The sequence below is a fragment of the Phaseolus vulgaris genome, chromosome 4 (assembly GCF_051622355.1).
Source record: "Phaseolus vulgaris cultivar YP4 chromosome 4, ASM5162235v1, whole genome shotgun sequence".
Lineage (NCBI taxonomy): Eukaryota > Viridiplantae > Streptophyta > Magnoliopsida > Fabales > Fabaceae > Phaseolus > Phaseolus vulgaris.
In genome coordinates this window covers 28,447,023-28,519,111 of record NC_143501.1, presented here as the reverse complement: position 1 = coordinate 28,519,111, position 72,089 = coordinate 28,447,023, and the positions used below count along the sequence as shown (strand labels likewise).

The following is a 72,089-nucleotide window of genomic DNA, read 5'->3' as shown; positions in this document are numbered from 1 at the left end:
GAATACTCCCCTTTACCAATCTGAACTTGAGGCCTTTAGTAACCTGAAATGAAAGATGTCAAAGCAAGAGCACACAATCTCAAAGCTAATCACCACAAAACCAAAGAAACAATAAAAGACAAACAAGAAAAGGTATAAACAAGAAAATGCTATAACAAAAGGAATACAAGATGTATGACAAACTCAAAGAGTAATGAAGAAAAGACAAGCAAGAAAATAAGGTACTCAATGAAAAAGAAGGCACACAAAAGAGACCTAAAGAAAAGCACTAGAGTAGATGAAGAAAACAAAAACAGAACTACTGGAAAATATTTTTGTGCAAACTGTGCTTGATATTCACCGATTTATCTGGAATGATATAAAGCGAACTGGATAATGAAATTGTAACCACATAAAATTCAAGATCTTAGCTCAACAATGGCACTGAAATTACTCAAAAACAGTAAGCCAATTAATTGAGATAAATTTTCTAAAATCACTGCCAGATTACCGTATTTTTTTCAGCAGAATTACACATTGTTTGCATTTGATTTATCATTTTTTTTGTACTTTGAATTTTGAAGTACTTATTTTTTCTACTTTTTTATAACACTTTGACAAACACAAATCTAGAATTTCAGAAATTTCCAATAAGTAAATCAATTGCAATAAACAGTCAGCACATTTGCAGGAAAACAGAGGAATCCTATCAGGAATGAAAAACAGAATTAAGAACTATCAAAGACATAATGGAAATGATGTGTAAGAACTTGTATAGATCTAAAATACAAGTATGAACTCAAAACTAAAAGGAAAATGCATCAAAGGAACAAGAAAAAAACTCAGAAAACTGCATTACACAAAAGCAAGAAACAAAAAATTACAACAAAAGAAACACAAGGAATTGATAACATTCTTGGAAAAACATGACTACGACAAAACTTGTAAGGATTCAAAAATTAAAATGACACAAACACAATGTAATAGCAAAAGGAAAACAGCAAGAAAAGTAAAAAATATCCTAAAAATAGAAATGAAACAACAAGAATTGAAAGTTCTTGAATTAAAGAGCCTACAAACAACTCAAAACACAAACAAGAAGAAACCTAAACTCATGATACCACATGATATGATTCCAATAGCAAGATATAGATGATTCTTTGACATTTTATGGAATCAAATTGAGTTGGAGATTGAATAGGCACTTTTATAGAAATGGATCAATGTTCTATGATTCAAGAACTCACCAAAACTTGCGCCAAACACCAAAGCTCACATGGAAGACCCATTTCTTGCCAATTGAACCGATTAAAAGAGGTAAGAAAGCAAATGAACTGTTTAAATTGCTTAGAAATTGAAATGCACCGAATCAAATCAATAGGAATGAAGAAGAACCAATTGAATCCAGCAAAAGAGAATATGAATCAAACAAAACATGAAACTTAAGCAAGAACACCAAATAGAAAGCAAGAAAGGAACCTAAGACATGTTTAGGAATTCAAATAGGCACGAAAATGGAATGAGAAGAAGGAGAAGAAAGAAGACTTATATGGTTGTAGTTCTTGGTTGATGAACACGCCACTTGAAGTGTGAATTGCCGCCACTTGAGGGAACCAAGGCTCTCAAGATGAGACTAGTTAGAGGAGAAGACAAGTTCTCACTACACTCAATCACCAATTTGGGAGAGTTTTGATACTACAAATTCCAATTCTGAATTATGAAGGACCCAAGCCCTCCTTTTATAGGAGCAAGGGCGGTCACGGTGCTTACAAAGCTTGTACCACAAGCTACCCAAAAGTCTCCTAAGCTAACGCCTATAGTGACTCATGAAGAGTCACCTTCTAGAAAATTCTAAACTAAAGCCTAAAGATGCTTTACAAAAGAGGTTTCTTTAGGTTTCCCTCTTAGCACCTACCTAAACACTATTCTATATTATTTACAAATTTATACAAAAGAAACTATAAAGAGAGATATTTAATTGAAGCCCATTCTTGAAAGCTTGTAGACTTATTTGGCTTTAGACTTGATCCTCTCTTTATTTTATGTCTTCTTTTAATTTTGAGAAGACTAGAAGGAAGAACTTTAAATGTGTGGGTGAATGACCTCTTCCTCCATTGGTAAAAGCCTCTCTTATCTGTTCTTCATCAACCCATCTCCTTGGCCAGCAACATTCCTGCGACCAAGGCCTCATATTTAGCTTGGTTGTTACTAGCTTTGAAGGCAAATCGTAGGGCCTGCTCGATCAACAATCCATTTGGTCCTTCCAAAATGCATCAGTCCCACTGCCCTGTTGGTTGGAGAACCCGTCCACGAAGAGGACCATCTAAAATCTCCTTCTTGATGTGTGGCTGCCGAGGAGAGTTCTACCACGAAGTCACCATAAACCTGGCCCTTGATAGGTCCTCTTGGTTCATACTGTATATTGAATTCTGACAACTCAACCGCCCAACGCACCATTTGTCTTGCCACGTCGGGCTTCTTTAAGACCTTGCGAATAGGGGGTCCGTCATCACAATCACAGTGAAACTATGGAAGTAGTGACAGAGCCTTCGTGCCGCAAACACTACAACTAGAGTTGCTTTTTCTATGGCCTAGTATCTCACCTCGTGAAGTCGACGCATATCCTTCACTCACCATTGGTCTTCTTGACCAATACTACGTTGGCTAGCCACTCGGGATATTGAATCTCCCTTATGTGACCAACACTCAACAACTTCTGGGTCTCCTGCTCGATGACCAGTTGCCTCTCTTCGTTAAACTTTCTTCGTCTCTCACGTACAGGTCGGACCTGCGGGTCCATGGTGAGACGATGGCACAGGAAATCGGGGTCGATGCCAGGCATATCTAAGGCAGACCATGCGAAGGCATCCAGATGCCACGTTATCACCTCAACAATCCGGTTCTATAACTCCTGCCGAGTTTGAATTTCTTCCCCCTAATCTTCGTTTCCAGTACCTCTCCTGCAGGCTCGGGTCGCCCTTCCCAAGCGATCTCAGCTCGGGCGACCCCTTCTCCCCTTTGAGGCTGGCTGGTGACAGTGCATACCCCTCTCTTTGTCTTCAGACTATTCTCATAGCACTTCTTTGCTGCCTTTTGGTCAGAATTGAAAGTAATAACAGTCCCCTCTAGGGAGGGCAACTTCATCTTCATATGCTTCGTCGAGGCTACGACCCCTATCGTGTTTAGGGAATGTCTGCCCAAAAGGATGATATAAGCTGAAGGAGCGTTAACAACGAGGTACCTTATGTTAACGGTGCAAGATGCATCGTCGTCTGTGAAGGCTGTTCTCAACTCCACATGTCCTTTCACCTCCACCTGGTCCCCCACAAAACCGTATAGATAGTCGTTGTAAGGCCTCAACTTATCAGGCGACAGTTGCAACTTATTGAAGCTCAACCAGAAAATCACATTTGTCGAACTCTCTTGGTCGATAAGGACTCGGTGCACTCTTCTCCCTACTGTCACCATTGAGATCACCACTGGGTCGTTGTCGTGCAGGATCACATCTCGTAGATCGTCCTTCGTAAAGAAGAGGTCGGACTTAGGTGACTGATCAGACTCCCTGGCTTCTACTGCCTTCACGTCCCTAGCATACTTCTTTCGCTGGGAGGCGGTGCATCCTCCTTCTGAAAAGCCCCCAGAGATGGTATTGACCTCTCCATGGACTAGTATCTCATGCCCCTGATTTGGCGCTGGGGTCGCTGATGTCGGGGCCCCCTGTTTCTCTTGTAGGTATTCCTTCAGAAAGCCATTTCTCACCAGTTCATCCAACTGGTGTCCTAGCGTTAAGCAGTTGCGCAAGTTGTGGCCAAAGGCTTGGTGGAATTCGCACCAAGTGTCCTTGTTGGGCCCCAGGCTTCTGCCGGTCTTTGGGGGTGATTTCAGCCTATCTGCCACGTTGGAGATAGCGATAAACTCCTTAAGGTCTATTAAGAAGTTGTGCCCGGTGGGAGCGCCTTCCCTTATTCGTGCCTTGGTCTGAGGCATCCTGGGCTCATATGGCGGCTGCTTTGCCAAGGGTTTCTTCTCTGTCGTGGCCTAATGCACCCTCATGGGTTGAGGACGACCAGTTCCCCGAGGTCTAACCGGGCCAACACTTCCACACTTTTGTCACCTCCTCTTCTGCTCCGATGTGGGCCACAATTTGGTGGTGGATCTCTTAAAAAGTCTTCGGGGCGACACCTTATAAGAGAATCACTGAAAGGCCCCGCTAATACTCCTCGCCTAAACGCGTGCACCATCATGGCCTCATCTTTAGTGTGCAGCTTCACCACTAGTGCTCCGAACCGGTTCAGGAAATCTTTCAAGGGCTCTCCCTGGTATTGGTTTACGTCAAAGAGATCGAAGGAGACTGGAGGGGGATCCTAATTAACGATGAACTGCTCCTTGAAAAATGTTTAAAACTGATCAAACGAAGTGATTTGTCCATCTGGGAGGCTGATGAACCAGTCCAACGTTGTGCCTGAGAACGTTTCCATGAACAGTTTGCAGTGCATAGTGTTAGTTCCTCCCAAGATCATCATATGGGTGTGGAATATTGAACCAAGTGGTGTTCAAACTTTGAAGAATCCAAACCCTTTGAAGGATGTTGAAGCCTTGGCTGTGCTTGCTGTTGCTGTGCTGGTTTAGTATAGTTCTGGGGTAATTTGAGTTTTGTAATCCACCCCTTGATCGAATCTAAAGCATAAAACATCTCAATCTTTGTGAAGATAAAATGTTTTCAAACTAAGTTAAAACAACCGATTGTTTTATCGAAACAACCGATTGTTTATACTTAGGTGTTTTGAGAAAAAGATTGAAAACTGTTTTTCAAATGGTTGAACTGTTAAGAACCAAAACAACCGATTGATTCGAGGAAACAACCGATTGTTTGTTTTAGAACCATAACAGAAAAACTGTTTTATCTTTGACTGAGCTTTAAATGATTTAACTGCTTACGCACCAGTCATTAAATGCTTTGACCAATCTTTTAATGCAATTTAATAGTTTGTTAAGATTTGATAACAAACTACATCTTTGAATAAATTCAGAAAAACAGATTTGAGAAAAAATCTTTGACAAGGTTTTGCTAAGAGTTTTTGAGTTTTTCAAAGAGCTGAGATTGTTGAAAGTTTGTGATTGATCAAAGTTTGTGGAATAGGATTCTGCTTGTATTGATTTCAAATTATCTTTTGTAACAAGTGTAATCCTTGTACTCTGAAAAACAAGTTTCGTTTCTGTGTTTGCTGAGATTGGCTATGTGTTCTTGAGGGGATCAAGATCAACAATCTTGGTGTTGGTGTGTTTGCCAAGGAGAGTGTGTTTCTTGAGGTGTTCAAGGTCATTCTCTTGGTTGTTGTGTAAGTGATCAAGTTGTGATTGCTTAGTGGATTTCCTCAGGGTTCTGAGAAGACTGGATGTAGCTCTGGGTTTGGAGTGAACCAGTATAAACATCTGTGTACAATCTCTCTATCTCTAACTCTTTAAATTCAATTTTAATTGTTGTTTGCTGGTATAAACAACCGATTGTTTCTGTGAAACAACCGATTGTTTTTCTGGTTGTGCTGTTTTTGTTTGCTGTTTTTGGTAAACTGAATTTCTTATCAATAGTTTTCTGAGATAAATTCATTCTTGTTTTAAAAGTTTACGAAAATCCTCTTTAAACAATTCACCCCCCTCTAATTTAAAGCCATCCATTCTAACAATTGGTATCAGAGTTTGGTTCTTGAAAGTTATTCAAGTTGATCCTAAAAATCTTTTTTAATAGCTGATAGACTACCTTTTGGGGAAGGTGCTTCAATTAACAGACCACCTCTGTTTTGTGGTTTGAACTACCAGTTTTGGAAAGTAAGAATGAAAATATTTATGGAATCTCTTGACAAAGGAATTTGGGATGCAATTGAAAATGGTCCTTTTGTCCCAAAGTTTGAAAAGGATGGATCTGTCATTGAGAAACCATGGTCTCAATGGACTGATGCAGAAAGCAAAAAGGCCAAATTCGATTGCATAGCCAAAAATATTATAACCTCTGCTTTAAATTCTGATGAGTTTTTCAGGGTCTCGCAATGCAAATCATCAAAAGAAATGTGGGACACCTTGGAAGTCACTCATGAAGGAACAAATGAGGTGAAAAGAGCTAGAAAGCATGCTCTTATCCAAGAGTATGAGATGTTTAGAATGCTTAAAGGAGAAACAATTGCCGAGGTGCAGAAAAGATTCACGCACATCATCAATCACCTTATGAGCCTTGACAAGACCTTTGACAAAGAAGAGCTGAACATCAAGATCTTGAGATGTCTTGATAGAGCATGGCAACCAAAGGTAACTGCTATTTCCGAATCTAAAGATCTAACATCATTAAGTGTTGCTTCTTTGTTTGGAAAGCTTAGGGAACATGAGCTAGAGATGAATAGACTCAATGTTCAAGAGAGTAAAGATAAGCACACAAGGAGCATAACCTTAAAAGCATCCAAGCACAAAGGAAAGCAAGATTCCAGTGATGATAGTGATGAGGAAAACCTTAGCTTGCTGTCAAGAAAGTTCAGCAAATTCCTAAAGAGAAACCGCAACAAAGACAACAACAAAGATAGGTATGGAAACAAAAAATCCAATGATTTTAATTCAAATAACTATACTTGTTTTGGTTATGGTGAGCAAGGTCATATAAAGGCAAATTTTCCAAACAAAAGCAAGGAGAAAAAGCCCAGTTATAAGGAAAAGAAAGGCAAGACAAAAAGGGCCTACATAGCTTGGGATGAAAATGAGATATCATCATCAAGTTCTTCATCAAGTGAAGATGAGAAAGCAAACATCTGCTTGGTTGCTGAAAATGATGATGAATCTTGCAGCTCAAGTGAGGTAAGTTCATGTGCTTCCTTAAATGAACAAAATTACAGTGAATTGCTTGAAGCTTTTCAAGAAACACATGATGAAGCTAATAGATTGGTTCTTTCAAACAACCGATTGAAAAATCTTAACAGTTGGCTTGAAAAGAGAGTTAAATCACTTGAAGAAGATCTAGAAAAAGCAAAAAGTGATTTTGAAAAATTGGAAAACCATTTAAAAAACTCTTCTTGCAAGTGTGATACTTTTACTTGTGAAAATGGTGAAAACCTTGAAAAGAAAGTGCACTATCTTGTAAGTACTGTGGACAAGCTTTCAAAGGGGAAATCTAACTTTGAGAATGTCTTGGCATCTCAAAGCTGTGTTTTTGGAAAGGCTGGTTTAGGCTTTAATCCACAAAACAAGCAAGATAAGTTTTCAAAAAGTTTTTCAAGAAAATCAGAAAAACAACCGATTGTTAAGACGAAACAACCGGTTGTTACATGCTTTTACTGCATGAAGAAAGGCCACTCTGTTAGGTTCTGCAAAATAAGGAAATATTTTGTTCCAAGAGGTTTTATGAAATGGATTCCTAAGGGATGTGAAGTTTCTAACTGCAAAGAAAAGTCAAACGGACCCAAATTTGTAAGGGGACCAAATCTTGTTGCTTGAAATCTTTTAAGCAGGAAAACTAAAGAAAAAGGAAGGATTGAGTCATCTGATCAAGTTCTTGAAGAAAAAGACAGTCATTGAAGCTGAATCAATGCTATGCAAAAGACCTCAACAGTGAAAAAAGGCTTCTTGATCATAAAGCACATGGCTCATTGAAGAATTAACATAAGGATAAGACTTTCCTTTATTTGTTCTTAATTTCTGTTTCAAAGTTCTTTCTCATGGTTAAACAATCTTTTTATTATGCTCAATGTCATCTGCTTTGAACTCCTTCTGCTCATGGTTAAAATTCAAAAACAGTTTTAACTGCTGCAGAAAAACAACCGATTGTTTCTTCGAAACAACCGATTGTTTTGGGTTTGACAGCACTATGAAGAAATTGTTTTAATTTCTATTTTGAATTTCTATCCGTTGCAGATCAATTCAAAAGAGAGAATCTTGGTCAAAGAATCTGTGTTGAAAGCTGATTACGTTCAGAAAGGAGTTACAACTGTCATAAAGGAAAATATTCCAAAAAATGTTGGGAATTCAAAATCCTTAATGACTAGTCAAAGATCACATGTGAAGACCATGTGATTTTCAGCTTTTACTGACATTTTCTGTGCAGAGCAGAGTCAAGTCTTCTCTATCTGAAAAATTAGGTACCCACTAAATAAAATTGAATGCTAATTGATTCTTTTTTCTGCTATAAAATCTGGTGCAGCTGATCTCTTCCACAAGAACAACCAATTGCAACATCTCTTGCAAAAATCTGTGAAGAGAGCTCTTCTCTGTTTTCTTCTCTGCCATTATGGAATCAACTCCTCCCACCTCAAAGAGAGTCAAAACCAGGGCTGTAAGGTCTGGAGGAAGGCTAGAAGGCTGGTTTTCTGGAGACAATGATCTTATTGAGAAGTATAGGTATGAAACAAGTATCAAGAAGATAAACAACCCCAAGGTTGTATGCTTTGATTGGCTGAAAAGTCAAAAGCTTGATAATGTGAGAAGGCTGCTCAAGGATCAATCTCTCAGAAAATTCGTGGAGATGAAGGGAAACATATATCTAGATTTGGTGAGGGTGTTCTACACAAACCTAAAGTTTGAGGGAAACAATCTAGTTTCTCATGTGAAAGGTGTAGAAATGGAGATAACTCATGAAGTATGGATTGCTGTTGCTGGTCTCAAGTTCTCTGGTCTTAGAATCAACAAGGGAAACCTTGGAGTAGTGGAGGATTTTAACAAAATCCAATATTACAAAAGTTGCTTGAAGAATCAACATGCTCAAGTAAGAACATGCTCGGTTGGAGGTCTAAAGCTTAATAAGAGATTGCTTGCTCTCATTGTGACTTGGATTCTAACTTCAAATGGGAGTAATCATTCTGTTCTCACTGAAGAAGATCTAGTATATATCTTCTGCATCATGAAGAAAATCAAGATCAATTGGATTCACATCATCAAAGAGCACATGCAAAAAGCCATGAGGTTAAGTGATTATCATTATCCATATGTTGTTTTGATATCTAAATTTCTACTCTATTTTGAAGTAAATCTTGAAGATGAAACATCTGAGTTGGTCAAGTCAACTCAAGAGTTGAACAATGGATTTTGGTGGAAAATGGATAAGCAAGGATGGTGATCTTGGTGCCTCATCTAGTGGTGCTGCTGATCTTGAACAAGATGAACCTGCTAACATGGATGCTCAACATGAAGATCCACCTGAAGATTATCAAGATGCTGGACCTAGTGCTGGTGCTGGAAATCAAGAAGAAAGGATGCAAACCATGTCTCCTTTTGAAAGACTCTTAGTGAATAGGCTTGATAGCTTTGCTGAAAATCAAAGGAGCCTTCATGATCTCTGTGTTAGTAATTTCCAGAGGATTGACACCAGGTTTAACGACATGGATGCGCGATTCATGACTCTAGATGAACCGATTGAAGCTGTCCAGAACCAAATCTTTGATCTTCAGTTTGCTGATGAAGAAGAATGAAGAAAAAAGAACCGATTGGTATATCGAAACAATCGATTGTTTTTTGTGGTTATGTCTGGTTTTTAATTTTTTTTTTCTTTCTACTGTTGCTGCTTTAATTCTGATGTAATCAAAACAATATCTTGTTTTTTCTCTTCTTTTTGTCTATTTTGTGAAGACAAATAGGGGGAGATATATGATGTGTTTAAGTTTATGTTTTTTAGTTGTTAAAACAGTTTTTGGGATGTAATATTTTCTGATATTTAGCTCTGAAGTTTATTAATGTTTATCTGTGCTAACCAAATATCAGAAGTTCTATGCTTTGTTCAAAACTGTATCTTGCAGGAACTACTTCAGATTCAATCAGGTACAACACAAGCATCAGGGATTTGTTTTAATCAAATAGAGGGAGATTGTTAAACCAGGTGGTGTTCAAGCTTTGAAGAATCCAAACCCTTTGAAGGATGTTGAAGCCTTGGCTGTGCTTGTTGTTGCTGTGCTGGTTTAGTATAGTTCTGGGTAATTTGAGTTTTGTAATCCACCCCTTGATCGAATCTAAAGCATAAAGCATCTCAATCTTTGTGAAGATAAAATGTTTTCAAACTAAGTTAAAACAGCCGATTGTTTTTTCGAAACAATCGATTGTTTATACTTAGGTGTTTTGAGAAAAAGATTGAAAACTGTTTTTCAAATGGTTGAACTGTTAAGAACCAAAACAACCGATTGATTCGAGGAAACAACCGATTGTTTGTTTTGGGACCATAACAGAAAAACTATTTTATCTTTGACTGAAAGTTTGTGATTGATCAAAGTTTGTGGAATAGGATTCTGCTTGTATTGATTTCATATTATCTTCTGTAACAAGTGTAATCCTTGTACTCTGAAAAACAAGTTTCGTTTCTGTGTTTGCTGAGATTGGTTGTGTGTTCTTGAGGGGATCAAGATCAGCAATCTTGGTGTTGGTGTGTTGGCCAAAGAGAGTGTGTTTCTTAAGGTGTTCAAGGTCATTCTCTTGGTTGTTGTGTAAGTGATCAAGTTGTGATTGCTTAGTGGATTTCCTTAGGGTTCTGAGAAGACTGGATGTAGCTCTGGGTTTGGAGTGAACCAGTATAAACATCTGTGTACAATCTCTCTATCTCTAACTCTTTAAATTCAATTTTAATTATTGTTTGCTGGTATAAACAACCAATTGTTTCTGTGAAACAACCGATTATTTTTCTGGTTATGCTGTTTTTGTTTGCTGTTTTTGGTAAACTGAATTTCTTATCAATAGTTTCCTGAGATAAATTCATTTTTGTTTTAAAAGTTTACGAAAATCCTCTTTAAACAATTCACCCCCCCTCTAGTTTAAAGCCATCCATTCCAACATGGAAGAGCGTAATGCGAGCCTTCGGGTCTTCGACACCTGTGAAGGTGATTTTTGAAACCATGAAGCTAGCTGGTATCACCGTGTCCATGATCGCCTGGGAAAAGGGCATGGTGTGAGCCCTAACTGGGATGGGCGGACCTTGGTCATCAGTCGTACGCTCCCCCATGAGTTGTAAGTCCCTGCGCAATTCCTCATTGGTCTTGTACAACTCTTCATTGTTTGCTCGTGAGGCGGCCAAATCGACCTGGAATCGGTCTTGGTTGGCTGCCTGCTCGACTTGAACTTCAGCCACAATCCTTTCCTAATCAGCTTTGGATGCCGCCACTACTTGCTGGAAGGCGCGAATGGTCTCCATGAGTTGTTGCTTGGAGACATTGTCTCCTTCTTCTAGTGCAAATGCACCTTGTCTTGTGTTTCTCATGTTGCTGGATGGCTCTCAACACGATTGTGAGTGGGACCTAGTTTTATCGGGCCCCACGGTGGGCGCCAAATGTTCTTGCCGGTTGACTCAGTCGGCGTTGACTTTAGAGGCAAGTGGTGACTCTTCCTATTTCTGGTGGTTTCTAGGCTCCCTTCAGGTGATAGAGAGTGGCTCCGTTGATTGCACTCCGACGATTAAGTCAGTACTGGGCTAAGAAATAATGAGTAAGTAAAACAGTTTCAGTCTTAGAAACGGCGTACCTTTACCAGGGACCTCAACTCCTTTTTTATAGGTTGTTTTTAGGTTAACTTCCATGTCCCAATAGAACCTCTCTGCTAGTGAGATTAGCGTTACTAGGAAGACATCATGTCGCGTTGTTATGCAATCTTAACACAACAGCTGCGCAAAACCTTCCTCTTCGGGAGTGCAAAGTCTAACGGTATGGTCGTTAGGGTACCAACTCATGTACCAGCTCTGTGGGGTCCATTCGCTTTGTAGGTGCCCTAATTCTTCACGTGCCCTGCATGCAGCTTTCCATGGAAACCCTAACGCTCGTGGGCTTAGGCGCCTTCAAGGAATACTTACTTGTGTTGCACCCGAATGTGTTATACACACCACGTGCATGGGATCTCCTGTGAATTAGGTCTTTCTTATGTCTAGGTTTCAACACATACTATTCCTGGGGCCCCGCTTTCTTGGCCCATCATCGCAACCAGACCACCGATGACCGTTGTCGATGTTTGATGTCGATCTCTAATGTCGATGTCTGAGGTCTGGCCAGTACAATACTAATATACAAGTTTGATATACTATTATAATGTGTTACAATGAGGAACTTTTAGGATAATAATTTATTTATTTATAGAGAATTTGAAATGATTTTTGACAAAACAGTTTTTAGTGAGAAATTGTAAAAGAAATTTAAATTTTAAAATTTTATTAGAGTGGTTGAATTGCTTAAAATTAGATAATTTTAAATTTGACCTAAAAAATATTTGAAATTTTTGGTAGGTAAGTTTTTCGTTCACCTCCATACCTCCCCCTACACATCCATATTAATTAGGGAGGACAATGTGGGGCGGGTCATGCGGGCCGGTCTGCTACCAAACAGTGTGGGGCAGGCTCACTAATCTAGCTCGCTAACTTACTTAGGCATGTCCCACATAACTTGCAACTTGCACGGGTTTTAATTTTTTTGAAAAAAAAAAAATTCTCACTCACCTGTTGTTGCAGTAACCTTTATTTTATTTTAAGAGGTATCCAACAACATCTCATAATATTCATCTCGAATTCCTTCATTCAAACCCTAAAATCGAAAAATAGGTTTGTTTTGCCTCTGCCTCCATCCAGCTTCCCCGCAACTGTAACGATGCCCTTTACCGTCGCCCTCCACTATCGTCCTCCACCGTTATCCTTTTTCAGGTTTGTTCTGCCTCTTGTGAGACTATTCCGTTTTGGTATGTGTTTATTTTTTATTTACTTAGAAGGAACATCGTCATCTTTGAATTTTTTTGTTTCTAGCAGTTTCATAATAATAACAGTTACAATATTATATGTATGTTTTTATTTTATTTATCATCTAAATCCATGGAGAACTTTGTGAATTGACAGATGCTAGAGGGAGTATTACATAAGACAACAAAAATTGTGATATTAATTATGGAGAACCGTATGAACTATGACATGTTCTGTGTTATCATTCTTCATTTTTTGGTATATTATCCAAAAAGGATAAATATCTTTTTTTACAAATCCTATTTTACAAACTAACCATGTATATAAGTTAAGATGGATGGACAAATCTTTTTATAAATCACTCACATTCTGGACTAGGATCTTAATTTTCAAATCGAAATGGATGATGAATGTACTAACATGCCCCTTTGTGAATATGAAATTGAGGAAGATGATATTGAAAAATAATTTGAAAATGTTAAACCTGTAAAAAAGAAAAGGGATAAAGCTAGCACATCCGATTATTGGAGGTATTTTACTAAGATTGGGGAGGGTAAGTAGGGAAAAGATAGGGCAACAAAATATATGTAATTGGCGGAAGAAAATATGGTACTTCTCATTTAAACCGTGTTGTTATGAAATGTGATAAAAGAAAAACTTAAGATGTGGGTCAAATGATTTTAGATATGTAGGGAAAGTTGAAGGCAAAAAAGATAAATCAAGTAGTAAAGCGGGAATTGTTGTCTAATCTAATTATTAGGCACAATTTGCTTTACAACTTTGTTGAGTATCCCAAAGTTAGAACTTGGATAAACTATTTGTGATGGCATTCCTTTGAGCTCTTCTTTGCGTTTTGGTGATGAACTTGCGGAAGCTTGTGGAGGAGATGAAGCAAGGCCTTCCTAGGAAGTATGGGTGCCTTGAAGGTGCATGAGAGTGGGGAATTGGGAAGGTTCGGCCAACCCCTTTGAAGGTGATGAAATGAAGATTAAAACCTAGATGCTAGGCAAAGAGTAGTGTATGGCGCAAATTTGGCAGCATAACAATACTCTATTCAATCTTAAAAATACATGATGTTGGCTCTTCCTTTTATAGGCTAAGGAGGACCATAAATGTTAACCCTAATGATAAACAAATGCAATCCAAATGAAACCCAAATGACATCACTAGGAACTCATGGCACATGGCCGGCCCTAGAGAAGGAAACCTTCTAGAAACGTAGCAAATCTAGGTCAAATCCTCACGGAATCAAGTTTGTGCTATTTACACCACAACTAATACTAAGCTACTCTTGATGGGCCTTCATGTAGCATATACAAATAGCTCTCTCTTCCATCCGTAGCTTGGTCCAAGTCTTCATGGATTCTCTTGGCCATGGACCTAGTAATTGGTCCTAGACGCTCTTCCCTTTGCCCTAGACGCTCTTGGTTTGCCTTTGGATGCTCACGTCTTGGCTCTAGACGCTCTTGGCTTGGCTCTTGTCTTTCATGGGAGGTTGAGCTTGGCCCTCTTCCATCAATTTGTGTCCTGATGCAAGTATGGTTTCTAGAAACATTGTTAAGGCTGATATTTGGATAATGTATATGAAAGAAAAAATAGTGCTTAAGGAATTGCTTACTTCCATTCCTAATAGGATATGCTTAACTTTTGATTTATGAACATCTATTAATACTGAGGGTTTCATATCATTGGTTGCCCATTTTGTTGACCTGAATTGGAAGTTAAATAACAAGTTACTCAACTTTTGTCATATGTCTCCCCCTCACACGAGTTTTGAGTTGTCTAAGAAAATTAATGATTTTCCACAAGATTGTGTGATACAACCCAACTAGACAAGTAAATGATCAAGGACACAACATACACTTCACAATTAGGTCAGTATCTTAGCATACAAGACCAGGCCCCACCAAACCTCAAGAGACCCTCAGCAGAAAAAACCATACATAAACTAGAATATCAAATGTTCTTCCTTTTAGTCTTTTCACAAGACAAGTTTATGTAAATAAATTGGGCTCACTTTGGGGGTCCAAATAGAAGAATAAGCTAGAGTAGGGTTCACTTAGCATAAATTGGGGAGTACTTAGTAAATTGGGCTTGTGCCAAACCCACCTTTCATGACAAGTGCACCTAGGTTTAGGGTTTTTTTTTACCTACCTTCTCGAAGGTTTCTCACAAATGACATTTCTACCCCTCTCACTCTTGCTCCTCAAGTCAATCTCTCCTATATAAAGGGTGTCTTGCCTCATGTAATTTACAGTTGAATTTGAATTAAGAAAAGAATCTTTGCTTGAGTGATTAGTGAGCTTTGTCTCCTAAATTGTTTTGGGTCTTATCTTGAGAGTAGTGCACCTCAAGTGGCGTCTCCTCACCACTCATCTTGGAAGCATCCACCATTCCAAGTGACGTGATTCCTTGCTCCTTCTCCATAAGCTTTCTTTATCCCTTCATCTTTTTTCTTTCTTATTTAAGCCATTTCCCCTTCCTTTTTTATGTTCTTGTGTTACTATTTGCCATTCAGTTTCTATCTTGTTTCCTTCCATCTTATATGTTCTTTATTTTCAAACATCATCATCTTCATCACTATAAAATTGTGTTTTCTATTTGCCCCCTAAAAGTGAACCTTCACACTTACTTAATCACTTGGTTAAGTTCGTGTCAGTGGGAATCTTCTTTGGGTTTCTCACCATATTCTGCTTAAAATAAAAAATCATAAACAAAGTGCAACCCATAAAATGTGCAATCTTAAAATCAACTCACATCACTATGGACAAGATAAAAAAGTGTTTTCTTTGACTTTGGATAATGCTTTTGTTAATGATGTTCTCCAAAATACTTTAAGAAGTCAACTCCGTTTAAAAAATGATTTGATATGTGGTGGTGAATTCTTTCATGTTCATTTTTGTGCACACTTATTAAAATTAATTGTTCAAGGAGGATTAAAGGTGTTTGGTGATGCTTTCGACCAAATTAAAAATAATGAAGGGTTCAAAAAGTAGAATGATGAAATTTAAACAATGCTTTGAAAGGTTTAGTGATATTGATGCATCACGTGGGTTGTGTCTTAATGTCCCTACAAGATGGAACTCAACTTACTTGATGATTAAAAGTGCTCTTAAATATCGACGTGTTTTTGGAAGCTTACCCATTAGAGGAAGAGTGACAGAGAGCTGAAAAAATTTGTAGGTTCTTGTTACCCTTTTATGATATCACTAACTTGATTTCTGCTATAAATTATCCTATTTCCAACTTGTATCTTTTACAAGTTTGAAATTTTCAATGTTTGTTGATGAAAAGTGTGAAAGATGAGGATGCACTAATTAAGAACATGGCTAAATTGATGATAGTCAAATTTGAGAAATATTGGGATGCATATAGCGTCGCATTTGCATTTTGTGCAATTTTAGACCCAAGAATGAAGTTAGAAACATTGGATTTTGGTTTGAAAAAATTGATTCACTTACTTGGGAGCTGAAATTGGAAAACATCAAGGAAAAATTATACAAATAGTTTGTTGAGTATTGTATCAAAGGTTTGATAACATCATCAAATATTCAAAAGCATAAGTGTTGACCTAATTCGACAAGTGTACCAAGTAACAGGTAATAATGTGTCTCAAAAAACAGTTGTCAAACCAGCAAGGAAAAGTTATTTAAAATCATAATTGCAGTATTCACCAAGTATAAGAATATGTGCAATAATTGAATTGAGAAGATATTGATATAAATTTGTGCGAAAATTAAATTAAAACAAAATATACGAGTAAAAGAATTCAATTGATAAAATCAAGATTCAGGTTAATCTTTCTCATTCGCCTGTATTTTGGGTAAATAAAAACATACAATATTCTAACCTAATTGATATTGATGCAACATATAAGAGTGATTCATATTGATTCCTCAATTATGAAATTATTAAGATTATCTCCTAAACATCAAAGCCTCGTATCTTTAGAAAACATTTTTATCATTGAGAAAAGATGTTATATAACAATTGATACATTCAAATCTATTCTAGTATTAGAACATATCAAGTATTCTCATTTAGGTCAGATTCTCATAAGTACTTTCTAGTTAAATCCAAGAATCATGTTCATGAATAAAAATTCAAGCTTCAAACACAAAATGCAAGATCTAATAATCAAGTTCATAAATAAAAATTCAAGCTTTAAGCATAAAATACAAGATCCAGTAATCACATTCATGAATAAAAATTCAAGTTTTAAGTAGAAAATGACAATACCAATATAAAAAAGAAACAAAAATTCATATATAATTACCACCAAAATATATACGAGTTTGAACAAATTACTCTCAATCCCAAAGGAAAGAATTAGCCATTCATGGTGGTCATTACATGCACCAGAGTTAAAGAAAGAGATCTGGAACGTTTCTCCTTGACAATTATCTCTTTTAGGGTTTATTTCCTTTGGTTCCCCTTTCAGGTCACACTTTTATCTATGTTTTACACCTTTATTTAACTTAATTGGGCTTGGATTAAGTGACATATTTATTCATAATATATCCATTTGCTTCATCTCTCCTTAAATCCCTGAAAATAACACAAAATTGAGATAACTAATTCTATAAATCTCATAACTACAAAATATATTATGAAATTCTAATATTTTAAATTAGGGTTGAGTCATAGCTTAGTCATAAGTGTCTAATTTCAGTAATATTTCCTATTAAAATATAGGTACTTATGAGGATTTATTGTTAATTTACATATAAAATAATCCCTAATTTATGAATTTATACCTTTTTACATTTTTTATGAGCTTTATTTGAATAAGAGCATTTTATTCCCAAATTTGGTGTTAATTGCAGATTTTTAGGGAGGATTGAAGATTTGGAGTAAAGGAGAATAATTTGAGCTAAAAAGAGAAAGTTGCAAGGTCCCAGAATGGAAAAAGATGCAAAGAAAGATTGAGCATTTTTTATGTTTTTTCACTTAACCCATTAGCGCGACACAAGAAGCGACCTAACCCTAGAAAACTAGGATAAATAGGGGGCTAGAGGCTTAACCCTAGTGTGCCAGATTGAGAGAAAAACACCATAGAGTGAATTGTAACCCAATTGGGAGAATGAAATGTGCTAGAAGTATGTGTGGCTAATTCTACCTTTTGGGATTGGGAGTAATCTGCTCAAACTCTTATATATTGAGGTGATATCTTATATATTAATATTAAGTTCTTGATTGATTATTGGTATTGTTGTTTTACTTTTAACTTTCTGTGACAAATTGAGAATCTTAAATCTGACCGGAAGGTATTTTAGGGTTCAGACCTAAACAACAATACTTAACATATTTGAGTGTTAGGGATAGACTTAAAATGTTAATTGCCATTAACGTCTGAGTGTGATTCTAAGGTTTTTTTTATAAATATACGAGAGATCGATATTTAGGAAACCTTCTTAAGGATTTTATATGCGAGAGATCGATATAAATGAATTTTCTACGAGCATCAATTTTAATCAAAGAACTCAATAACATGCTAATCAAAATACATGAGAGTGGGAGAGATGAAACCTAATCCCTATTTTTCCAATTAAAGCAAATAATTGTTTGTTTGTTTTCTTATTGATCAGTGTCAACACAATCACTTCAAAACTCTTTTTTATTGTTCTGTTGTTATATTTAGTGAATATTGTACTCGATAATTCATTGTTCCTTGTGGGATCAATATCCATCCTTAGGGACAATTTACTTTTGACAAACGCGGTGCACTTGCCGTAAAAAGTCATCACTTAGTAAACAATTAAAATTAATAAAGGTCTAATTTTTAGAAAAATAGGTTAAATAGGGGGCTAGAGGCTCAACCCTAGTGTGCCAGATTGAGAGGAAAACACCATAGAGTGAATTGTAACCCAATTAGGAGAATGGAAGGTACTAGAAGTATGCGTGGCTAATTTTACCCTTTGGGATTGGGAGTAATCTGCTCAAACTCTTATGTATTGAGGTGATATCTTATATATTAATATTCAGTTCTTGATTGATTATTGGTATTGTTGTTTTACTTTTAACTTTCTGTGACAAATTGAGAATCTTAAATTTGATCGAGAGGTATTTTTAGGGTTTGGACCTAAACATCAATACTTAACATATTTGAGTGTTAAGGATAAACTTGAAATGTTAATCGCCATTAACGTCTGAGTGTGATTCTAAGTTGTTTTTATAAATATGCGAGGGATCGATATTTAGGAAACATTCTTAAGAATTTTATATGCGAGATATCGATATAAATGAATTTTCTACGGGCATCAATTTCAATCAAAGAACTCAATATTAACATGCTAATCAAAATACATGAAAGTGGGAGAGATGAAACTTAATCCCTATTTTTCTAATTGAAGCAATGAATTCTTTGTTTGTTTTCTTATTGATCAGTGCCAACACCATCACTTCTAAACTCTTTTTATTGTTCTGTTGTTATATTTAACGAATATTGTACTCGATAATTCATTGTTCCTTGTGCGATCGATATCCATCCTTAGGGACAATTATTACTTTTGACAAACGCGCTGCACTTGCCGTAAAAGGTCATCAACAGACCGTGTTAATTCACACGCTTAAGCAAGCACAGACTCCACACAATGTTGATACTTCAAAACATTGTCAATACCATCGCAATTATGACCACACAACCAAAAGCTGCCAAGCATTGAAAGATAAAATAGAGGAACTCATCCAAGCCGCCCATCTTCGCAAGTTCGTTAAGACTACCATCACTACTTCCTGATCGCCATGGCGATATATTCTTTCAAAGACCGTGAACGCCCCAGACGAAGGGATAGTCGAAGTCGCGACGATCATTGACGTCCAACACGACAAGAACAAAGCGACAGAAGAACTCAATCAAAGAGTGAAAGCCTTGAGAGGGATAATCGTACCAGACGCAGAGTACGAGAAGTCATCAACATTATAGCCTGTCTCATGTCACTCGGTGCGCCTAACAAAACAATCAATTATATAGTTGGAGGTTTTGCAGGTGGCGGGCGCTCTAATTCTGCTAGGAAAAAGCATCTTAGAGCTATTCAGTCGATCCACTCCACTTCTGCTCAAAAGCGACTAATAATCCCCCCAATAACATTCACAGATGACGACTTTACTGCAATAGACCCAGCAAAAGATGACCCTATGGTAATCACCGTGGAGATAGAAAAATTTGGAATCACTAAAGTATTGGTAAATCAGGGTAGTTCGATCGACATTCTTTACTAGAAAACTTTCAAAATGATGAGAATTCCATAAACAAACATACAGCTTTATGAGGAGCAGGAGATTCTTACTACTTAGAATATTTATCAGGAAAATCTGTACCGAGAACGTGAAATGCCACGCATCTCAAATTCTATTACAACTGATAAACTTTATTAGTGTACTCTTTCCTCGCTCGGTCGTTTTATCCTTAAGGATGGTTTCCAACCGGGAAGGTTTTAATGAGGCACTTTAAAAACACTCCTGTCTTGCATCACTTTCTTTATTTTACAGTGCATCCATTCGGCACATCGCGATGATTCCATAAAATCTCACCAAGCGCATCGCACCTCAACCAGTAGTTGTTCTATCGGTCTACCGGTCTGAAATTCGTTAATAACTTAGTTATTCTACCGCTCTGTCAGTCTGAAATTCGTTAATAACTTAGTTATTCTACTGGTCTATCAGTCTAAAATTCAATAATAACTTAGAAATTCATAATAACTTAGTTTTTCTACTGGTCTATCAGTCTGAAATTCAATAATAACTTAGTTATTCTATCGGTCAGTCAGTCTGAAATTCGTTAATAACTTAGTTATTCTACTAGTCTAACGGTATGAAATTCGTTAATAACTTACTAATTTTATCGTTCGCTCGACCCGAAATTCATTATTAACTCTTTTAAAGATTCTTTTACCATTCGCTCGGTCCAAAGCTCGCTCTAAAATTACACACAAGTATGTTAACCCAAATCCAGTCATTCAGCAAAGCCATATAACGAATATATTAAAGCAAGAATAAAATAGATATGATCGTTCATATGCAATTAAGAGTAAAAATGCGGTAATAAAAATGGTTCCAAGCATACAACCCGGGTCCAAGTTTTTAAATTCATTCTCTTATCTCGTCGACCGACGGCTCTGGCTCGATCACCTCGATACGCTGGGGTTCTTCCTCTTCCATAACATTTTCGGCATTTCCACCAAGTGGCACCAGCTCGCCATTTACTACATCTTTGTTCAAATCATAATGGGGGTTATCCATTGGCACACCATGATAAAAAGTTGCTTGTCAGATGCCCTGATAGAAACTTTCTTCATTTATTCTTAACATAAACTCCTGGCACTTCTCCATTTCGGCAGTGAGGGATTTTTCTTTTTTCTCAACGTCAACTTTCTCTTTCAGAAGTTGATCCCTCTCGGCCTCCACTTTGGTAAGGTGTGCCTTCAAAACCTCTTGCAATTCTTTGGTCGTCAGTTCATCCCTCCGCATCTTTTCTCTACAAGCCTCGACAGCCTCCAATGCCGCCTTCAAAGAATTGGTTGATTCCTCCAACTCGGCCCTCAACTTAGGCACTAGTATTGTACTAGTCCTGTTTAATTCTTCACCAAGCGTCTTACCCACGGCAGTAGCCCAACTTTTCATTTCTACTAATTCTTCTATCAAGTTTCTGGTAGATATGGCCGCCAGAATGCCTTCATCTTCCGGGAGCAAGTCAAACTGCATAGCCTATGCCACTTTCATCGAAGGGCTTAGCATGGAAGGATGCTTGATAGATGATTGACCGACCTCGGGACCAGCTTGGACCTTAGGTGGACGACCCCTCTTTCGACTAGCTGCCGGTGGAATCGGAGTAGTGGTCAGGATAACTTCAACTGGGGTAATAGCCTTCTCTTTCCCAACCCCCTCGAAGCTTCCAAGCTTTTGTCCGGCCGCTTGTCTCTTAAGATTACTCATGAACTTGCTCAAATTCGGAACCGTCCGTAAGATAATAGCTGCAAAGTACATATAAAATTAACCCACATCAACATAACAAATACACAGTTAGATGCAGGAAATCTACGTACCATTGAAATCTGCCCACTTCTTGGATGACCCATGTAAAGTTATCAACTCTTGGGTGGGCAGCTTATAGGGAAGTTGATAAAAAACTACCAAAATTGATTTATCCAACGGTGACATAGATGACCACAACCCATTACCAAGCTGGGCCGGATTCTCCTTCCAATGGAAAGGAAATTTGGTTTGCCCGTTCGCATTATAAAACAGATATCTGCCATCCGGCTCCACAAAATTTTTGAAATACTTTTCTTTAAAAAAATTGTATGAGGTTGTAAAAGCAGCAAATCAAATATTGCCCGGTCGGCTAGACAAAGACAACCAGCTCACAGGAGTACTCCAACGGGTATTATAATAATATAAAAAAATGTCAAGTGTGGGCAAAAGTTTAAAAAGGTGACAAAGCACTCGAAACGCCTGAAGGGCCGCCTATGAGTTTGGATGCAATTAAGTGGGTGCCACATTGAGGATCCGAAGGACCCCATGGTAAAATCATCAAAAGGCAAGGTTATGTGCAAATCAGCGAAAAAAGTAGTATACACAAAGAAAAAATCTTGTGGCGCGTCTTCCCGACCGTGGCATACGCGATCGGTAAGACCACACATATCAGCCATTACCGCATCTGACAGACAGTCGGGCATTAGAAATGAATTTTTAGCCAAAAGCTGGTCTAAACTATCAGAATCCCTCAACCTAGTGGGAATTTTAACACTGATGGATCAACCCAATCATAACTTGAGTCGTCCAACGGATGACCTGACCCACTACCCTTTATCGCACTATCAGACGCAGTACGAGTCACAAATGATTCAATATTAACAACATTATCAGAAGAATCCATAGAAGAAGACATTACTGACCTGAAAACTTGACAATTTAAAGAAAGTAGCTATCTCGACACTCAGAGCAAACGACACAAGTTCTAGGAGCAAGAAGGAAAGCGTAAACCCTCCCACGTTCTAATGAAGCGCTATTTATAGCAACGCAAGTAAGAGATGAGGTCTTCTACCCTTTATCCAACACCATTAGATCTAATGTGATCCAATGGTCAGCACTACTCAGCATCTGAAACGACACGAAATCCCCACCATTGAATGCATCTAATGATACAGTGCATCTCGAAACGGTGGCTCTACCAAACGTCACATCTCTGCCACGCATTGAATGCTGCCAACAGTCATGCATCACCTCGAGAACCCCCACCATCTTACACGACTCTTCAGAATTGAATCTCTTCGAGCCTGGGGGCAAGTGTACCGGTCGGGGTCGGACGACCGGGTAACCGATCACCAGAGGCAAATATAATTTACAACGTAGTAAATAAGCAGTTACAAATAATGTTGAAAGGGTCAAACGCACACTCCGAAATATCCAAGAAATATCCCAATATAACGATAGAAGCTGATCAACCGAAAGATACACTCCCATGATATTAGGAAACCACTATGCATGTTAGTTGTTAACTAACTATCCAACCATCACAGGTAAAAGCCCATGACTTAACATTATAAATAGAACTCTTTGTGAGAAAATGAGGTACATTTTTTATATTCTGGGAGAACACACTTAAATTATAACACTAACTTGAGCGTCGAAGTGCAATTGTAGGTACCCCGACCGGCGGAGCATCTACAACAAAGGAAGGAAGCTTGAAGAAACTCAAGGACAACCGACACGTCGACAATTGTGTACCCAACGAACAAGTATTACCTGGGCCCCTCTACTCCATACAAGTACAAGTAGTTTCATCATTTGAGTGTGTGTGAGAGAGTTGGTGAGAAGATTTGTTGTATTCGACATTCTTTTGTGCGAAGATAATTTTTTTTTTTAGTTTTGTACTCAATTTTTGCAACTCAGTGTTTTTTTTAGTTTTGTGGCTTCCAAAACAATTATAAAAAATAGCGAATGAAAACACAATCACCACCAATAAAAATATCACAAAACTTATCTCAACCACCAATGTTCACCTCCAGCCACCACCACCAACCACTACCACTTGAAAATGAAGAAGAAGACACCACACTCTCTACCATACTCATAAGGGTATTGTTGGAATTAAAAAAGAGTATAGGGATGGAGGAAGAATTTGCCTTCTTCATATACTCAAATTCATGTTTTGATCTTCATAGTTTTTTCTAGCTTGATTTTTATTGCAATGTCATCATCAAGACTAAGATCGAGACATTGTTGAGATTATTATTTTTTGGTTGATGTCGATTATGAATTTTTTATTGATGTTAATAGGAGTTATTTTGTGATTTAATTTTTTTATTGATGTTAATAGGAGTTATTTTATGATTTAAGTTGTTAGATTTTTTTAACTCACTATTATTAATTGCTTGATATTAGTTAGAATATTTTCTGTCAACGTCACGAAAACTATTTTTTGTTTTTTGCATGTGTGAATTAGAATTTATCAACACATGTCTATCATGATTAATTTTTTTTGTCGGATGTTTGTAGTAATTTTTTTTATCAACAAATATGTTAGTTTGTATCAATAGTTTACTAGGATTTTTGTTAACTTTCCAGCTAACAATAATTAGGATTTCATTTTTTATCAATGGTAACTGAACAAAAATTAGTCAATATTGATAAAAAAAGTCGACAAAAAAATTTCAATTATCATCCTCGTAAAAATAACTTTAATCAATATCATCATAAATAATTGGAGTTGTTTGTGTTAGAATGAGAATTTTAAGATTTTAAAAAATTGAAATGTTTGAAGGATTTTTAATTGTTTTAAAATTTAAAAAAATAGCTTAGGTGGGACAAGTTATTTTTAGGAACGGAAAAATATTTTTACGCATATATTTCAAAAATATAATTAGTTTATGAAAATAAGCATTTGTCAAATTTATATAAAAATTTAAAATTAACGAAAATAAAAATGTTGACTGTTCCAAATATCTCATTCATGCAGAGTATTAGCCACCAAAAGAGGTTCTTAGCAAGCATTTCTAAATGAAAGGGAAACTATTCTTAGAAGAATAGTCCAATAATAATAAAATGTAAAAATGGTTTAATGAAAAACTCAATACACATCTCTATAATAATTTTAAATAATATCAATATAAGAGAAATGGATTATTTTAAAACATATGTCTTGATTGCTATATTCTATTTCCTACATTTTGTTTGTGCTTACTTGAAAAGGATTGATATAAAAGTTATTTACTTATAGTTTTTAAAATCATAAAAAAAAAAAATTGTAAATTTGATAAGTTCCATAGTTTACTAATATTTTATATTAAAAAACATACGTTTATGAATATTTATTGATAAAATAACTATAATTTAACCCTTTTTTACATATTTTGTGATTATAATATGAATAAAAACGATTTATTCTCAAATTTGTGTTAATTTCAAGATTCTGGGAGAAAATGGAGATGAAAGAGCTAAAATAGAATAAACAAGATGAAAAGGGAAAGTTGGAACATTGAAAACTCACTCAAAACTCGTCCAAGCCAGATCACTCTAGAGGAACTGGCCCAAGGCTCGTCTAGGCGAGTTCACTCCAGTAAAGTTGGGTTTTTTCTCGTCAAACTCGCCCAACCAAGTAAAAACTCACTTAGGCGAGAAGTCACTTAGCCCAAACCCAATTAGGTTAAATATGAGGTGTGAGGCATAACCCTAGACATAATTGGTAGGAACTAAATGAAGGAAACCCTAAATGAGGTAGCCGTCAAGGAAAAACGCTCTGGATCTTCTTTTCTTATTATCCATGTTTGTAATAGCCACCATGAGTGTCTAATTGTTTTCTTTAAGATTAGGGGTAATTTGTTCAAACTCTTATATATTTAGGTGATATTTATCCATAATATTTTGTTCTTAATTGATGATTGGTATTGTCATTTTATTCTTAAAGCTTGAACTATTCATGATTTTTATCCTTAGATTTGATTGGAAAGTATTTCTAAGCATTTGACCTAAATGATAATGTTTAACATATTTGAATGCTAAGAATATATTTTAAATGTTAATTGCTATTAACATTTATTCGTAATGATAAGGATTTTTTATAAATATGTGAGGAATCAATATTTAGGAGACTCTCTTAATAATTTTTGTATGCGAGGAATCGATATGAATGATTTTTATATGGGGATCAATATCAATCAAGGATGGAATATTACATGCTTTTCAAAATACAAAAGAGTGAGAAGGATAAACCCAATCCCAATTGAATCACACAAATATTTTACTTTGCCTTATTTTAGTTCTTGTAAATTCACCATACAAACAATCTTTTCCAACAAACTTTTACATATTATTTTCTATTTAGTGAATTTTATACTTGAGAATTCAAATGTTCCTCGTGGGTTCAATATCTGTCCTTAGGGACAAATTTATTACTTCTGACACGGTACATTTGCCATAAAATAGTCATCAAAATTACCAGATGATCTATCACCCATTAGAGTTTTGATGATAACAAAACATTATAAGATATGTTATATGTATAACCAAGCTCAATCATGTACAACACAAATAGAAATAATATATAAGAAGATACATGAGACATGCATTGCAATAAATAAAAGTACTAGACGATGAAGTCTGTCCCGACCAGTCCTCGGTTATTGACTCAGAGGCTGACCTCAGACATCGCGCTTCGGTACTTGGAAATAGAAGGGGGCCATGCGAAGTGGGACCCAGACGCATACCCGGAAGTCGGTCAGTCTTTGAGATTGCAACCCCAAGCCTGATGTTGGAGATCGATATTGGACCTCACCAGTAGAGGGAGAAGATCCGACAAAATATCGGGCATCGGCCGTCAGGGTGAAGCAAAAGCCTGTAAGGTGGGCCCTAGAATTTCGTTAAGATAACAGTTAAAGACAAGAGATGAATGGGAAGCCTGAGGCACGGGGATCCATGCATGTGGGATGTATGACGCATGAAGGCGCAACATCATGGGTAATCCTAGGAGGCGTAAGGGCCCAGTAGAATTAGGGTTTCCAGAGAAGTTTCATGCATGGCACGTGGATACTTAGAACACCCGTGAAACGGATGGCGCTGGAGATTAGGTGCACCAAATTGGGACCTAAGCGGCCACTCTGATGATTCGTTGCACTCCAGTTAAAGGAAGTTCATGCGCTAGATACGCTAAGATTACACAATAGAGGGCACTTTCGTAGGAACCCTAGACAGTGGTAACAAAACAAAGGTAAAACCTAGTTTCAACCTATATAAAGGGTGCTAAGAACCCTAGTAAGGTACGCAACTTTTGAGACTAAAGCTATTTTATACACTTGATGTTCTTTGCCCTAATACTGACTTGAGCGTCAGAATGCAAACGGCCGCTAGGGCGCCCCTTTGTATTTGCAGGTGAGAAGTTTCTTGATGGAAGGCACAGTTCTCAGGCAAGGATAGAAGGGCAAAGGCAGTCGTTGGAGTTGATCGACGAGGCGAGTCAACCGACAAGAACAAAGTCTTACACAACAAATGCAATTTGGAAAGGAGAAAGATAATGTAATCTCCAAAAGGAATGCATCAGACGCAACATGTTGTATAAGTGGTATATCACAAACAACATTTGGCAGATGGTCATATCATACAAGAGCTACACTAAAAGACTTATCATTTGGCAGATGATGCCTATGACAGAACTTAATGGACCAAGCATCATACTCAAGTGTCAAATGAAGGTTAACACATAAGTGCTCAAAGCTAAAAATGTCAGACTATGTTGTTGGATGTGTTGGATGATACACTAAGAATAACATATAAAACATGGTTGTTACATGGACCAAACGATGATCAAAGGATAGTGGAAAATGATGATCATACGTCGGACTATCAAGTATCAGGTGATGGCAATCGTCTAGCCACACACAACCATAGAATAAGAAGGATACCTATAATCTGTTTATGGACTTATTTGCAAATATGGGCTTAATCAAACTTTGTTTATCTTTGTAGGCCCAATCAAGAGAACAACTCTAGGATGAAAGAATGTACAAAGCATATCCAAGAAGACCTCTAACTCATTAACACATTAATTGGAGCTTTAGTCAAAAGAACACAAGAAGACTGAGTTTCGGCTAAATTCAAAAGAGACTGGTCAACAATATTTTTGGGCCAAGATTTAGCTTAAATAAATTGTATAAATTGGTTTAGGATTTCATGAGCCATGTATTAGGCCTAGTAGCATAAATAGTTTGGCCAAATATTTGGGCCAAGTAGCATAGATTTTTGGGTTTGTATTTGAGCCAATAGTAAAATAGGTCTAATTAGGATTAGAAGGGACTAGTTAAGGTAACAATTGGGCTTTTTTTAGCCCAATGTAACCCTATAACGTCTAGGGTATAATATGGACGAAAAATACCTTGGCAAGGAGCACATGGATGTCCCCATGACAGCCTAGGAGTGGAGAGGATTTAACATGGAAGGTAAGAGCTACACATGGAAAGCATGAGTCCACAGACACCTTCTTAATGGAGAGTTTAATTTTGATTTTTCAAATTTTGGCTCCAAAATGTTCAACCCCTTACACTATAAATAAGTGGGTAGATTACATGTAAAATAACTTGGAAATATATGAGTGTTATGCTACCCATTTGTAGCTAAAACACTTGCCTAAACTCTTGTCTTCCTTTTAGCCTTTCCTAAAACCTTTCCTAGTGAATTGGACTTACCTTTCACTTGTTAGATTTAATGGCTTAAACAAGAGGGGGAGGGGGGGGGGGTGAATTGTTTAATGGAAGATTTTTGCAAATAATGGAGTGGAATGAAGATTAATGAAGAAGTACAGACAAAACAATCAGATCAGCCAAGAAACAAAATTGTTTTAAATTGATTTCAGAAAATCAATCGGTTGTTTATACGAATCAATCGATTGTTTATACCAGCACATGTTAAAATAAAAAACAAACAATTTTAAAGGAGTGTGTGTGAGAGAGAGAATCACACAAGAAATTATACTGGTTCACTCCTTACCAGAGCTACATCCAGTTCTCAGAAACTCTCTAAGATTTCACTATGTAACCAACAACAGATTACAAACCCACACACCAACAAAGAGGTGATCTTGACCTCTCAAGAACACTCACCCTCTTTGATAAACCACACACATAAAATCAAAACACCTTATGACCTCAAAGTACAACATTTTACATATTTACAAACTTGGAAACAATTACAAAAGAAAGCAGGAAAGATTACACCTGATTCAAAGAATTACAGTTGAACCTGTTCCACTCTTAAACCAATGCAAAGCCAAAACAATCTTGCATTCTTGAATCCAATCTCTCATAAAAGTGTTTCTAAATCTCTCTTTCTGTATTTTTGAAATAGGGAGGTAATGCCAGTTTTATAGCTTTCAAAAATAGCCATTTAAGGTAGTTTAACCATGAGCCAAAACAGATTGAAATCACAGAAAACAGTTTTAAAAATTTTATAAAAAGTTGTTAAAGATTTTCAAATATCAACCGGTTGAATTGTCGAATCAACCGATTGAATTTGTTTGACAGTTAAATCAACCAAGGTCAAACCAGTTTAAAAACCTTTCAAACATACTAAGAGAAAAACAACTGATTAAAACGATAAATCAATAGGTTGTTTTTCACTTACTTTGAAAAACACATTTTCTTTTAAGGAATTGGATTGATTCAGATTTGAATTGACTAAGAGTGGATTTAACAAATTCTAAACTACCCATAACCCAAGCCTATACACAACAACACAGTCTTCAAGTTCAAAACTTCATTTTCAACATCACTATCATTTTCCACCTTTTTTCTCTTCAATTTTAAGACTCCTCTTGATTTCAATCAAACTTCTACAACTCACTTCCATTCGATCATTCATCAAACACCAATAAATTGTTAGAATTAGAGGTCTTAAACAAGAAGGGAGGTAAATTGTTTTTGAAAGATTTTCGCAAGTATTGAAGAATCAATCAATTAGAAAATTGTCCAGCTAATTAGAAAACTGTTTTCAATTTGATTTCAGAAAATCAATCGGTTGTTCTTGCAAAACAATCGATTGTTTATACCAATAGTGTTGAAAATCAAGGCTAAATCAGTTTAAAGAGTGTAAGGATAGAGAGATTCACACAAGATGTTTATACTTGTTCACTCTTAACCAAGAGCTGCATCTAGTCCTCATTTAACCACTGAGAATTCACTATGTAATCAAACCTAGATTACAAAACACACACCAAAAGTGATGATCTTGAACCCCTCAAGAACACACACCACTTTTCGAAAACCACAAAGTTTCCATAACCACCTTCTGAAACTGCACAACACCAGAACACACAAAAATACAATGTTCAAGAAAAAAGGAAATAGAATACATTTGGGTAAATAAAAGATTAAAGTTCATTAGTACAAGTCCCAATCCTATTCCACACTTGAGATGATCCAAAATCTTTTTGAAATCTTGTAAACTATTTTTATTGATCTCTCTTCCTTAGTTAATGCATAGGAGCGTAAAACAACCTTTTTATACTCCAATCAAATGGTCAAAGCTGTTAAATCAAAAACCAAAATTTGTTGGAATAATTTAAAACAAATTAAAACCGCTAAACATAATTCTTTAAGGTTTTCAGAAATACAACCAGTTGATTTCTCGAAACAACCGGTTGAATCTGTTTGACAGCAAAGTCAAAACAAAGATAAGCTTTTCCAAGCCATTTTAAAAACACTAAGTGTCAAACAACCAGTTGATTTGACATTTCAACCGGTTTAAATTTCACACTCTTTTAGAAAACTCATCTTTTTAAAAAGATTAAGATTCAATTAACCTTGGATCATCTTAGAGAGTGAATTAACAATTCAAAGACTACCAGACAACACTCACACAACCAGCAACAAGGTCTTCAAACTTTCCACTTGGATTTGGAGACATCAAAGCACCTTGTTCAACATAAACTACACAAGCACGAAGAAGAATTCCATCATCGGGGAAGTTTCTAAACTTGATCATTTCACTTTATATGTGTTTAAATGATTGAAAAATATTCTCTAAACTCATTTTGATTAAGCTAAGTTATGCAAACCATTTTTGATCAAAACACAGTGTTTTACTTGAGACTTAAATATGTTTTCAAATGAACTTTAATGAATATAACATGTGACTAAATTTTTCACATATCTGCAAATATTTTTTGAAATATAGTGAGAAAAATTAATATATCTTAAATGCTCGGTGAAAGATATTTTGCACAAACATAGTTGTACTTAATTTGATATTCAAATATGTGTTTGAAAATTATTTCAAAAAGAGAGCACACGTGTCTCCTATTCATTTAAAAGTTTTCAAAATATATTTTGTGGAAGATATTCAAGAGGAATTGAAATTATATTGATTAATATTTGAGAATGGAAAGTGTTGATAATTCATATGATATTCTAATATATTAAGAGATTATTGTTTAGTGATATATTTGCTCTGATATATTGAAAATATTAATATCATTGGGAATCACAAAGGTTTCTAAATGTGATTTTAGGAACAATCAAGACGCGAAGGAGAACAAACACAAGTTTCCTTATTGAGTGTCCAATGGGCATAATGAAGTTATTGCAGAGCGAAATTCATGGGAAGCCATTTAAAACATTCAAAACTGCTACAAATAACGAAGAGATAAAATTTAAGAGAAATAAATTTAAGAAGAATTCAAGTGTGAAAGAGCATTAAAAATACAAGCCAAAACCTTCATTGATCAGCGTCAAATGTAACAAAACTCAAGTGGAGAACGAGATTCAAGATTATATTCAAAGTTCAATCCACAACAAAGTTAGAAATAATTTAGAAAAGCATTGAAGACAATTATAGATGGCAAAGACACACAATTAATGTCATCAAATATTTCACATATTCATCATCCAAGGCAATTATAGTGAAACAATTGTAACAAATACATTATTGAAGAATCAATCACATACATTAAATGGTTAATATTCACATCAAAGATCATAAAGGAAACAATTCAAATTGTTTCACGTGACACAAATAATATAATCAAAGAAAAAATCATTCAAGTCCAAGATGTGTAGAAGAATCAATCAAGAGCAAAGATTTCCATATCCAACGTCTCTAACGACTATGTGAACAAGAGAATACGAGCGTACAAGATTACTTCAAGTGATTAAGCATTTATTGTTTGAGTGTGTATAGTCTTTCTGAGAGAATATTTCATATATGTTGTTTATAGCACTCATAGGTTGGGGAGTGATCCTTATATTGTAAATCCTTCATTGTGTGAAGATTACCATGTGAGCTTTCATTGTCTACTCTCTTGTCGAGAGTGTTTTCTCACTAGTTGAGAGGTCTTGGTCTCAGAAGGAGATTAAGACTGTTTTCCTAGAGATGTGTTCAATACTTGTTGCCTGGAGAGGTATTTAATACTTTGCATGGAGAGTGGAGAATACTTTGCCTATAGAGGTGGAAAATACTTGTTATTGGAGAGGTGGAAACTACTTGTTACCTAAATAGGTGAATAGTACTTAAGGCTCTTAAAGGGACTGGATGAAGCCTTAATGTTTGGGGAGTATAAATCTCTTGCATACTTTACTATATCCCTTATTCTTGTTTTATCGTGATTGATAAAAAGTGATTTGAGTTCGAGCTCCATTCAACACCCCTTATATAACCAATTGTAACTACAAGGTTCAAATTGCTCTCATACTAATGCCTAAAAAATTCTAACTTATACGCAACATTGGAACATAAAACTTCCAAAAGAATGTATATAGTAAGCTAAGGAAATAAAAAAAAAACATTAATTTAACTCTTAGTAACTCTCCCACTACTACATGCAACATAGTTCATTTTTGTACTAAGTTTGATTGCATCAATTTATACAAATGTTGATCATTGTCGTTTAACAATCAAATTAAAAATAGTTCGATATAGATTCTGTTAGAGTGCTGAATTGTCTAATACCAAATAGACAATAATACAAATATGGTCAAATAATCTCAAATTATCTTCTAGCGAATCCAATAGAGTAATATTCATAACTTATTGACAATCAATACATATTAATAATAAAAATAGGAAAAAAAAGAGGTTGAAATTTATTATGAAGTAAAATAAACGTTTAAAAATAATAAAAGAAAGAAGTTTAACTCTTTTAAGATGATCAATCTACAAAAGTGTTGTGAATAGTTACATTACACTTCATATTTAATATATTTATATTAATTTATTTTTTCTTTAAGAATATACATATTTTAAAAGAATAATACACACTAAATATTCATTTTTATATTTACAAGATAACGTGCGTCAATAGTTTCTTTTTATATGCTTTAAAACTGAAGAGTGGAGTTATAAAAATCTAAAAGAAAAACGTAAGTTTAAAAAACTTAATGTGTTTAATTGATTATATTTTTATGTATTTTAGTGCAATTAAATATATAAAACAGTTATAAAAAAACAAGTTTGAAATTCTGATTTAATTACATAAGGTTTTTTTCGAAAAATAGAAAACCAAAAGTTTCGGGTAAGAATAAATAACTACATAATAGATTGCAAAATTAACTGCCGATTAAATTGCATAAATTATTAGCTTTATAGTATTGAGAATTAAGATTAAAATGTGAGATTTTTTTTTTTTGAGGAAGTAGGCTTGTATTATAAATTTGTAAAAATTAAGAAGTAAAAAAGTTATGTCTATTTAATTTTAGACATCGTCATTACAATTTTAGGGACTATATTATTTGTTAATTTATAATTTTAAGAATTATTCATCATTTTATTTATTTTTAGAGATCAAATTAATAGTTGATTTCAACTTTAGGTACCAAAACAATTAATAATATTTAGTTTTAGAAAGTATTTATCCTTTGATTGTTTCTAGGGATTAATTGGAAAAACTGTTACAATTTTAAGAAATAAATATATAATTCACTCTACAAATACTTGTCTGGTTGCTTATAGTATTTTTAGAAACTAGATTTTTATCTTATGTTACAATTTTTTTTTAAAATTAATTAGTCGATAATATGCACTTTATGAATTATATTATTATTTTGTTAATTTTAAAGTACAATTTAACTGATAATTGTCGTCTGATTCAGAAGAAAGAAAGATAAATATTTACTTTGTTAAAGGTAAAATAAAAAATCAAAAGAATATAATAGAAATAACATAGAAATAAAATATTTTTTTTTCTGAAACTTTATTCGTATATATAAAAGATTTGTGAAGAAAGTTATATATAAAATTAATTATTTATAATTTATTCTTTTATTTTTTTATTTTAAACTTAAATTATTATTTATTTTTATTTAAAATAAAATTACATAATTAAATATAATATAATAATATTTATAATAATAAAATAAAATTATATAATAATTATAAAAAAATAAAGATAAAAATAATAATTTTATTTAATATAAAATAATTTTTTATCAAATATTTATAATTATAAATATTTAAGTTTTTTTATTAAATTTTATATCATTTTGTATTTTTATCAAATAGTTCTAATATTTTATCAAAAATGATATTTCAATCACTAAAAATAATATTTTAATGAAAAATAATTATAATTTATACATAAATCAATTAAATTAATTTTTTAACATTTTTTAAATATAAAGTTTGCACAGGACCTCAGAGCTCAGCTCGGTGGTCGGACCTTAGCACCTGCCATAGACAAGTTAGCTTGGCTCTTAGGTCAAGTTGGCAGATCTATGTGATTTGACTCCAGATGTATATATTAGTCCCTTTTTCGTATAATCCTTCAGGCATAAGGCCTAGGCGGCTAGCGAGGGTAGTTATAGACCTAGGGGAGTGCTTAGTGCGCATGAGGTCTAGCTTAAGTAAATACTTTCTTTTAAACCTAAGCCCATGCGTGCTATGGCATGTAAGGGTTAAGTTGCATGCATGATGAAGAGACAATGTTGAGGGTGTCTACGTAAACAGATTGGAACCCTGATATGCACTCCCTGGATGGGTGTACCCTTGAACAAAATATTTTCCTATTGAGTATGCTTTTAGTTGAAATTATATTTTCGTGATAGAAAACTACAGTAAGAGGTAAACTATAAAAGAGACTTGAGATCCCAGGTTAAGGTACGCTGTTTCTAAGACTGAAACTGATTACTTCTTAAATTCTTATAAGCACTGTATCGACTTATCATCGAAGTGCAATCAACAGGTAGAACCCCCTCCGTTTCAATAGAGTTACGTACCAAAACAACCAAAGATATGAATTTTCTAATACAAGGTAGAACTTGTCATCAGAGTCAACCGACAAAAACAAAGTTAATTTTGTAAACTTATATTTTTATCAATTATAAAATTATATCTATCACATCATTCACAATTTTAAACTCTTCTTACACGTAATACTCTATTTATCTTAATCCAAACAATATTATTTTCTTCATATTCCTTTATATCATCTCAAAATCCATTTCCAAATCCAAATAATGGATAAGTATTTTTTCGACTGCAAGGTACATAGTTTTTTTTTTTCTTTTTAGGTTTTTCTTAAATTCTTCTCAGTATTAATATCCACATATTTAACTATTAGTATAAATAATTTTTACTTAAAGTTAAATTTATAGAAAACAATTGATAAATCAAATTAAAAATATGTAATATTTTTGGATCAGCGAGTTCCTATGTTTTGGGCTTAAAAATGATTACAAACATAGGGCAAGAAATTCACGACACCCTTAGCACCTTCTGTAATAAACTTTCTTCTCTTTCCTTCTCTCACTCACTCTCTCGAGGCAAGTTCTCTCTCTCTCTGCTTCTGAGTGTTAGCTTTCCATTTTGTACGATTTGCAGCCTATGACGCGATTTTGAGAAACTTTTTTGTGCTCCTTTTTGTGATTCAAAGATACCCTTTTGCCGCGTGGCATTTTTTTTATATCACTTTTTGTTCTACTCACTCTTAGATTCACCTCTTCAATTGGATATCTGAGTTTTTCACGAGTTCGATCGAGTAGGAGATAAAGTTTGAATTTTTACGCGATTCGCACTTGGTTTCAGAAAGCCCCAAAATTTTTCCGCCTGAATCTTGATTTGCTGTGAATTGGGTTTTTCGTAGCAAATGAATCTCGAGCTTCTTAGTGCGTTTTGTTGCATGTTCAAATTGGAATGCAAGCAGAAGAGAAGATGCAGATATATTGGTTATATGCTTTTTTATTTATTTTAATTTTTATTTCCTTTTTGTTATTTGTATTTTTGCTTAGGTAATTTGCAATGGCTGAACCTTCCAAGGTCATTCACGTTCGAAATGTGGGGCATGAGATATCCGAAGTAAATTATTTCTCTCATTCTTACTATTTTTTTGGTCTGTGTTTTATGGTAACTTCTGCAATATTTACTCGTCTGGGAAAGAAAGTGACAGTAGTTCTTTTTGTAATTAGTTCTACACTTTCCATTTCAGTTATTGATTGTAACAGGTTTTGTTTGCTATACTTTGGATCTCTCTAGATGTAAAACAACCATTCCTTGCTAACTGAACCTTCTACTTAGGTAGTGGGTATATCTAACAAAGTTGGACAGTATTAACTTAAAATTACTTGTTCTATTCAACATTAATAGTTATATTTATAAAAGGAAGCTGCAAGATCATGTCAGTAACGAAACTTCTGGTAATAACATGTAGTTAACTGTAAAGCTTTGCATAGTTCGTTTCAGAAGCAGTTCTACATTATTGTGAGTTGCCTCGGCACTCTATGTTTCTTCTAGCTTAGTATTATCTGAATGTTCTAGACTCTGAGACACCTATCAGTAGGGAAATGTAAAAGCAGATGAACATTGGTTTCAGAAATTGTGTTAATAATTTCTGATATGAAGTGTCTTTTGTGCGATCATAATCTAATTTACTATTACTGATCAGTTGAGTTCTACAATCCAAATGAAACAGTGACAACCTCGTGAGAGGGCTTTGGATGTCAGGTCACGGAAAAAAGGAAAAAAGTTGGTTTTAGAATACGTTTTACATGAAAAAGGGATTCACCATAGCAATCAGAATTCCAAAATGCCAGCCTGTAGTAAAATACAAGGTGCTTGTTTACTGTGTATTTATGACAATCGGAGTTACATGAAAAAGGGATTCACCATAGCAATCATAATTCCAAAAGGCCAGCCTGTAGTAAAATACAAGGGTGTTTGTTTACTGTGTATTTATGACAATCGGAAAGTGTATCTAAAATTGCTTTTTATAGTCACCGTATTCCATGAGTAATTGAATACCAACGACCAATGTTTGCATGTTGTTTTTATGTTTACTCATTTGTTCGAGGGAGGAGATTGTTGAGTTGTATTGGAATGGAATATATGTCTTCTGTTGCCAACAAATCCTTTTGATTATATTGGAGGAATCAATTTGCAATTGCTGTTGTCACAATTGATTGGAATTCTTAAAATCTTCTATCTCTGTCATTGGATAAAATTTATGAAGGATGGAGGAACGAAGATATAGGATCACAGAATGGGGAATTTTATTAAAAGAATGGAAGAAAAACTTTTAAAACATAAAGCATTCATGGGCACTCCAGAGCTCTAGAAAATATAACTTTGAATCTACTTAAAAAAATTGATGTTAAAGGATCTTCAGTGCTTGCTTATGTCAATTGCAGATTCCCTCTTACTATGTTAGGTGGGGTGGGGTCCACTTATAGGTGACACGGGCTGATTTTCAAAGATTATCTGAATGAACAATTCTTTCCCATTTTCAGCTGAGTTTTCAAATTTATTAAGTGATTTATAAATCGTATCTGGTTGCAGAATGATTTGCTTCAGCTATTTCAGCCTTTTGGAGTTATAACAAAGCTTGTTATGTTGCGTGCCAAAAATCAGGTAGGTATTCTTCATACTTTCAAATAAAATTTTCTGTTTTTCTTAGATTCTTGGAGTTCTAGGATGTTTCGATTTATCATTTTCTTTTATTTGAATATTCTATTGCTCTTGTAGGCACTTCTTCAAATGCAAGATATTCCTTCTGCAGTTAATGCTTTACAATTTTATTCAAATGTTCAGCCAAGCATAAGGTATAAATAGATCATTTTTTCACTTTTGAATTTTTTGTGGTTGACTTGAATACAACTACCTCTGGTCCGATTTATAGGAATGAGAACCCACTTTCAAATGCAGTGTTGTCAACTATGTTCAAATGTATTAATTCGTAACTGTCTTTTATATCCTTAATTAAGGTACGAAGTCCATTAATGAGACATTGACTCATTTCCCAACAAAGTAGATGGTATTAACAATATAAGTCACCCATTGGTTGAAAAAATTATCCCTTTAGTTATGAGTAATGTAATTAAATATGACCATTAACCTTTACTGAAACCATTTACGGAAGTGGGTATTCAACTATTTTGTTGGTCTTGATGGATTGGGTATTTGGTTCTTGTATACTGGACCAAAGGTAGTATTTTGATAACATGATATTGGATGTCTTGTTTTGAGATTTGAAAAGCATTATTAATTCCCATTATTGCTAAGATATTACTATTCTTTTCATAGTTATCTTATTGTTTTATTGTAGGGGGAGAAATGTTTATGTCCAGTTTTCCTCACATCAAGAACTCACTACAATGGATCAAAATCAAGCACGGGAGGATGAGGTTGGTATTTTTTGTTTTTTTTTCTTTAAATGGAAAATATATGCCTCAACTTGTTTGTTGTGGCAAAAACTGAATATTTACCTGTCCTTTTTCATTGACCATTTGTATTCTTTATTTTTTATGCGATGTTTTGTCCCCTGTAATATATATGTATATTGTTCTCAGACTTTGTAATGCAATAAGTATAGTGTTGCTTTCTTTTGTTCTGTAGTTTTCTTTCTCTTTATCACGAACTTCTCTATTTATTCTCCTTTCTCTCTCTCTCTTCTCTTTCTCTATGCTGTTGGCAACTCTCTGGATGCACAGCCAAATCGAATTCTCTTAGTTACAGTTCATCACATGCTGTATCCTATAACAGCGGATGTGCTACATCAAGTGTTTTCTCCTCATGGATTTGTGGAAAAGATTGTAACCTTTCAGAAGTCAGCTGGTCAGATTCTCTCAGATTTCTTCCTCTCTCTTTCTTTTCGTATTAAAATTTTCTTTTTGTCTTGGGGGCCTTAATGGGTTGAATAGAGGGTATATTTGGTTCATGTAATAATTTATTTTGCATTATGTAAATATTTTTTGGTAGATAAATAGGAAATTGAGTTCCTTGATATTAATGATTTTTTTTTTTGGATTTATACGTGTCACAGTGTCTCATTTTTTCTTCTTTTCAACACAGTAAACATACATCCTGTTATTAGATATGACTATTGAGGAGCAAAGACCATCACTGCATTTTTTTATGGAAGAGGACTGTCTTCATATCATATTCAATTGGCTGATGTTTTGTGCATGTGTTTTATTACTTGTTTCATCCTGTGTTTAAAAACTGTGTAGGCTTTCAGGCTCTCATCCAGTATCAATCCCGTCAAAGTGCTGTTGCTGCCAGAAGTACACTACAGGTTATTTGCATTTACATGGAGCTTGTGGTATTACTTGGGTTGTTTTTTAATTTCCGATTTAACATTTTCTTTATTTGATGATTGTATTCTGACAATTTCTAGGGACGCAATATTTATGATGGTTGTTGTCAGCTGGACATTCAATTCTCAAAGTAGGTTAAATTTATCTCAGTAATTTCTTTCTATTCTGATTTTTTGGTTTAGAAGAGACTTGTGTTATGCTTCTATGCTGCTGATTAATTTTATATCCCCCATCTTTCTGCCTTTGCCTTGGTTGAATTTTGGTTGGATAATAATTTATGTTCATTGCAGCCTTGATGAACTACAAGTGAACTACAATAATGATCGTTCAAGGTGTGACTCAATTGGTTCTTCATTTTTAGTCTTTTTAAACATTGTCTCTTTTATAACATTGTTACTGAGTTTATTCCTCATGCTCCACAGGGACTTCACAAACCCAAATCTGCCTACTGAACAGAAAGGCCGATCTTCACAAGTATGTTGTTTATTACTTATGTATTTATAAATCAAATCTTCTTGTTGATCTTAGTCAAACCCTTTCTAATATTTTTTTCACTTCATCTTTCATCTTCTATGAAATAGCCTGGATATGGTGATGCAGGAGGCATGTATTCTGGAGCCAGGACAGGTGCTAAATATTTTAAGTTGCTTTGGTGGGTTTGCTTTGTTTTTATTATTTCAATTTTTGTATAACTAATATTTTTTCGTTTTCTTTTTACAGCTGGATTCTCACAGGTGGATGTTTTTCAAGTCAAGTTGATGTCTCTTTTGTGATTATTGAATGCGGTGGAATATAGAAGGAAGTTATCAACTTATCATCAATTTACGTATTGTGAAAAGTAGCATTATAAATGCCTAGTGGATTAGTGGTTGATTTCTCTTCACTATATAGATATTTTAAAATCTAAATGTGATAAATACTTGGTTTCATGATTACCCTATCAAAAGTGAGAATTTGAGTTTGCTGATCTTTAGCAAAGTAATTTCCGATGGGACTTTTAATTTTTCAGATGAAGTTTCTCTGAAAAATTTTGTTGGCCTTTCTACTTTGTGATCAGCTTGGAATTTTCTTCCTTTTTGTGATAAATGACAGTCATTATATTATGAGCCTATTGTTATCTACTTTTTCTTTATAAGTTGACTATTGATGTGCATCATTTGAATGATTTTTTCTTCCGATTTATTTTTAATGCATGTTTGGCATAGCTTAATTGTTTGGAAAAGAAATTAATTTTTATTTTAAGCTTTCTCAGTTGGTTTTGATTATAAGCCATTCTGGACATAAAATATGCAATATCAATAAGGCATGCTAATATGTTTTGAATTTTAGATGGCCAATGCTGCTGCAATTGCAGCTGCCTTTGGGGGAGGTTTGCCTCCTGGCATAACTGGAACAAATGAAAGGTGTACAGTTCTTGTTGTGAATCTCAGTCCTGATGTAAATACATTGCCTTGACCTCTCTTCCCTTTTTCCATAAAGTTCTCTACACTTTTTAAAATATATTTGGCTTGGAATTTGTTTTTATTCAGAGAATAGACGAAGATAAACTGTTCAACTTGTTCTCCATTTATGGGAACATAGTCAGAATTAAACTTCTCCGAAATAAGCCTGACCATGCACTTATCCAGATGGGGGATGGTTTCCAAGCTGAATTGGCGGTACATTTTCTAAAGGTTTGTTTCTTGTACACCTTGCTGGTTATATATCTTTTAACTAGAACGTGTGATATCTTCACTAACGTGAAATGTTATTATTGTGCCTGTAGATAGTCATTGTATTTGTTGTTCATGCAAGAAGATATATGCTTACCAGTCTTCTCTTTTTGCAACTTACTCGGAAACAATTCAACCATATTCATTTTTTATTGTTGAAACAACTGATGCACAAGTGCTTATTCAGTAAGTGCTTAATTAAGCAGTTTACCGAAACACATCCTTAGTGGAGAGTGGAGATCATTACTATGCTAATATAAATTATGTTCAAACGTTTAGACACTATGCCCACGTGTTCTAAATGCATTGAGCATGATATGTACATGAAAAAACTATCTCTTAAGCACATTTTTTCCAACACATTTTTTTTCATGTTCAAACCTTGAAGTTTCCATCTGACATTAGACTGGTATCATCAGCTAGGGAGGATAAGCTCTTTCTGTTGACTTGAGTTCATAAACCTCTTTGTACATTGTCCCTTTTTGTTGACATAGTTAGCTTTGACATCTTGTTCCTGGTCTACCCTAATAATGAAGAAATTATGTCGTTTTTGCATTGGAGAAACTCTTTCTGTTTCTTTGTTTGTTGCCCCTCTTTCCTGGTGGTGGCAGCTGTTCCCTCTTGCTTGACAGGCATTGCTTCAAGCTGCAGCTCAGCAGTCAAAAACCAATTTAGTTTTACCTGAATATTAGTCATATTATTGATATTCTGTTAATAATGATAAATGTTCTTTTAAAGTTTATATTCTCTAAATTTATTTCATTTAAGCATTCACACCTAAAAGAGATATGGAATCCATCACCATATGCTGATATTTTCCCCACTAGCCCGTGAAAAATATTACCCAACTTATATTTTTATGTAATTTAATTTTAATATAGTAATGGTTTTATTTTCTTGATGCCTATGCGTGCTGTATCCAGCGATACTGAATTTGAAAGATGTATTTTGTAATGAGATGATATTTTTATTTCATTACTGTTTATTTTTAAGAGATTGTGGTAATATAAAACTTCTGCTCATTTTTGTTTGTTTATTCTTAGTCGACCGGTATTATTTGGCACGCAATGGTGATTTCTTCAATGATTAGTTTTGATCCATATTTTTGAGATGGTAGCATTGAATATGTTATTGATAGAGATTATGGTTGTAACTTGTAATATCTTTATAAGCTGATTTTTGTAATGCGAAATTTGAGTCAGTTGAACTGTATATTTTATTGATGGTCTTTGCTGCTCATGAGAAAGTAAAAAATGGGGAACTGTTTGGTTAAGACTAGATTTCTAGCCAATTGAATCGAGATTATATGCTGGTTCTAGTGCACATTACATTGAACTCATGACGGATCCTTTAGTTATCTACAAAGCATTTGTGTTTATTTGATATATCTATTCTCCATATATTTTTGTTGCCTGCAATTTAATCATACATTTTTTCAGCTCTAGTTTTGAGCCGCTATCTAAAACCTTTTCAATTTGAAACACAGGGAGCCATGTTGTTTGGGAAGCGGTTGGAAGTCAACTATTCAAAGCATGCAAGCATATCCCAAGGTGCTGATGCACACGAGTATGTCAATTCAAATCTCAATCGATTCAACCGAAATGCTGCAAAGAATTATCGGTATTGCTGCTCACCAACAAAAATGATCCACTTGTCCACCCTCCCACAAGACATAGCCGAAGATGAGATTGTAAGCCTTTTGGAGGAGCATGGTAACATTGTCAACTGCAAAGTCTTTGAGATGAATGGTAAAAAACAGTCACTTGTTCAGTTTGAGACTGAAGAACAGGCTACTGAAGCCCTTGTGTGCAAACATGCAAGTCCACTTTCTGGATCGGTTGTCCGTATCTCCTTTTCCCAGTTGCAGAATATATGAGCAGGCTTCGCTAAGAACTGAAGGAAAACTGATTTATGGTTGCTACTTGCTAAGCATATTAGGTTCTGAATTTGGGAAGGATAATTTTTATGCTGATTATGTCACCTTCATTGTCATTGTAATGGTCTCTTTGCTTGCTAATTTACTGATAAAACCTGCACTACTTTTTCTCTTTGAATCATTTCTCTTCTCATTTGCCTCTAGATAAAACCTGCACTAGATTTTTAGGTTGCTAACATAAAGTAGTGGGGCAAGCATTATTATTGCAGATGGATGTAGTCTTGAAGAATAGAAAAGGGAGAGGAAAGTTAAGTTACTACCTTCTTCAGAGTTGAGGGATTCTCCTATGGTTTTGTTTTTATAATGATTGTTGTATATGTTCTGTAATTCAGGCTAAGTAGCCCTTTCTGTTGTATTCTCAACCCCTTTCAATTTTCTTGTCCAGCTAAGTGAAAAACTACATTTTTGTTTTTGCTTTATTTATTCCTATCTGTACTTCGTAGAACCTACATGGTTCTCTCTTTCTACTTCTCTTTCATCTCCTACCCTTTTCTTCCCTTTCCTTCCTCCTTGCATGTTCAAGGATTCACAACATTTTCATCCTTTAGATTCTCTTCTTATCTTCCTCATCCCTCTCCATTTCGAACTTCAATGAAAGAATGTAAAATTCGCATTAAGTAAATAAAAGGACCTCTTTTTTTATTTATGCAGTCTTTGCTAGATATGCATGGTGATTCTAATTTCTTTCATATTTACACATTTATGAGTTGTTCCTATTCTTCCCCAGGCTATGTATGTTTGGATTCCTGGTAGGGAGTGGGGTGGATGATAAGTTACCATTGTTTAGTTTATAAAAAATGTTTATCTTGGCCTAATTAAATTTGCGATTTAATGGTTAATCCTTGCATGAGTCTGGTAAAAATTTCAAGGAGTTCTCAGATTTATTATTTTGTATTGATCTAAGTATTTATCTAATTTAATCCGTACATTTAAAGAGAAAAATGTTTATGGATTGGCATATTCCAATTATAATCTATTATATATGTAAGTTTAATCCTTATATTTAAAAGAAATGAATGTCATCTAATAAAAAACTATCATATGAGTTTGTTTATTGTTATAATAATTACTTTTTAAGAACTGTTTGGCGACAAAGAAGTTGTAGATAAGACAAAATGACTATTTTGTGACAAATTAATTGTTTGATGTCCATACATTTCTTATCCTATTATTTATCTCCATTTTTTAATGTAATATATTTATTTCCGGAGGAAATGAGTTAAAAGATAATTAAGTAATTGATATCTTATTCTTTCTTTTCATCCTTATTTTTATTATAACTATTATTATTATTATTATTGTTTTTTCTAGTTGACTTGCTCGTCAGTTGACTCAGATGACAAGTTCTAACTTCGTGTGTCTCTTCACGATCCATCCTATCTCTTGCTGCTCTTGAACGTAGCTCTATTGAAACATAGGAGACCCTACCTGTTGATTGCACTCCGACGATCAAGTTAGTATAGGGCTTATAAGAATTTAAGTAGTAAGTTTCAGTCTTAGAAACAACGTATCTTTACCTGGGGTCTCAAGTCCCTTTTATAGCTTACCTCTTGTAACAACTTTCCATCACGAGAATCTAATCTCAACTGAAAGCATACTCAATAGGAAAATATTATGTTCAGGGGCACACTCTCTCAGTCCACCACACGGAATGGGCCAATCCATTTGGGAGAAAGCTTACTCTTCAGCTAGTAAGGATAAGCCTTTCGCATTACTAAGTCGGGAACTCAGAATTGCCGAGGTCTCAGCTTGGACTTCTGCTTCAACTCCACCCTTCTCTTCAAAGCTTTAGCTTTGATATATGCTTGTTCTCACACCTCGTCGAGTAGGTCTAGGTTAACCTTCCCCCCTTCGTTAGATTCTTCTATCACGAAGTTTTGGAATGAGCTTTCCTGGATCTGTACGAGTATCATGGCGTCCGACCCATATACCAAACTGAAGGGTGTTTCCTTTGTGGTGGACTGAAGAGTGGTGTGGTAGGCCCACAAAAATCGAGGCACCTCGGTTGACCAGGTCCCCTTAGCTTTCTCCAACCTCCTCTTCAAACCTCTGAGCAAGACTATATTGGCAGACTCAACCTGGTCATTCATCTGAGGATGCCCCACAGAGGCAAACACCTGTCTGATCCTGAGCTCCGTGCACAACTTGTATAATTACTGGCTTGCAAACTAGGTACCATTATTGGACACCAAGTGCCTTGGGATCCCAAAACGACATCAATGTTTCTCTACACAAAGTGTTGAACCTTGTGGGCGGTTATCTGCGCAACTAGTTCAGCTTCTAACCACTTGGTGAAGTACTCAATAGCCACCACGAGATACTTCATCTGACTAATTGCCAAAGGGAAAGGACCCAAGAGGTCTATTCCCCAAGTATGGAAAGGCCAGGGGCTATGTATTGATCGCAACTCCTCGGGGGGTGCGTGATGCCAATCAACATGCTTCTGACACTGCTCGCATCGCTGTGCATGTCGCATGCAATCCTCCCTCATAGTTGGCCAATAATACCCAGCTCGAACGACCTTCAAGGAGAGAGCTTTCCCTCCGACATGGCTTCCACAAATGCCTTCATGGAGCTCTGCCTTGATACGGGTACATTGATCCCCACTTACACATGTGAGGATAGGATGAGTGTAGCCATGACGAAACAAGTTTTCGTCCACCAGGGTATACCCTCCTGGGTTCCTCTTAATTGCCTTTGCCTCTATGGGATCTACCGGGAGCCTACCATCAGCAAGGTAGCACTGATATGGCGTCATCTAGGTCTTCACTACGTTGACCTGTAAGACCTCTAACAACTTTCCCCCAACAAGCCATAAGTGCATATCTTGGGCACCTTCAACGTTTTTTGTGTCAATGATCAGTGCCTCCTTTCTTTTATCGAGCTGACCTCTAAGGTTTCTGTTGTTGAGTTCAATAGTGCCAAAGTTCAAGAGGGGGGTGAGTGGTGAATTGAGCTTTTAAAACTTTCACGCAGATTCATAATTTAGAATAGTACACAGAAAATAAATCGATTTATTTAGCAATGAACAAATTTATTTTTATACTGTTTGTGTACTTTAAGGCATTTATCTCAGGTGAAAGACTTTTGATTTTAGAATTGAGTTAGATGATATGCAGGCAAAGATTAAATTGATTTTCACAGAATTAACATAGAGAGCTACAATAGTTGAGCACAACCTTTGAATGCAATGTTAATGCATGTTTTTAAAACCACTTAACAAATTGTATTAATCTTTCACAGAACATGAATTTCACTGATGTTTCAACACATAGAGACTTATGCAGAAGTTCTTTAGGGAGTTTTCCAGAAAATCAAGAACAGTATACACGTGCCCAGAAAGAACAGATTCAATTACAATTGAATAGATTTATTTCTTGACAGTTTAGATTATTCAGCAGTTATTGAGTGCAGGGATTAAGAGAGAATGAACACAAAGCAATTATACTGGTTCACTCCAATGAGCTACATCCAGTCTTCACCTAATCCAAGGTGAAATCCACTAAACCACAATTCAAAACAATTACAAAAACCATTGTTCTTGAACCCTACAAGAACATGGCAAACTTTGCTGAAAAACATTATTCCAGCACACACCACTCTTCAAGAAACCCTATCAAGAAGAGTTTACAACCACACTTTACAAGGAATTGAAGAAAGAAACGAATACACCTGATAGAGAATGCAGAAATCTGCCTTAAACCAGTAGAACAGATTGCTCACACAGTGACAACACCTCTAACCAAGCCTTAGAACCAACCAAGAACAAGCACACGATGTGATTTGGAAAATCTTTGAAGAACTCGTGCTAATCCTCTGAAATCTCTTATTTCTCTGTTGTAAAACCAGTTTTTTCAATTGTATGAACAACATTTAAACGCAGGAACAAACTTTCTTTTTATAGGAAAACATTTTTATAACTAACTTTAAAAAACAGTTAAAGTTGTTACAAAAAGAACTGATTGAAAATAAAATGAACAGATTTATTTTCAAAGGTTGTTAAAGAATTTGTTATATGTAGAAGACTTAGTCAAACACCTTGGTGCAAGGATAAAATGAAAAAAAACCTTTTAAAGGTAAGCATGGCACCAGACTAAAAAGAATCTATTCATTTACAAATGAACAGATTCATTTTCAAAACGATAACAGAAACATTTTAACAAGTGAAACACAATCGTTTTGATGGAATGAAAACTTAGTTAAGATACTTGATGCATAAAACCTGATTTTCAAATGCACTTTATCAAAACATCAGTTTAAGAAAAGAATCTATTTATTTAGAAAAGAACATATTCATTTTCTATGCAGTAAGAGATATTTCAACAAAAACATGAAAAACAGTTTCATAAAACTTGTGCTTGCTCTTATCACATGGTCAGGAGTTAAGAGGTGAGTTACCTAGAAAAAGCCTACTCTAAACAACCTCTAAACTATAACTAAGACATTCTTAAAGCAAATGTAAATACTAAGGGAATTTACACAAATGGCTTCATCAAACACATGTCTTGAAGGGGCAGCAACCATCTTCAACAATTTCTGCATGACTGACCTCCATTGTTCCATCCGCAACGGTCCTGGGTGACTTTAAGGTTGTCATAATGGATGGCTTTAAACTAGAGGGGGGGGGGGTGAATTGTTTAAAGTACAAGAAACAATTGATAAGAAATTCAGTTTGCCAAAACAGCAATTAAAAACAGCAGTACCAGAAAAACAATCGGTTGTTTCACAGAAACAATCGGTTGTTTAAACCAGTAAACAACAAACAAAACTGAATTTAAAGAGTTAAGGATAGAGAGATTGCACACATATGTTTATACTGGTTCACTCCAAACCCAGAGCTACATCCAGTCTTCTCAGAAACCCTGAGAAAATCCACTAAGCAATCACAACTTGATCACTTACACCACAACCAAGAAAGTGACCTTGAACACCTCAAGACACACACTCTTCTTGGCCAACACACCAACACTAAGATTGTTGATCTTGATCCCCTCAAGAACACAACCAATCTCAGCAAACACATAAACGAAACTTGCTTTACAGAGTTACAAGGATTACACTTGTTACAGAAGATAATCTGAAATCAATACAAGCTGAATCCTATTCCACAACTTTGATTAATCACAAACTTTCAGCAATCTCAGATCTTTGAAAAACTCAAAAACTCTTAGCAAAAACTTGTCAAAGATTAATCTTCAAATCTGTTTTTCTGAATTTATTCAAAGATGTAGTTTGTTATCAAATCTTAACAAACTCTTAAATTGCATTAAAAGATTGGTCAAAGCATTTAATGACTGGAGCGTAATCAGTTAAATCATTTAAAGCTCAGTCAAAGATAAAACAGTTTTTCTGTTATGGTCCCAAAACAAACAATCGGTTGTTTCCTCGAATCAATCGGTTGTTTTGGTTTTAACAGCTTAACCATTTGAAAAACAGTTTTCAAATCTTTTTTCAAAACATCTAAGTGTAAACAATCAGTTGTTTCGACAAAACAATCGGTTGTTTTAACTTAGTTTGAAAACATTTTACTTTCACAAAGATTGAGAATGTCTATGCTTTAGATTCGATCAAGGGGTGGATTACAACACTCAAACTACCCCAGAACTAGACTAAACCAGCACAGCAACAACAAGCACAGCCAAGGCTTCATCATCCTTCAAAGGGTTTGGATTCTTCAAAGCTTGAACACCACTTGGTTTAACAATCTCCCCCTATTTGATGAAGACAAATCCCTGATGCTTGTGTTGTACCTGATTGAATCTGAAGCAGTTCCTGCAAGATACAGTTTTGAACAAAGCATAGAACTTCTAATATTTGGTTAGCACAGATATAAGATTTAAAGATCAAAGCTAAATATCAGAAACAAATATTGCTCATCCAAACCGTTTTAACAACTAAAAAAACAGAAATTTAAACACAACATATATATCTCCCCCTATTTGTCTTCACAAATAGACAAAGAGAAGGGATAAAACAAGATATTGTTTTGATTACATCAGAATTAAAGCAGTAACAGCAGAAGGAAAGAAAAAATTTAAAACACCAGATATAACCACCAAAAACAATCGGTTGTTTCGATAATTCAACCGGTTTTTTTTCTTCATTCATCATAATCAGCAAACTGAAGATCAAAGATTTGATTCTGGACAGCTTCAATTTGTTCATCTAGAGTCATGAAGCGTGCATCCATGTTGTCAAACCTGTTGTCAATCCTCTGGAAATTACTAACACAAAGATCATGGAGGTTTCTTTGATTTTCAGCAAAGCTATCAAGCCTATTCACCATGAGTCTTTCAAAAGGAGACATTGTTTGCATCCTTTCTTCTTGATTTCCAGCACCAACACTTGGTCTAACATCTGGATAATCTTCAGGTGGATCTTCATGTTGAACATCCATATCAACAGGTTCATCTTGTTCAAGATCAGCAACACCACTAGATGAGGCACCAAGGTCACCATCCTTACTAATCCATTTTCCACCTACTTTGGTAAAACCCATTTTGCTGAGTGATTCATTGTTCAACTCTTGAGTTGACTTGACCAACTCAGAAGTTTCATCTTCAAGGTTCACTTCAAAATAGAGTAGAAATTTAGATACTAAAACAGCATATGGATAGTGATAGTCACTTAACCTCATACCCTTTTGCATGTGCTTTTTGATGATGTGGATCCAATTGATTTTGATCTTCTTCATGATGCAGAAAATATATACCAGATCTTCCTTAGTAAGAACATAATGATTACTCCCCCTTGGTTCAACAAAGGTTTCCTGAATAACTGACCTCTATCGACCTCCCTTTCCTGAGCTTGCCAACTTGGATAATAGGTCTGCTCGGGCATTATGCTCCCTTGGGACATGCACTAGCTAGAACGTGGGGAAATTTTCCCTCAAAAGTGTAACATACCTCAAGTACGAGGCCATTTGTGGATCTTTGGCCTGGTACTCACCTGTGACTTGCCTGGTTATCAACAACGAGTCACTTTTTACCAACAAGCTTCGAGTGCCCAGTTCTTTGGCCAACAACATTCCAGCTACCAAGGCTTCATACTCAGCCTGGTTATTGATGGCCTTGAAGGCAAATCTCAGGGCCTGCTCGATCAACAGTCCGTTAGATCCATCCACTGAATATCACCACTGTCTACTTGGGTGGCTTCTAAAGATAGCCTACCACGAAATTAGCATATACCTGGCCCTTGATAGGCCCCTTGGGTTCGTACTATACGTCGAACTCAAACAACTCGACTGCCCAACGTACCATCTAACCTGCTATATTGGGCTTTTGGAGGACCTTGCGGATTGGGAGATCGATCATTACTATCATCATGAAACTCTGGAAATGGGGGCGCAGTTGCCGAGCTACAAATACCACTTCTAAGGCTACCTTTTTGATGATTTGATATCGTACATCCGGCCCTTGTAGCACCTTACTCACGATGTAAATAGGCCTTTAAGCCTGATCATGCTCCTGCATGATACCGAGTTGATTGCCCGATCTGTAACTACAAAATAAAGACGAAGGGGAGTACCTGGTAGCGGCTTACATAGGACAGGCGGGCTAGCCAAGTACTTCTTCAACTTGAGGAACACATCTTCACACTCGTGGCTCCATGTGAAACGGTTGTTCTTCTTCAAGCATTGGAAGTAAGGGTACCCCTTATCTCCTCCTGTTGATAAGAACCTGGACAAGGCGACCATAAGCCCAGTCAGCTGCTGTACTTCCTTCACCGTGGCAAGGCTTCTCATCCCTATGATTGCTGCACATTTGTTCGGGTTCGCTTCTATCCCTCGTTTAGTGAGCAGGAACCTTAAGAACTTCCCTGCTTCTACCCCAAACACACAATTCTCCGGGTTCAGCTTTAGGTTATACTTAGCTATTGTGGTGAATAGCTTTTCCAAATCAGCAACGTACTGATCCTTTTTTGCTGAGGTGACAACCATGTCGTCTACATATGCTTGTACGTTTCGCCCAATCATGGGGGTGAGAATCCTATCCATCAACATCTGATAGGTGGGGTCGACATTCTTCAACCTAAAAGGCATGACCTTATAACAGTAGTTGGAAAGCTCCGTCATGAAGGCGATCTTACACTCATCACGGGGGTGCATGCAATTTTGATTGTACCCCGAGAACGCGTCTAGAAAACTCAGCAGTCGGCAACCTGAAGCACGGTCCACCAAGGAATCTATGATGGGCAGCATATACGAATTTTTGGGGCAGGCTTTATTCAGGTCTATAAAGTCGACACACATTCTTCACTTTCCGTTTGCCTTCTTCACCAATACCACGTTTGCTAGCCGGTTGACTCGAGGGCCTTCGTACATCTCACGATACTCCCACATCCGATTCTCTGTGCCTTCGTTCGTTCCCTTCTTTCGATCAAACACCTGAAATCACAAAGCAAAGGGTACCCTAGAGGCCGTTTGCACTCTGACGCTCAAGTCAGTGTAGGGCTAGAAAACACCAAAACTGTTAACTGTAAAACTCTATGTGTGTGAAGCGGCGCAAATGAATAGCATTCCTTACTAAGTTTGTTACTTCCCTTTATATAGCCTAGGGTTTCCACTGTTTCTGTTACCTAAAATAGGCTTCCTGAGGGGGTGGGCCCCAACGCCACTGTTACCCACTCTTAGGATAACCTAGCGCGTGGGGTTCCCTAACTGGAGTGCAACCTCTGACAGGATGACCACCTGGATGCCTCCTCGTGCACCTGATCTCTGGGGTCACCCTTCTTGGGAGCGCCCTAGCTATTCACGTGCCATGCATGCAGCTCACCGCTGGAACGTGACCCTCAAAGGTCGTATCCTTTCTAGTGGCTCTACACTCGTGTTATGCCTGAACGCGTCATCTACTCCACACGCATGGACTCTCGTGACCTAGGCTCCTCCCTTACTGATAACTAGTGTGTGGTCTGGGATCCACCTCTCGTGGCCCAGCTCTACTGTTCGAGTCCCGGTGCCCGACCTCTCCACACTGCCTAGTGGCACGTCGGTACATCCTGGTGACCGATGTCTGACCACCCTTTGATTCCTTGGCGCACGTGTCTCGCGAGACACTGACCCACGCCGCTCGTGGGACCCGCTTACGTGACCCCATCATTACTAGTGGTCAACGACGCCCGAGGACTGGTCGATACAGGCAACATATACGAATTTTTGGGAAAGGCCTTATTCAGGTCTGTAAAGTCGACGCATATTCTTCACTTTCCGTTTGCCTTCTTCACCAATACCACGTTTGCTAGCCACTCAGGGTATTGGATTTCCCTTATGTAGCTAGCTTTCAAGAGCTTCTGTGTTTTCTCTTTGATGACTAGACGTCTTTTTTCATTGAGCTTCCTTCTTCTCTGTATTACTGGCCTGACCTTCTCATCCATAGTGAGTTTATGACACAAGAAGTTAAGATTTATTCCAGGCATGTCTGCAAAAGACCAGGCAAAAGCACTCATGTGCCTCGCTATTACATCAGCGATCTTGTCTTGCAAATTTTGGCCTAGCGATGTGTCGAGCTTGAACTTCTTCTCCTCGATCACTTTCTCTTGAACCTCACCAGCAGGCTCAGGTCACCTTTCGTTGGTGATCTCATCTCGGATGATCACCTTTGGCTCCCGCACCTGGACGGTGACCGTACACACTCCCATTCTGCTATTCAGGCTATTCTCGTAGCACTTCCTCGTCGCCTTTTGGTTAGATTGATGATGATCACCTCTCCCTCGAGGGAGGGCAACTTCATCTTCATGTGCCTCCTCGAGGCCACCGTGCCTAACCTGTTCAAAGAGGACCTTCCCAAAAATAAGTTATAAGCCGAAACAACATTAACCACTAAATTTCTGATACTGATCGTGCAAGATGAGACACCATTTGAGAAGGTCGTCCTCAACTCCACATGTCCCCGCACCTCCACCTGATCTCCAACAAAGCCAAACAAGCAACCATCATATGGTCTCAACTGGTCAGGTGACAACTGCAAGTTATGAAACGTTACCCAAAACATCACATCAGTTGAGCTCCCCTGGTCAATGAGAACTCGGTGTACTTTTCTTCCCACGGTGACAATGGAGATCACTACTGGATCATCCTCGTGTGGGACCACGTCCCCCAAATCTGCATTGGTAAAGCAAAGGTCGGGTTCAGTTGGCTGGTCAGACCCCTGCGCCTCTACTGCCATCACCTCTCTCATGTACTTCTTAAGCTTGGAGGCCGAACACCCCCCTCCTGAAAATCCTCCCGAGATGGTGTTCAGCTCACCGTGGACGGGTACCTCATGTCCTTGGTATGCCGAAGTAATCTCTTTCTTTGACCCCTCCTGGCTCCCTTCTAGATACTCCTTCAAGAATCCATCTTTTATTAGGCTTGCTAGCTGGTAGCCCAGGGCTATACAGTGTTCCACGTCATGCCCAAACCCCTTGTGGAACTCGTACCAAGCCTCCTTGCGCGACCCCAAGTTCCTGTTAGATTTCGGGGGGAACCTCAATTTTTCCGCCATTCATGGCATACACAACAACTCCTTGTTAGTCATCTAGAACTTCTGCCGGAAAGGCAGGTCCTCTCTCGCCTTTGTTCTGGGTTGGTTCTTTCTGTCTGCGTAGGGTTCTCGCCGTGCGTCTGACCTCTTCTCGGTCATGACTTCATGGACCCACAATTACCCTTCTTTAGTTGACTAGACCTTATGCATGTATGATTACCTAAATTATGCAAAAATGGACTTACTCATACAACTGGAGCCCAATTACATGGCCCGCTATCTTGACCCAAAAGCCGAACTGACCTACGTACGCCATGTACCAATGTCTGACCGCCAAGTGCTGAGTTATGAGTGCTCTGATCTAATACAATTATTATCACATACATTACTCTTATTTCTATACCACCACATACATTGTGATAATAATAATTGTTATTATTATTATTTTTGTTTTTATTGTTGTCTTTATCTTTATCAATATCACTTTCATCATTATCATTTGTGCCATAATAACTATGTTTAACACCATTTTAGCTTCCTCACCATTATTAAAATTACAATTACTAATTTATTATTCTTTTATTATTTTGATCTATCTTTTCATTTACTAATGTTATCGTTATTAATGTTATTGTCATTGTTGTAATATCATATTTATTATAAAACATATAATCATTTTTTATTGTCAGATATTATGAAACCTGTTATTACTTGCACCGTTATTGCTAGAATTCTTCTCATTATTGTTGCACTCACATTATTATAAAAGATCTCAACATTACTATAGTTATTATGACCACCATTATTATTATGATTATTATCACACTATTATTACTATAACCATATATTATTATAACTTATTCGAGTTATTAGATCACAAGGAAAAATTATTTTATAATATATAAAATTTATTTAAAATATATATTTACTTTTTTCCATGGACATGTTATCCAATGTAAAAATACTGTCTTAAATTAAAGAAGACTAACTAAAGACTATACTTCTGCCAATGATTGATTTCGGATAACAAAATGTTATTTTTATTAATTATGCTGTAAAGATTAAAAAGGAGTAAGATATATGTAAGGATTTAAAAAGTTAAAAATTCATCCCAGTATAATTAAAAATAGATGTTTTTTTAAGAATAAGGATTAAAATACTTTTTAACTATAGTGATGAAATGAAACTAAACTTTTTTATTTTATATTTTTTTATGAAAATACAATACTGTGTTCTTTTCCTCCTATTTTTTTTTTTCCATCTGTACACCTGTAACCGGAGCAGACGATAATTTCAAATCAAATCGAAACGTCGGAAGTAAAATGGATGCATTGCGTTTATCACATCCATTTATGGTCACAGCCAACACCTTGAAGGCCCCACCTTTCTGCACCCTTTCCCTTTCCACGCTTCCTCGCCGCTGCTTCAAGGTGGAGGCCGCCAGCACCAACAAGAATAACCAGCCCTTCGACGCGGCGACGTTCGAGGCGGAGCGGCTGGCGCTCGACGCGGAGGCCCGGCAAGCCATGGCGGAGGCAGCCGACCCGAAGGCCTGGAAATGGGTAATCCGAAAGAGGATATGGGACTTGATGGAGGCCCGCAACTTCGCCAACAACCCCCGCCCCGTTCACCACCGCATTCCCAATTTCGTTGGGGCTTCCGTCGCTGCTCAAAAGGTATTCATTCCTCAATGGAAAGCGAAGAACCCGCTTAAGAAGCAAGGCATGACAAGGATAAACTTTTTATAAATAGAGAAGACAATATGAAGGGGTAATTAATTGAACTTCAATATAATCAGATTACAGGAAATCGAATGAAATGACATCGTTTAAAGTAGAATAGTATGAAATGAAATGAACGAGATGGATATGATGAGATTTAGCTTCCATAAGAAAGCGTGTAAAGTGTAAAAAAGTATCAATATATTAACCCTGGATTTGAAATGGGTTAATTGACCTGTTTGATGTGGGTTTTGGCAGATGAGGGAGCTAGATGTTTTTCAAGTTGCACAATGTGTAAAGATTAATCCAGATTCTCCTCAGAAACAAGTCAGGTTTCTCACTCTTTCAGGTCTGATACTTCATTTGGTGTTTCTTTTGTATGTGGTGCTGAGTGGGGAGGGGAATATTATTTATGAACAAGTTGTGTGTGATTGACGCCTTTTGGTTTTTGTTGCAATTTTTCTCAGTTTGAAGGGATCGTAGATAGGTGAGAAATAACAAGAAATGAAAAGGTTTTAGAAAGATAGGCTCATGATAAGTGGAAGAATAATGCTACTAGCACTCGCCTTTGTAGTCATAGAAAACTGCCCAATTAGCTACTTCTCAATATCGGTGGCTCAGTTTTAAATTTTTTCATGTTAATCTCAGGTGTTGATCAGTTGCTATTGTTGTGACTGCAAGAGTAGTCTAAATGTCAGCATTATTCTAAGTGAAGAATATCGAAAGAAAAATAAACACTGCTTGGCAGTTAAGTGGTACAAGCTGTACACAATTAGATACATGAAACTGCATGCATGAATGCACTAGTGGATTGCACCATGTAGCTCAGGAGCATCTTTCTGAACCTGAACTGTTCCATCTAAATATAGAGGGTTTCATGTGCAAAGTTGTCTTGGTATGGTGCAGCTAAAAGTGAATGATCGTCAGTATGGATTATTAATTGTCATTGTAAAACAGTATATTGTCGCAGTAAACTATTATTAGTTTTGCCGATTTAAGTGAGCCTTAGATACAAATTTGTTGAGTAAATTACATTGACACTCTGATTTTTTGAGTAATGTTGATGTGGCGTGAAAGAGTTGTGAAGATCTGACTTAGATGTCAAAGACTGAACTTCACATTTCAGGTTTTATTTAATCGATTTATTAGTAATCAATTTGAGAATCCTCGTTATGTGGACAACATTGTGTATCTAATCTTAAGTTATTAGGACATGTAAGATTTTGTGACACTGAAGGCTCCTGCTAGCGTAACATATGGATTCTACAGCATTACAGAAATGGATAATTTGATGTAAAGCTTAGTACTTAAAGGTGGATTTTCCTGTAACACTCAGTATTTTTGTTATTAGGTCTTATAAAACCTTTTTGAGTTAAGATATCTATGGTCATGATATGATGGTCTTTTATTGTGTACATCTTTTTTACTGAAAGTGTTATATTTCATGTGTTAATAAGTTTGATATACCTGCCTTTTGGTGATTGTGATGGCCTGCTCTCTTTGCTCTTGATTTGCCTTATTATTTTGACAAGTGTGAGTATCAGACTAGTTCTTTACTGGCCCTTTATTATCTAGATTGAGCATAATGTGAATAACATTAAGAAACATCAACCGGCTAAAACAGAATAAGCAGAATTTGTGATCAATTTAATAAAATTTTAATAATAAAATAAAAATTTAAGAACTTAATTAATTCAAGACTCGTAGTTCTTATCTTCTTCTCCTCTAGTTCTCTTCTGACTGTATATATTATATTCAATATATATTGCAGATGGCAAGAAGTTGTTGACTCCTCAACCTCGATTAAGAACAGGTTTCTTCTCTGTTCTTGAATCCAGTATGTTAACTTTGGATACCATGAAGGAAGCCTGCACTTCTGTTGGGGTTGCCAAGCATGGACGACCAATTGGGTTAGACGAAAAGATAAAGGTAGATCTTATTGTTATTGGATCAGTTGCTGTTGATCCAAGGACAGGGGCGCGATTGGGAAAGGGAGAGGTAAATTTACATGTCTTTTACTTTTCTTATGGCCATGTTTCATCTTTTAGTTCACTTATCAATTAAAAGGCTAGAACTACAAAATTGTATTTTTATTTTCTGGCAACCTGTATGATCTAGGGTTTAAAAGTTTTCATTGACTTCCTATTTGCTTACATATCATGAAATTTCTAACCAATGAAATATACCTCGTGGAAGGAAACCAACCTCAAGTCTAATTTCAAAGCTTCCAATGAAACAAAAAATCCCTACTTTCCTCTGACATTGTATGAGTGAGCATTGAGTGACCTTTTAATCTATTGATGGACTTTTGAACTTGAATGTTCCTTCAACTAAGAAGATTGAAATGCAGGGATTTGCAGAACTTGAATACGGTATGCTGAGGTACATGGGAGCCATTGATGATTCAACACAAGTTGTTACCTCAGGTAGTGTTGGTTCCTAACCTTCCTTTACCACTTTTGTTAGCCCGTCCTTTTAAAATTTTCTCTTGAACATTTTGAAAATCACAATTTCAACAGTTGAAGTACCTTCATGTATAACACTCATACTTATTTCATATTTCGATTTTCAAACATGGGTATGACACAAGTTGGTTATGGAACATCTTTAAAAAAAACATTTTTCTTTTAAAAGAATTATATAGCCTGGATGCTTGCTTGATATTATTTCTTTTTCCACGCATGATTCTCTAGCCTCTATATTTATAAAGGTTTATTTGGGTTGCAAAACGATCTTGGGCAAATAGTTCCCTTGCACTAATACTGACATGTTAACTGAATTTAATGCAATATATTCCCCAATCAGTCCCTCCATAACATATTGTAACGTACTGCCCTATTCATTACCTTTTGGCAATTTGTCTTGTTTTGTATGTAACACAATGGGAACAACCCTTGCAGTGCATGACTGCCAATTGGTAGACGACATTCCAGTTGAAAAACTGTTAATCCACGACGTACCGGTGGATATCATTTGTACTCCAACACAGGTCATTTTCACACACACGACTATTCCAAAGCCTCAAGGTTGGTGAAACAATGCAACCTATCTCTGTCTTTGCGTTTTCTTCTTACCCTTTAATCTGTAAATCATTGAGATGCCATTGGAAAGATGTAGTTTCTGCATAAGTAGTCAACCTTGAATGGTGTAGCTTCAGTTTCTCTTTCCCTTGCTGGATGTTCATAACTTCTGATATTTGTTAAAAATAATAACCAACATCTCATCTTTGCTGCAGGGATTTACTGGGACAAGTTGTCTCCTGAGAAGCTTGGACAAATTCGTATACTGAGGGAGCTCAAGAAGAGGATTGAACAAGAGACTGGAAAGAAGCTTCCTACTGGTCCATCAGAGAAATTACCACCCACTGCTAAACGAAGTCGCAGCAGGGGTTAGTTGTATATGCATGTAAGTTTTGATGGATTTATGTATATATTAGAGGTGTTTAGTGTGTTATGTAATGAGAAAACTGAATGTTTAATTTTAAAATTGTTTACGTGTATATAGTCTTGTTGTTCTAGCAAAAAGGCTATATGAATGCCACTTCAAAGAAATAAGCATTTTCAACCCATCTGAGTATTGTTTATGAAGCCTTTTTAGAAGCCTTGGATGGGGAAGACTTCCATTCTCATGGTTGAAAGTATCAAGAGGATGAGTTGGGATGAATATGTCTTAGTCTTTACCTAATCTAAAATTTTGTTAGGATTATTTAGGCTTGAGAATAAGTTTTTTTAATGAGTATTTATAAGAAAAAAATGAGAAAAAGTTAAATAAATTTTCTATGAATTAAAATTAATTTATGAATAAGTTAAAATGAATTAAAGAAGCTAAATGGTTATAACTTTCATTAAAAAAATTGAATTTAATTTTTAAGTAGTCAAATTTATTGTTTTTTTTACTTTCTTTGTCCGAGTGTTTATAAAAAAATTATTCAAACTTGTTTTGTTAGACAAATGACAAAACTCTAGGAGGTTGCATTTTATTTTAAAAACATATCAATAAAAATGATTTTATTAAAGATGTTTACAGCATGAATTTAGTTCTTTTAAGTTGTAAAAATTGTATTATTGACGTTTCTCATAATAAAAGAATCTTACTTTCTTGACATAAAAAATATAGTTTAATTATACATGTAATAAATAATAAATAAGTAAAATAATTTTTTGGTGTAAAAACTTTGCTTGGATATGTTAATTTTACTCCATTTCCATTATATTCCAGCCATCATTTGATATTTTTATCAAATTTCGTATATTTCACGAATATTTATAAATACAGTTGAAGTATAAAAATATAAATTCGAAACATGATTTAAATATATTTTTACTGCTTGTATCCATTTAATACTTATTATTTTGTTTTACAATTTTAGTCCTTAATGGTTATTTTAGTCCTTTTAAAATCATAAAATTTTGAGATCAATCCCTTTTATATTAGAACATATTAGACTATACTCGATTAAGTTCTTATTATTTAAGAAACAATAGTTTTTTTTTCTCTCTCTCTCTCTCAAATAGAGAGAGACGTTTCATTCATGATTAGTGATAAAGACTAAATTCTTAAAAACCAAAATCAAGTAATAAAATCTTATAAATATATTTTATTCCAAAAGTATTTGAGATAAAATTAGTTTAATTTTAAAAGAATATGTTTAATGTCAATTGAAAGCCGAATCTAAAATAAAGAAATTAAAATTTTCATTAACTAAGTAACTAACGATGAAGGAGAATATTGATTTGATTTAATATAAAAATTCATAAATAGGTGACAACATCATCCATACAAGTATTTGCATAAGAATGAGAATTTGCATAAGAATGAGATTATAGGCAAATGATCGCTGGGTTCAACAGTGATCGAATTGTCTTAAGCAGGTCAGTTCGGTGCTTTTGGTCGAGTTGATGGATCACGTAAGTGGGTTCTAGGTATGTGTGCGTTGAGGTTTATTTATGCACTTAACGTGTATAAGGCTTGGTTAGGTCAGCAAAAGAGTGTGAATGGGCCTAATGGTGTATTTAGTACATTCGGGTCTAGCACAAGTAAAATATTCTCTAAGACGCTTAAGCCCAATAGCGTTAGGGTTTTGGGGAATAAACTGCATGCATGATACGTAAATGCTTGTACGCCTACAGTGGACAAATTGGACCCTTAATGCTGGTACATGAGTTAGTACCCTAGCGGCCATGGTGTTAAGATTATGCATGTAACACCCCGAAAATACATCTAACTATTTCAATACATGTTCTACATATTTCTACACAAACTTAGAGTTTTTCAAAATATTTCTATTACAAGATTATGACTTATAGAAATACAAATATTTACATATCCATAGCTCAAAATAAAATTCCGAAACCTTTAAGGCTCTCCTGCACCTGTATGGTCATCTGCTCATGTACATAGTACAATCATCGTAGTTCAAACACAACACGAAAAAGCAAGGGTAAGCTAATGAAAAGAAATTTCATATCTTATCTAATTTTTGCTAAAAGAACCAATCAAACAAATCATTTATAAACATTTCTTTAAATGTTGTCATATAAAATTTCAATATCAATTTCATCATTCATATAGATCACACATGGATCTATTTTCAATCACAATCATTGGATTTCATTTCAATCTCACTTCATCTTCTAGAAGACTCATTAAGTATGCCCCTACCAGAGATTAACACCTGATCCAAAGATTACTAGCAAATCCAATAGAAAGGATCAGGATAAGTTCAAACATCCAATACCGAGTGTCTACAGTGGGACACGATGTGTATGAACTCCCTCTCAACTTCTCACCACCTGATATCTTAGTCTACATGACTTAGATCATCAGTGAAGCCAGAGGATCTCCGTTAAACATAGGCTTTTCATACTTAATGTACCATCAAATGACAACTCATACATTATCCCAAATGTATGACATCAATTTCATACAATTTTCATCATACAATATCATTCAAAATGCAATCCACAATATTCAAAATCCTATTTAACAGAAAAAAAAACAACACTTAAATACTAAACCATCAAAATCTAATATTTTTACTAGTTTAAATAATATATAAACAAACAACACAATATATAAACACACAACATCCCTGCAAGAGAAATTGAATATTGGGACCACGTCCCTTCAACATTCAGATCTTCTATCCTAGGGTGCTATTAAAAAATTAAATTTAGCTTCCCTTACCTCAATTGCTTGCTTTCTAAGCAACTTCTAGAATTTTATTCCTCACAGTCTGGATAAGCTTCAAGATTTACGGGCCTAATGCAAGTTATGCAAACAGAACAAAAATTCAGCATATAGTAGAATAAGTTGAGAGGATTAAATTTCTCAACTGACCCCACCAAGATTGATGACTAAATCCTAAGGAAAAATAGAGAACAAAGGATATTTAGAGTAAAAATGAACTTACTCTGTTTAAAAACCGGATCGGCTATAAATGTTCCTTAACTCGCAAGCTACAACGTGGTCCGATCAGATTCTAAAATAGATGAGGTATGAAGTGAGAAATTAAGAGAGAAGGGAGAGAAGAGAATATGGAGAGAGAGAGAAATGGAGATATGGAAGAAAAAATGATTGTAGGGGGTTCTGTTTTTGTTTTTAAAAAAAGTGATGTTACACTATCTCAAACTACAAAAATTTTCGTCCTTGAAAATGACCTTACCAAGAAAGAGATTGGGGTATGATGATCGTATCTCCTCTTCAATTTCCCAAGTGGAATCTCCAGAGATGAGATCCCACAATACTTTCACCATGGGAATACTTCTTCCACGAAGTTGTTTCACTTGTGAATCTAAAATTCTGATTGGCTTCACTTCAAACGACATATTTTCTTTCACCTGGATGGAATCAGACTCTATGATATGATTCCAATAGCAAGGTATAGATGATTCTTTGACATTTTATGGAATCAACTTGAGTTGGAGATTGAAAAGGCACTTTTATAGAAATGGATCAATGTTCTATGTTTCAAGAACTCACCAAAACTTGCGCCAAACACCAAAGCTCACATGGAAGACCCATTTCTTGCCAATTAAACCGATTAAAAGAGGTAAGAAAGAAAATGAACCGTTTAAATTGCTTAGAAACTGAAATGCACCGAACAAATCAAGGAATAAAGAAGATGAACCGATTGAAACATGAAACTAAGCAAGAACACCGAATAAAAAGCAAGAAAGGAACCTAAGACATGTTTAGGAATGCAAATAGGCACGAAAATGGAAAGAGAAGATGGAGAAGAAAGAAGACTTATGTGGTTGTAGTTCTTGGTTGATGAACATGCCACTTGAAGTGTGAAAGCTCCAAGATAAGTGTGAAATGCCGCCACTTGAGGGAACCAAGGCTCTCAAGATGAGACTAAGAAAAGGAGAAGACAAGTTCTCACTACACTCAATCACCAATTTGGGAGAGTTTTGATACTACAAATTCCAATTCTGAATTATGAAGGACCTAAGCCCTCCTTTTATAGGAGCAAGGGCCGGTCATGGCTTACAAAGCTTGTACCACAAGCTAACCAAAAGACTCCTAAGCTAACGCCAATAGTGACTCATGAAGAGTCACCTTCTAGAAAATTCTAAACTAAAGCCTACAGATGCTTTACAAAAGAGGTTTCTTTAGGTTTCCCTCTTAGCACCTATCTAAACACTATTCTATATTATTTACAAATTTATACAAAAGAAACTATAAAGAGAGATATTTAATTGAAGCCCATTCTTGAAAGCTTGTAGACTTCTTTGGCTTTAGGCTTGATCCTCTCTTTATTTTATGTCTTCTTTTAATTTTGAGAAGACTAGAAGGAGGAACTTTAAATGTGTGGGTGAATGACCTCTTCCTCCATTGGTAAAAGCCTCTCTTATCTGTTCTTCATCATACTCCTCGAGTTGGAGAGAATTCGACCGCGAATTCTGAATCCCTGCATATAACAAAGTCAGTTTATTTTTACAATTAAAAATTGAAGAAAAAGGCAAACATGACTTAGAAGTCGGAAGCAGTGGGAGTTCAGAAAAGGAAGTTCTATAAACAGACCAAGTTGGAAAAATTTGTTTGGGAATGATGATATCTTTTGGAAAAAGTCCTCTTAAATGGTGAAAACCATTAGGAGGTATGAAAAAATCATCCCTAACATTCTTTAACCAAGTTGGTGTTGAAATAGGAACTTGGGTAATGAAAAAGATAAAGAAGAAGAAGACCTTGGAGGTTCCATTTGAGGCATAGCACGAGTCAACATGATGGATTTAGTGGATAAAGTGGTGTGACTCGGTTTAGTACTTACTTCTTTTTCTTTCTCATTTTCTCTTTTAGTTTTTATTTTAATTTGGTCCTCATGAACCTCTTTGGGAGAGAGAGGTTTTAAGATAACCTTGCGCCCTTGGAAGGAAAAAGACATTGTATTGGATAGGCCATCATGTAAAATATGTCTATCAAATTGCCAAGGCCTTCCTAAAAGAAGATGAGTTGCTTCCATGGGTACAACATCACATAAAACCTCATCTTTATACTTTCCTATTGCAAAGTTAAAGAGGACTTGTTTGTTCACCATTATTTCACCTTCGTTACTTAACCATTGCAACTTATAAGGCTTGGTATGAGAGATAGCGGGTAAGGATAACTTCTCCACAACTCTTGTACTAGCCACATTAGTGCAACTACCCCATCAATAATCAAGGAACATAACTTGTTGTTGATAAGACAGCGGGTGTGAAAAATATTTTCTCTTTGAGTATCATCCAAAGATTTTGGAATTGTTCCCAACATACGCCTTATCATCAATAAGTCACCTTCACAAGGACTTTCACTCTCAATCTCACTTGATGGCTTAGAAGGTGAAGAATGCCTAGATGAATTGGAATCATGATCACTCATCACAATGCCATTATTCACAAACAAATTTCTTTTAAAAGGACAATTAGCCGCAATGTGACCATAACCCATACACTTAAAGCATTTCTTACTAGACGATTTAATGGGTGATATATGAGTAGAAGTAGAAGGCTTAGACTCTTTAGGTGTGAAAGAAGAATCTTTAGAAGGAAATTTTGAAAAAGACTTTTTATTTTTCCAAGATTTGTTGTAGTAAGCATCATTGGGAGAGTTTTTAAAAGCATTTTTCTTAGCAAGTTGGGCTTCCACCTTCATTGCAAGATGAACCAAAGAACCCAATGATGAATACTCTTGAAGTTCAACAATATCTTGAATATCCTTCCTTAGACCACTCACAAACCTAGCTATCATAGCTTCCTCACTTTCTTTCAAATTAATTTTAAGTAAAAGCGTTTCTAACTCCTTAAAATAAGCATCCTCACTTAGCGTGCCTTGTTGAAACCTTTGGAGCTTCAACATGAGGTCTTTCCTAAAGTGTGGTGGCACAAATCTAAGGCGCATGCGTTCCTTTAAAGTGTCCCAAGAGTCCACGTGAGGACCCTTGTTATAGATAATGTCCTTTACAACACTATGCCACCAATTCATGGCATAATCAATGAATTCTAAGGAGGCCATCTTAACCTTTTGGTCTTCTTTGACCTCATAGACATCAAAAATTTGTTCACATTTAGCCTCCCAATCTAGATAAACATTAGGATCACTATCCCCATTAAAGGTAGGAATTTTCATAAAAGGAATGTGAAACTTGGAGTCTTGGTGATGTCTTTGGTCACAGTGATGGTTTCTTTCATTGGAATGATGACGATGCCTCCTTCTTCTTGTATCCTCTTCACGACCATGATCATTGGAAGAACCTTTAGATGAAGGTCTATGAGAATGATGCTCTTCATTGATAGAATGAGAGAACCTAGGTTGCTTCATTTCAAGTCTTTGTAATCTTTCCTCCAACTTTCTTATAGCTTCATCTTTGAGATTAATGGTTCGGTTTGCCTTTTTTAATTCAACAAGAACAGAAGCTTTGCTAGGAGAATGTTGTTTGGAAGAATCACTGCTGGAATATGAAGCCATTTATAAAAGAAAAACAGCAAACAAAATAGCACACAAATGTTAAGAAACAATGTTAGCAAACACAAAATTTAGAACAAATGCCGAAGTGAAGTGTCACTTAAAACACTCCAAAGAAAGAATACTTCCCTTTACCAATCTGAACTTGAGGCCTTGAGTAACCTCAAATGAAAGATGTCAAAGCAAAAGCACACAATCTCAAAGCTAATAACCACAAAACCAAAGAAACAATAAAAGACAAACAAGAAAAGGTATAAACAAGAAAAGGTTATAACAAAAGGAATACAAGATGTATGACAAACTCAAAGAGTAATGAAGAAAATACAAGCAAGAAAATAAGGTACTCAATGAAAAAAGAAGGCACACAAAAGAGACCTAAAGAAAAGCACTAGAGTAGATGAAGAAAACAAAAACAGAACTACTGGAAAATATTTTTGTGCAAACTGTGCTTGATGTTCACCGATTTATCTGGAATGATATAAAGCGAACTGGATAATGAAATTGTAACCACAGAAAATTCAAGATCTTAGCTCAACAATGGCACTGGAATTACTCAAAAACAGTAAGCCAATTAATTGAGATAAATTTTCTAAAATTACTGCCAGATTACCGTATTTTTTTCGGCAGAATTACACACTTTTTGTTTTTGTTTATCATTTTTTTTGTACTTTGAATTTTGAAGTACTTCTTTTTTCTACTCTTTTATAACACTTTGACGAACACAAATCCAGAATTTCAGAACATTCTAGTAAGTAAATCAATTGCAATAAGGCAAAACAGTTAGCACATTTTCTGGAAAACAGAGGAATCCTAATAGGAATGAAAAACAGAATTAAGAACTAGCAAAAACATAATAGAAATGTTGTATAAGAACTTGTATAGATCTAAAATACAAGTATGAACTCAAAACTAAAAGGAAAATGCATCAAAGGAACAAGAAACAAACTCAGAAAATTGCATTACACAAAAGCAAGAAACAAAAATGACAATAAAAGGAACACAAGGAATTGATAACATTCTTGGAAAAACATGACTATGACAAAACTTGTATGGATTCAAAAATTAAAATGACACAAACACAATGTAATAGCAAAAGGAAAACAACAAGAAAACTCAAAAATATCCTAAAAACAGAAATGAAACAACAAGAATTGAAAGTTCTTGAATTAAAAGTGCAACACAACTCAAAACACAAACAAGAAGAAACCTAAACTTATGATACCACATGATATGATTCCAATAACAAGGTATAGATGATTCTTTGACATTTAATGGAATCAACTTGATTTGGAGATTGAAAAGGCACTTTTATAAAAAATGGATCAATGTTCTATGTTTCAAGAACTCAACAAAACTTGCGCCAAACAGCAAAGCTCACATGGAAGACCCATTTCTTGCCAATTGAACCGATTAAAAGAGGTAAGAAAGAAAATGAACCGTTTAAATTGCTTAGAAACTGAAATGCACCGAACAAATCAAGGAATAAAGAAGATGAACCGATTGAAACATGAAACTAAGCAAGAACACCAAATAAAAAGCAAGAAAGGAACCTAAGACATGTTTAGGAATGGAAATAGGCACGAAAATGGAATGAGAAGATGGAGAAGAAAGAAGACTTATGTGGTTGTAGTTCTTGGTTGATGAACACGCCACTTGAAGTGTGAAAGCTCCAAGATAAGTGTGAATTGCCGCCACTTGAGGGAACCAAGGCTCTCAAGATGAGACTAGAAAGAGGAGAAGACAAGTTCTCACTACACTCAATCACCAATTTGGGAGAGTTTTGATACTACAAATTCAAATTCTGAATTATGAAGGACCTAAGCCCTCCTTTTATAGGAGCAAGGGCCGGTCATGGCTTACAAAGCATGTACCACAAGCTAACCAAAAGACTCCAAAGCTAACGCCTATAGTGACTCATGAAGAGTCACCTTCTAGATAATTCTAAACTAAAGCCTAAAGATGCTTTACAAAAGAGGTTTCTTTAGGTTTCCCTCTTAGCACCTATCTAAACACTATTCTATATTATTTACAAATTTATACAAAAGAAACTATAAAGAGAGATATTTAATTGAAGCCCATTCTTGAAAGCTTGTAGAGTTTTTTGGCTTTAGGCTTGATCTCTCTTTATTTTATGTCTTCTTTTAATTTTGAGAAGACTAAAAGGAAGAACTTTAAATGTGTGGGTGAATGACCTCTTCCTCCATTGGTAAAAGCCTCTATTATCTGTTCTTCATCACTCTAGATTGGTTGGAATCAGGTACATACTTTCTTAGCTGAGATACATGGAAAATATTGTGAATGTTAGCTAAAGGAGGAGGCAAAGCAATTTCATAAGCCACAGGGCTTATTCTTCGGAGAATTTGGTAAGGTCCTATGAACTTAGGAGTCAATTTCTTTGATTTGAGTGTTCTTCCTACACCAGTGAACGGTGTAACTCTCAAAAAGACATGCTCACCCGCAGAGAATTATAAAAGTCTTCTTCTTTGATCTGCATACGACTTTTACTTGCTGAGAGATGTTTTCAATCTTTCTTGAATCATTTTGACTTTCTCATTGGTTTGTTGTATTAATTCTGGTCCAATTAACACGCTCTCACCATCCTGAAACCAACACAGGGGTGCCCTACACTTTCTTCCATATAATGCCTCGAAAGGAGCCATTCCTATGCTAGCTTGGTAACTGTTATTGTAAGTGAACTCTACCAAAGGTAGAATTTCATCCCAACTGCCCAAATGATCTAACACACAAGTCCTAAGCAAATCCTCTAAGGACTGGATAGTTCTCTCTAATTGTCCATCAGTCTGAGGATGGTATGCTGAACTAAGTCTGAGTTTAGTCCCCAAGCTTCTTGAAGTGTTTGCCAGAATCTGGAGGTGAATCTAGGATCTCTATCTGAAACTATGCTGGAGGGTACACCATGCAATATGACTATTTCATCTATGTAAATCTGGGCCAACTTCCGCATAGAGATTCTCAAATCTATAGGTAGGAAGTGTGCTGTCTTTGTCAACCTGTCCATTATGACCCAAACAAAGTCATGCTTCCTCAAAGTACGTGGTAAGTGGGTAACAAAATCCATTGAGATACTGTCCCACTTTCACACTAGAATGTCTAATTGAGTTAACATGCCTCCAGGTCGTTGATGTTCAATCTTTGATTTCTGACAAGTCAAGCAAGCAGCTATAAACTTAGCTACATCATTCTTCATGCCATGCCACCAATAAGACTTCTTGAGATCTTGATACATCTTGGTCATTCCTGGATGTAAGCTGAGTTTACTTTTATGACCTTCAAATAACACTGTTTTCTTTAGTTCATTATCTTCTAGTATGCATATTCTATTTTTGAATCTCAAAATACCATCCACTCCTAAAGATAAGTCTTTAGCTTTGTCAGTATTTAATAAGCTCATGAAGTTCTTGAATTTTGAATCTTCCAACTGCTTCTCCTTCACCTTCTCTAGAAATTCATTAGTTATAACAATTGTATTACAACTAATGCAATTTGAAGACATGGAAACCTCCAAACTCATACTCCTGAAATCTTCAATCAATGCTAGCTCTCTAATCATAAGCAACGACAATTGTATTTTTTTACGACTCAACACATTTGCAACAACATTTGCCTTCCCAGGATGGTATATTAGCTGGAAATCATAGTCCTTTAAAAATTCGATCCACCTCCTATGCCTCATATTAAGCTCCTTTTGATCAAACAAATACCTCAAGCTTTTATGATCACTAAACACATCAAAACTAACTCCATAAAGAAAATGTCTCCATGTTTTTAAAGCAAAGACAACTGCTGCCAATTCTAGATCATGAGTTGGATAATTTCTTTCATGCACCTTTAACTGACGAGAAGCGTAGACAACAACTTTCTTATTCTGCATCAGAACACAACCCAATCCCTGATAGGAAGCATCATAGAAAACTTCAAAAGACTGATTGGTATCATGGATTGTCAATACATGAGCATTAGTCAACCTTCTTTTCAACTCTTCAAAGCTTCTCTCACATTGTTCAGTCCATGCAAAAGGATGATCCTTTCTAGTCAATTGGGTCAACAGAGCCACTATTTTAGAAAAGCCTTCTATAAATCTCCTGTAATATCCTGCTAACCTGACAAAGCTTCTAATTTCTATAACTGTTTTAGGACGTTCCCACTAAAGTACAACTTCCACTTTAGAAGGATCTACTGATATTCCCTGTGCAAAGATGACATGTCCTAAAAATTGTATTTCTGACATCTAGAAGTCACATTTTGAAAGTTTAGCATATAACTGTTTTTCTCTCAAAATGTTCAGGACGGTTCTAAGATGTTCTGCATGTTCTTCCCTTGTACGAGAATATATCAAGATGTCATCTATGAACACTTCCACAAACTTATCAAGAAAAGGTTTGAATATCCGATTCATATAATCCATGAAAATAGCTGGAGCATTAGTCACACCAAATGACATAACCAGAAATTCATAGTGACCATACCTTGATCTAAAAGCAGTCTTCTGAACATCTCCCGCTTTCACTAAAATTTAGTGATAACCTGAGCGCAAATCTATCTTAGAAAAGACAATTGCCCCATGCAACTGATCCATCAGGTCATCAATTCTAGGAAGAGAATATTATTCTTTATTGTTAACTTGTTTAATTATCTATAATCTATGCATAGACGTGACAAACCATCTTTCTTCTTCACTAATAGCACTGGAGCTCCCCATGGAGAAACACTAGGTCGAATGAATTGCTTTTCCAATAAGTCTTCTAGTTGTTCCTTCAATTCAGCTAACTCTGTTGGTGCCATTCGGTATGGAGAAATTGACACAGGGCCTGCTCCAGGAATCAAGTCTATTGCAAACTCTATCTCTCTTTTAGGTGGAAGTCCAGGAATCTCATCAGGAAATACATCCATAAACTCCTGAACTACAAACATATATTTTTGTACTTTATCTGTAACTATAGAACAAGCCAAAAGCATAAAACATTTTTCACCTTCTTGTATCTCTCTTTCAAGTTGTTGAGCTGAGATAACCTGCATTCCTTCTAACAGGGAAAATTAACTTCTTCCGATCACAATTTATAGGATATGATTAGCAGACAACCAATCCATTCCCAATATAACCTCCAAATATTTTAGAGGTATACAAATCATGTTGATCTTGTATCTCTGCCCACCTATACTTACTGGACACACAACACACATGGAAGAAGTTACTATAATACCTTTTGTTGGTGTAGATACCACCAACTCAAATCCTAATTCTCGGACTGACAACTTAAGTTTCTTAGCACAATCAAAAGATATAAAAGAATGGGTTGCCCCAGAATCAAACAATACAGATAACTGTGTTCCAAGGATAGAACAAATACCTCTAACAAGGCTATCAGACTGTGAAGCTTTAGCTCCACTAATGGCAAAAACTCTACTAGTAGCTCTGGGTTTGTGATTATTATTCTGCTGAACTCCAGTAATATTTGGGACTGGAAGTCTGGCACGACAGTTTTTTGTAGCATGACCATATCTATGGCATCTATCACATGTAACGTTTGGCACTGGATGAGGAAAAAATTTAACTATGTGTTCCCCACCACATCTAAAACATTTGACCTTTGGTAGTAACTGAGAAGTAGGCCCTCCACTCTCCTGTAGGATTGAGGTCTGGAATAAGGCTTCTTTTTATCTTCATATTTGGGTGTGCTTCTAGAAGGTCCTCCCACTTGAGGTTTAGCAAGTCTGCTATTACTTTTCAAACTCTCCACTACTTTTGCTTTCTCCACTAGAGCAGGGAAATCTCTAATAGACATAGGAATCACCACTTCTTTAAGCTCTTGCTTCAACCCAAACTCAAATTTTCTACATCTCCAAGCCTCAGTCGTGGTCTGGGTGTAGAATCTAGCTAAGTGTTTGAACCTAGTAGCATATTCAGTGACTGAAAGATTTCCTTATTCCAGCTGCATGAATTCAATTTCTTTTGCATATCTAACACTATCAAGAAAATATTCCTCCAGGAATCTTACTTTGAAGTTCTCCCAAGTGGCATCTTCTCCTCTGTCTTCCATCATTTGCTTCATGCCTATCTACCAGAATTCAACTTCTTCAGTTAGTACATAAATGGCATAGGATAACTTTCTCTCTTCAGGGCATTGAGTAGCTTCAAAGATTCTTTCTATGTCTCTCACCCACTGGTCTGCTTCATCTGGATTTACCTTCCCATTAAACTTAGGTGGATTGTGTCTCAGAAAATCGTCGAAACTAAAGGTATGGGGTTGTTGATGAAGCTGAGACGCTTCAACTGCTAATCTAGTTGTTTCTAATTGATGAAGGGCGGCCTGATGCTGTTGTGGCATAGTAGCACTTTGTTGTTGCAAGGTTGTTGCCATCATCTCTATTACCCAAGCTAAGTTGGGCATATCTACTGGTGGAGGAGGAGTAAGTGGTCTACGTGCCATCTTCTAAGCACATAGAGAATTCGATTAGAAATTACTAAAAATTTCCAACTACAACTTTAAGACAAATTAACTTCAAAGAAATAATCATACGAAACAGGTAAAAAACCAATCAAAACTTATCTTTCAAATGTACTTTAGCTATTTAGAATTAAGATAGAAAATAATCTCGATCCAGTCATGAGTGTGCACCCTCACCACTCTATCAAGATTCTTTTCATTCTTAATACTTTTATCTTTATTCATAACAATTAATTTGACTCGAACACAGACAAGATTTCAAGAAAAACAACTTTGTCAAACATCTTATTAGAAACTTTTAACTAAGTCTTGAGGCTAGACTTAACCAAAAATCTACACGCAGAAGAAATAGAATAAACCCACTACCCTCAGGTTATCCTAAGGATGAACTGCTCTGATACCATTAAATGTAACACCCCGAAAATACATCTAACTATTTCAATACATGTTCTACATATTTCTACACAAACTTAGAGTTTTTCAAAATATTTCTATTACAAGATTATGACTTATAGAAATACAAATATTTACATATCCATAGCTCAAAATAAAATTCCGAAACCTTTAAGGCTCTCCTGCACCTGTATGGTCATCTGCTCGTGTACATAGTACAATCATCGTAGTTCAAACACAACACGAAAAAGCAAGGGTAAGCTAATGAAAAGAAATTTCATATCTTATCTAATTTTTGCAAAAAGAAC

At 35.7% G+C, this 72,089-nt stretch overlaps 4 protein-coding genes across 5 annotated transcripts; 2 read left to right on the top strand and 2 right to left on the bottom strand.

Annotated features, from left to right (window-relative positions):
• The first annotated feature begins 35,249 nt into the window (after window positions 1-35,249).
• On the top strand, window positions 35,250-42,913 carry LOC137837380 (polypyrimidine tract-binding protein homolog 3). 2 transcript variants are annotated; one of them, XM_068646355.2, is made up of 15 exons: window positions 35,250-35,382; window positions 35,848-35,914; window positions 37,391-37,462; window positions 37,577-37,653; window positions 38,157-38,235; window positions 38,542-38,665; window positions 39,061-39,125; window positions 39,228-39,277; window positions 39,438-39,479; window positions 39,570-39,621; window positions 39,729-39,774; window positions 39,868-39,881; window positions 40,477-40,584; window positions 40,677-40,820; window positions 42,346-42,913. In XM_068646355.2, the coding sequence occupies exons 2-15, from the start codon at window positions 35,858-35,860 to the stop codon at window positions 42,733-42,735; spliced, it is 1,320 nt and encodes a 439-aa protein (XP_068502456.2). In that variant the 5' UTR covers window positions 35,250-35,382; window positions 35,848-35,857; the 3' UTR covers window positions 42,736-42,913. The 2 variants fall into 2 exon arrangements, with proteins under 2 accessions (XP_068502456.2, XP_090157571.1); XM_090301445.1 differs by lacking the exon at window positions 38,542-38,665 and having other exon boundaries at window positions 35,312-35,382.
• Window positions 42,914-45,022: 2,109 nt separating this feature from the next.
• LOC137838416 (uncharacterized) lies at window positions 45,023-45,553 on the bottom strand. The gene has a single exon (XM_068647662.1). It carries the CDS (start codon window positions 45,551-45,553, stop codon window positions 45,023-45,025), a length of 531 nt encoding a protein of 176 aa, XP_068503763.1.
• A 6,886-nt stretch (window positions 45,554-52,439) lies between these two features.
• Window positions 52,440-53,276, bottom strand: LOC137838415 (uncharacterized). The gene has a single exon (XM_068647661.1). It carries the CDS (start codon window positions 53,274-53,276, stop codon window positions 52,440-52,442), a length of 837 nt encoding a protein of 278 aa, XP_068503762.1.
• Window positions 53,277-54,486: 1,210 nt separating this feature from the next.
• On the top strand, window positions 54,487-58,544 carry COG0212 (NagB/RpiA/CoA transferase-like superfamily protein). Its single transcript, XM_068646354.2, has 6 exons — window positions 54,487-54,931; window positions 55,235-55,325; window positions 56,748-56,974; window positions 57,327-57,402; window positions 57,877-58,002; window positions 58,212-58,544. Exons 1-6 carry the CDS (start codon window positions 54,578-54,580, stop codon window positions 58,367-58,369), a joined length of 1,032 nt encoding a protein of 343 aa, XP_068502455.1. The 5' UTR covers window positions 54,487-54,577; the 3' UTR covers window positions 58,370-58,544.
• Window positions 58,545-72,089: the final 13,545 nt, after the last annotated feature.

Bases quoted from the DNA above. Each gene is read 5' to 3' on its own strand.
- LOC137837380 (XM_068646355.2), top strand. From the start codon at position 35,858: ATGGCTGAACCTTCCAAGGTCATTCACGTTCGAAATGTGGGGCATGAG. The intron at 38,666-39,060 runs GTCAGATTCTCT...AAAACTGTGTAG, and splicing joins AACCTTTCAGAAGTCAGCTG to GCTTTCAGGCTCTCATCCAG. The intron at 40,585-40,676 runs GTAAATACATTG...GTTTTTATTCAG, and splicing joins TTGTGAATCTCAGTCCTGAT to AGAATAGACGAAGATAAACT.
- LOC137838416 (XM_068647662.1), bottom strand. From the start codon at position 45,553: ATGACGCCATATCAGTGCTACCTTGCTGATGGTAGGCTCCCGGTAGAT.
- LOC137838415 (XM_068647661.1), bottom strand. From the start codon at position 53,276: ATGGCGGAAAAATTGAGGTTCCCCCCGAAATCTAACAGGAACTTGGGG.
- COG0212 (XM_068646354.2), top strand. From the start codon at position 54,578: ATGGATGCATTGCGTTTATCACATCCATTTATGGTCACAGCCAACACC. The intron at 55,326-56,747 runs GTCTGATACTTC...TATATATTGCAG, and splicing joins CAGGTTTCTCACTCTTTCAG to ATGGCAAGAAGTTGTTGACT. The intron at 57,403-57,876 runs GTAGTGTTGGTT...CAACCCTTGCAG, and splicing joins AACACAAGTTGTTACCTCAG to TGCATGACTGCCAATTGGTA.